Source organism: Miscanthus floridulus, unplaced genomic scaffold, assembly GCF_019320115.1.
Source record: "Miscanthus floridulus cultivar M001 unplaced genomic scaffold, ASM1932011v1 fs_674_1_2, whole genome shotgun sequence".
NCBI classification, from domain to species: Eukaryota; Viridiplantae; Streptophyta; class Magnoliopsida; order Poales; family Poaceae; genus Miscanthus; species Miscanthus floridulus.
Window position 1 is genome coordinate 1 of NW_027097092.1, and position 71,240 is coordinate 71,240.

The window sequence follows — 71,240 nt, forward strand, 5'->3', positions numbered from 1 at the left end:
ATGACTGTATATATTGTAACTGCTGCTGCCTGTATATTTGGCCAGTTGCAGACTTGTCATCGGTTGTGGTCAATACTAACGTTACCTCTGGTAACTGATAAGTGGTAATTGTATTTGTTACCACGTAGTTTGGAACGAAGAATTTAAGCGGTTCAGGTAAATTCGTCCGATCTGGAGTTGCATTGTAGGGCTGCTGTTATCGAAAAAACTTCTCAAGCTATTATCTTCATCTGAATGGTTGAGGAATCAGGAACACTTCAGATTCTTGAGGCTGTCACCGTGACACTGGTAAAGTGACAATGCACTTTACATGTCGCGGTCGTCTCATCCTGCCATTTTCCGGAGCAGAATGGACTCGTGAGGCCAGAAAAGCTCCGAGGCTTGGCAGGACGCCTGGCATCAGAACAGCGCCAGCCGCGCCATGGAGAGAGACGAGCAAAAAGTGCACACACGTAGGCTCCGCGAGAGAAGTACAGGGCATGTTTGGCAGGGTCGTGGCTTCTCTCAAAATGGCTCTGGCTCTGACTTCTCTAAAGGAGTAGCTCCTCTGAACTGAAGTCGTTCTGAAAAACGTTTGGCAAAACGGCCTCTTCGTACTACACGACGTGAACCCACAGCAAGGAGCCACGCGAAACTCGTTTTTGAGGCTTCTCCTGCGCAGTTAAAAAATAGCTCCGGCTCTTGACCAGCTTTCCATGTAGAGCCCTTTTCAAAAATAGACGTTTGTCACAGTTTCTATAGAAGCCGGAGCTGAAGCCCCTGCACTGGCACGGGTCGTCCGATGACACAGCCGGTGGAGTACTACGTTCTGGGACAGAAAGGCCCGATGAAATCTCGGCCACGAATTGCCCGAGTCACGTGACCCACAAGAGCACGGGCACGGTAGCCGAGCTGTAATTGTCCAACGCCCGCGGGTGCAAATCCTGCAGGAAGTGTCCGTCCGCCCGCGCGCGAGCACGGTCCCCGCCCCCCGGCGCCCAGCCTTATCCGGCGTCGTCTTTCCACCGCTAGTCAAACATACCCCGTGGCCGCCTGGCCGGGCTCGGGCTCGTGCACGCCCGTGAATCCGCCGAGGCGTACCCCTCGCCTACCGGCTACCGAGGCCGGCGGGCCGCGCCAAACCAAGCGGGCAGCGCGTCTCGGCTACCGCCCAAACGTGAGCCAGCATCGAGAGGCCGCTGCTGCCCGCCACGGCGAGCGGCGATCGATGCGCTTTTCCCTGAGACCCTGTGGTGGTGGCGCCTACAATACAATAGAATAGAATGATTTTGTGAACGTGGGATTAGCGCGCGTGCGAGCGTCCCACTCCCCGGATTTGTGTACCTTGTAGCCCTGTACACGGCTACGGAACAAAAGATGCTCTCCACGAGTGCCTAGTGTTTGTGTGTATTTTGGGGCAAAGGACTGAACGTTCTAGCAACCGCATGCATGCATTGCATGGCCCGTGTTTGCAAAGGGGGGTCCTTTTTGGCCGGCAAGGCAAGCGGCTTTGGAAACCCACTTCCGAAAGGCAGACAATAATTCCGGCTTCCAGAGGAGAGAATGCACGCAATACTTTGGCCCGTTATGGTCGAATTCTAGTGTACCAACCGCTGCGGCGTGCGGTGCCTTTGGAGTTTGGACCAATTTCCCTGTGGAAAAGTTGGGTTTAAACTCTCCTTCTCGTTTGGTGAAGAAAGCGAAGGGAAGATTAGTAAGAAGATGCTCCGGTCGCATAGATTTATCGATACGCGAAAGGCAGCGGTAGGTTGTAGCTGCATAAGTACAAGGTTGTAAGTTTATAAAAGTGGCTGCTTTTGGCAAATTGGTTCTCTGCTCCTACATAGCAACGACGTAAGTGGAAGCAATTAGCAAAACAAGTGATGCATGCAATAATCTATGCTATTATGTTTCGCAATGCGGTAGGCCGTGTAGCACCCCCGCGTATTAAACACTACTACCGCCACTACCCATTAAACGTTGGGTGTACACCTCACATCCAAAGCACGTGTCTTTGGTCAGCTCATCTCACGGAGCCGCGGTATCACTGTGTATGGATGGGACAAGAGTTCAAGGATTTTCTCGATCTGCATGAGAAAATCTTCTTCTTAAACCGGAATACCCGGAGCTATCTAGCCACCCCGAGTTTTTTACTGTTTAGCTGTACGAGTACGAGCAAGCGAGGAAAAAAAGGAAACTCGTGACATCGGCCCTGTTTACTTAAACCTATCAATCCAGTTTATCAGCTATGGTATAGTGTTTTTCTCTCATAACAAAAACAACATCAGCTGACTTATCAGCCGCAGAAACGAGTCGTCATCACTGATCGATCAACTTTGCACACCTTCATTCATGGAATGTGATTATCCTCGTTGTTGAACGGCCTCAAGCCATTGTACTGTGCACTTGCCGGGCATCATTCACTCTACCGGACAGTCGGACACGATTCAATGCCGGAGCCAGGAAGAAAACAACAGAAGAAACTTCGAGGTCCGCGGTACAGTTCCCATGGCGTGACGCGCGCGGGCGACCCATGCACACGAGACCACAGAATAAGGCGACGGTTATTCACAGGACCACCATGCCATGCCATGCTATGCTACACTGCAGCAGCCACTCCACTTCAGTACCTCACCCCGTGCCTGCCTGCCTATCACTCTGTCGCTCGCAACGCATCGCATGTGAACTGGGGGGAACAGGCGCTAGTGTTGGCTAGGCCCGGTGCAGGAGCACCAGAGGGTCAGAAGGCCACTAGCCCACTACACCAAACGAACAGCCAGCGCTTACTTGCGGCGGCAGCAGCCTCTCCGAGGACCAGGTGTACGTGATTACGTGGTGGGCGCCCACGGCGGCCCGTGACTCGCCGGCCAGTGGCGCCTTGCACGCGCGCTCTCGCTCTGAAGTGCGGGAACGAATGGTGCCATGTGATCGGCTATATATAGCGATGCACAGCTCCCTTCCTCTGATCACGACCTGCGTGTAGCAAGCACTCTCTTCATTGCGCCCACTAGCTTAGCTGCCAGCTTCCCCTCCATACCCGTCTGCCGCCTCTCTATTCTGTACACAGTGCACACACAGGTGACACTACAGTGGGAGCTAGGCCGCGAGAGGAGCTTGAGCAGAGGAAGCGGCTGAAGCTCGCCTAGTTGCGGCGATGAAGATGCATCGCTTCGCTCTGCCTGGCCTCGAGTTTCTCGTGCTGTGGATGCTGCTGCATTGCGGAAGTGAGCTCGCCGCGGCGGTGCCTCCAGGTCAGTGTTGCGCTTATTCTTCCCTTTCTATCCCTCCTAGCTACTTGGCTTTCTTTCCTACGAGTATGCATGTGACATCGTTTTGAGCTTCCTGCTGCTGGTGACATGCAGATGGCTGGTACGATTACTCCGCCCACACCGACGTAAGTCTCCACTGAAGCATCCTTTCTTCCAGAATTAGCAAGCTTTTATCTGCGCGTCATGCATGAGTAATAACTAACACAAATGCAATTCGCTGGTCTGAAACTTGGCTGAAACTGGCTGAAAACACTGTTCCGGGCTTCCGGCTGAATTGTTGTGCACTGTTCCGGTTGAAAAAAAGAAGCCGAATAAGTCGAATATGGGGTAAGCCGAACAGGACAAGTTCGTTAATTAGTAACCGTTTTACTATATATCTGTGGTGTGTTTGGTGGTCCTTGCATCTTTATCAAAGACCATTTTTTCACCTGGGTGACCACCAAATAACCAATGCGGCAGAGAACTACATAGAGGATCGAATAGGAGCCGGGGAAGATGACGAAGCTCAAAGCCATTGTTGGACCACAAATGCTTCCTCCCCACAAGGCCACAATGCACATGATCCTCCCTCCCTCAGTCTCTCCGGCCGGTTACTCCAGTTTTGTTCCCATGCGTGCGCTGGGACACCTCAACGGCCCCACACCAGTACCTACCAGCTGCTAGCAGCCAATAGACATTACACTGTCTTCAACAAGGAACCCATATTGACATCCAAATCTAAAATGGGTAGTAAGAGACCCAAAATCAGCCTCTAACATAGTACTTATACGGGAGAACTATTTTGGATTGCGTGAGTGGCACAACCCAAATATAAGCATCTTCTCTCTTGAAAACTCATTTGCAAAAAGAATTCTCTTTTGGGTCTTGTTGTTGGAGAAAATACCGAATATGTATACGTATTGAACCTTTTGTCTATAGCGCTACTCAAATGACGAATATGTCTTATATTTTAGGTGTTGCTGTTGGAGATAGCCTGGAACAAGTGACAAATACTATACTACACTTCTCGATAGTATTATAGCATCGACCTCCACTAAGCTCTGAAATGGTTGGAATTATCGTGATCATGCATCGGTTCATCATGTTTATTTGATGCTCTTCTTGGAAGGCTAAGCTCTGCAAGGCGCCAAGCGGCAGGGCCAAACTCTGCACGCGGCTAACATGCATGCGTTTTTTGGGCCGACCAAGTGACCAACTAACGCGGCAATAGCGAGCCTTTGCTTACGGCGAATTAGTTGTACGCTTATTAGATGCGCTTTTTGTGTGTGTCGCGTGTCATCAGTCGCTGTCACCTCCACAGTTATCATATGCCGCTTAAATAAGCTTTGATAGAATAAATTAATTATGGGCGAGGCGGAGTATCTGCGCATGCAGCAGAGCCGTGTGTGCTAGCTAACTGCGAATTTGCATGGCGTCCAGTGCAGAGGCCAGCCGGAGCCGGCGCTGTACAACGGAGGCATTCTCAAGTTCGGCAACAGCGGCGACGACCCGGACGGGTACCGCACGACGGAGACCGGCGTCTTCTCCCCGGCGTTCGTGGTGTACAACCTCAACAAGACCACCATGTACACCTTCTCATGTGAGCTCTCGAGACCGCCCCTGCCCTCCGATCCCTGCCCTTTCCTGTCATGTGACTATGAGAGGCCGACGACTGCACTCATGTGAGCTTCAATAACTCTCGTTGTATGTCATGTCATGCAGGCTGGGTGAAGCTGGAAGGCGCGTACTCGGCTTTGATCACTGCGAGGCTGGCGCCGGACAACACCGGCGCGAGGTGCATCGCCACGGTTCTTGCCAGGAGCGACTGCTGGGCCTTCGTCAAGGGCGGCTTCGTCCTGGACTGGCCAACGCAGACCTCTGTCATCTTCTTTCAGGTACGTCCGCATGCGCTTCGCAAAGTTTTATTCAGAAGTAGTGCTCACTGTTCATGCGCGCCCGCAGAATGCTGACAAGACCCCCATGAAGATCACCGTCGCGAGTGGGTCGTTGCAGCCGTTCACGACAGACCAGTGGGCAATGCACCAGCAGGATACCATCCGCAAGGTAACGACGTTTCGTCGAGGCCTACGTGGTGTGTCCTTAAAAAAGTGTTGTTGCGTGCGATGCGGCTGAATAATCTTCATCTTGTTTGGGCGTTTGGCCGGAACAGAGGAGGAAGCGTGCGGCGACCATCCACGTCGCCGACCCGCAAGGCGCCCGCGTGGTCGGCGCGTCCGTGTCGGTGCAGCAGACGGCCAAGGATTTCCCGATCGGGTCGGCGATCGCCTCCACCATCCTGGGGAACCAGGCGTACCAGCAGTGGTTCGTGGACCGGTTCAACGCGGCGGTGTTCGAGGACGAGCTCAAGTGGTACTCCACGGAGCCCATGTCGGGGCTGCTCCGCTTCGACGTGCCCGACCAGATGCTGGCGTTCGTGCGGTCGCACCGCGTGATGGTGCGCGGCCACAACATCTTCTGGGAGAACCAGGACGCGACGCCCCGGTGGGTGAAGAACCTGACGGCGGACGACCTCCGCGCCGCCGTGAACACGCGCATCCAGAGCCTCATGACCCGCTACCGCGGCGAGTTCGCGCACTGGGACGTCAACAACGAGATGCTGCACTACAACTTCTACGAGCAGCGGCTGGGGCCCAACGCGTCCATGGAGTTCTTCAGCGTGGCGCAGGACGCCGACCCGCTCGCCACGCTGTTCATGAACGAGTACAACGTCATTGAGACCTGCGACGACCCGTTCTCCACCGTCGACACGTACGTGGACAAGCTCAAGGAGCTCCAGTCCGGCGGCGCCATCCTGGAGGGGATCGGCCTGGAGGGCCACTTCTCCAAGCCCAACATCCCGCTGATGCGGGCCATACTCGACAAGCTCGCCACCCTGGGGCTGCCCATCTGGTTCACCGAGATCGACATCAGCAACAAGTTCGACGCGCAGACGCAGGCCGCGTACCTGGAGCAGGTGCTGCGGGAGGCCTACTCGCACCCGGCCGTCAGCGGCGTCATGCTGTGGACGGCGCTGCACCCCAGCGGGTGCTACCAGATGTGCCTCACGGACTGGAACCTCAGCAACCTGCCCACGGGGGACGTGATCGACCGCCTGCTGAACGAGTGGCGGACGCTGCAGGCGGGCGGGCAGACCGACGCGCACGGCGCCTACAGCTTCAGCGGCTACCTGGGGGAGTACGTCCTCACGGTGAGCTACAACAACAGGACGACGCAGGCCACCTTCTCACTGTCGCCGGGAGACGAGACCAGGCACATCAACGTCCAGATGTGACCGCGAGTCCGCGACGATCGATGGGTGGTATAACTAGTGCCCTTGTGTTGTTTTGCATTGGGCTCCTCTCCTGACTCCCTTGTCACATACGGGTCGTAGTGTGCTTGCTACTGCTTATACTATTGCTAGCTGATGTAGTGGCTGTAAGTGATTGTTGTGGAAGAAGATTGCACAGTCAATCTATGTTTCTTACTGTCCTGCGTGAAATTTAGTATAAAATCTGGCGTCCAACAGCTGGCATGTAATATATGGCCATATTTAATGATCCATCTTACTATTACTAACAAGAGATTTTAAATAAGATAAGACTAGCAAACATGCCCGTGCGTTACAACAGAAAAAAAGAATATTTAACATTAATGGGAATGATAACCGGAGTGATACATATCTATTTATGTTTTATTTATTCTTTTTATAAAACTAGATAAATGCCCGTGCGTTGCACGGGACAAAAAATAATGTCATGAAAACATAATTAGAAATGTGTGTTGTACTGTTACCCTAAAATTGATATTCAAACATGATGTTTGTGCATGGCTAAAACTAAGATGAGCAATTGTATCCTAAGTGTATCATCTGACCTAACTAAATATTACACCTCCATAATATATGGCATTGTAATGATATTGCAGACTCGGCAAGCACCACAGCAATCAAGTAGTCACTTGTAGAGTTCTTCATTTGAGCAAGTAAACATTTTTATTTCTATGTGTAGATATAAACATCACCAAGAGCAGATTTTAGAGAAAAATGTTTATGAGTCAATTTGAGTTTTGAATATAATTGAATCATCACTTTTGCTATTTCTAGCTTGAGTACTTATTACTCTATTTAGTCCTGCTACTCCTGGTACTGTATTCTTTGCAGAGATTGATCCGTGCAAAATGGTGGCTCTTCTAGCAGATTGTAGAAGCGATGAACCTTGAGTATAGTGAGAGTTGCATGATTATCTATTGTTGATTTGCACCAAACCTGAAACAAGTGTTCGTATGATCTCTGCCTCAGGTCTCCGAGCTCACTCGAGGGGTCTGAGCTGGGGCTGGCCGTGGGCGTCGTCCGACTCCGACCTCGCTCCGCTGGAGCTCGGCCATCCGGGCTGCTAATTTTGGGTGCCAACTTTGTGCTGGTTGCTTGTAGAATGCAATTTTGATCCTCCTCTCAGTTTTTTTATACGTACTGTGCACTTTTTTGCTGGCTATTTTTTACCAGAAATAACTAATTTGGTCGTTCTATACAGATGGTTTGGATTTTTTTAAAAAAAAATTCGTACAATGAAATAATGCATTAGATGAATGACAACCGTTAAGAAATTCATGCATACCCTACCCAAAGTACTATTACTTTATTGTGGTTGGATGACCATAGTTTCATCACTCTAATCTGGCTTGTTGGAACTGTATTCAGATCACGCCTTGGCTGGCAAGCGATCCCGAAGCCTGAACTTGATGGTATGCGACCGGCATTACCTGCAGCCACAAGAAACTTCGCAATAGATGGCTTCGAGGAAGATGCGAGCAGTGCGGCAGCTTCACGCCTTCACACGGCTCTGCGCGTAGGCATAGCAGAGCTGGCAATCGGTTGGGGAGAGGTAGCTCATGCACTACGTGAGAACATGGTGTTTTTGCCGTCGGCAGACGGCCGGAGCCAGCAGCGCCGAAACCCCAGCGTGTCACGTTCTGGTAGATCATCTCCAGGGTGGTGACGAAGCTCAGCACGTCGAAGGCCTCTGAGTCCTCGGCCTGCGTCGCCGCACACACAGTGTCCAGGATCGTCGGCGTGCCCGCGTCATCATCATCGGCACCGGCGGCGGCGGCCACGGCGTTGAGGAGGAGGTGGATCGAGGCGGTGCGCTGCTCGTGGCCGTGTCTAGGATCGTCGGCGTGCCCGCGTCATCATCATCGGCACCAGCGGAGGCGGCCACGGCGTCGAGGAGGAGGAGGAGGTGGATCGAGGCGATGCGCTGCTCGTGGCCGCCGCCGCCACATGGCGCCACACAGAGAGTCCTCGCGCGTTTATTTTTTCAATAGATTTTCTTGTTGGAACCGACGTGCACGGCATTTATTTTTTGTTTCCTTATATACTTGACGGTGTGTTTATTTTTGTTTCCTTATACTTGACGTTTCTGTTTTCTGGCCGACACGGATTCTGGATGAGCGGGGCGAAGGTTACCGTGCTGACGCGAGGGGAGCCGAGCAGGGCGACGTCCGACGATGACAATAGTAATTTTTAGGTGTAGATAGATTTGGAATCTATAATTTATGTTAGGATGACCATGGCATCTATAGTAGAAGTTAATATTGACAATAATATGTCCATATCCTAGAAGGCACGCAGCTGGCCTCGGAGACCATGCGCCGTTGAGTCCTGCACCGTCGGCGACCCTCCCGCGCTGTCGCGACTCATGCGTCGTAGGCCTTAGCTTTCAGTCGAATGAAACGCCGGTGCGTAGGCAGACTACGCGATCTCTATGAGAAGTCCATGCGAGGAAGCGGAGCCCAGATCAACAACGAAGGAAGCCGTGGAGATCGAGACCGTGACCAGATCAATAAGGAGAGGTAGAAAAAAAAAGTATGGCAGAAATTTTGCCTCTTTATTATTATGGATAGACTTCACATTAATCTTCATGAGACGCATTAGAAAAAAAAACTCATAATATTTGTCTCCACTACGTGAGCTTCGGTCAAAAAAGGGCCTCATGTCCCTCGCACATCATCCTGCAACCGAGGGTAGTGCCGGGGAATGCTACACTATTCCTGGAATTAGGCAAAACAATCCGGTGGGATAAAGTCGTCTAGTGGACTATGGTTTACAATAACAGTGACTGACTCGAGATGTGATGCCAAGTTAGAAGGTTAAAAGTAAGAATATTGGAGGGGTGATGCAATGATTCTTGGTGTAGATTGGGTTATCCGTTTGGGACCACCGAAGGTAGACCAGGGAAAGGGATTTTTAAGAAGGCCACTCCACAAGCTTGGTTGGAGAGTATTACAGAACTTATAAGCCTGAAGGACTACAAAACTTATTGCATGCAAGCACCGATAGTAAGGAGATACGTAAACCTTACTAAACACTATGCCTAAACCTATTTTTTTGAGACGCATTATGCCTAAACCTAGAGTAAGGGCTAAAGTAACATTTAACAACCATAAGCACTAATCTTAGCACTTTTGTTAATAGCCTAATCTTCTCTCAAGCACATATGGTGGCTAGAGCATAAAATAATAAGACTAAACTCAACTCAACTCAACTGTAGTTCTAGCAAGCTCTAACACACTTCAAATGAGGTGGAGGTATATATAGTCCCAACACAACCCACTAGCAATTGGAACACAAGGGTTGCCTTCGGCAAGGTGCACTAGAATTCTCCCGTGGCCACACCGAAGAAATCCAGTGCCCTCTGCTACTCCAACTAGCTGTTGTTGACCGTTGAATCCTCTCTCTTGTGGTTTCTCTAGTGCACCATTGGACAAATCCAGTGCACAATGCGTGTTTAGGTGTCTCTAGAGTGGAGCTCTAGTGCTTCCTTCGCCACACCCACCGAATGGTTCTTATGCACTGTTTTGGCTTCTTAGGCCAACACCTAAACTTTGGTACATCATCTGGTGTCTCTTCTCCTCCACCGAGCATTGTTCAACTCTCTAGTGCCAAACTCTGGTTTGACCACCGGAAGTATGTTGTGGCATCTTCCAACTCTGCCTCGGACTCCTCCCACTGAATAACTTCAGTGACCACGGGAAAGCTCCGGTGCTTTCTCTGATGTTCTCTCCTATGCCCTTCCGAGTTCAAATTTTCAAGTCCTTTTGTATGGCTCTTTTTTGGATGCCTCGAGTTTCTTGCCCGTCTTTAAGTGTCTTCGAATCCTCTGTCCGGTATGGGGTTTTCGAGAAATTATATGATAAATTATGATGGCTGGTGGGGATGCATCACCTCCACTAAAAGCATAATTCTCACTTAATTACCTCCCCAAGAAGTCTATAAACTCCTACAAAACAAACAAAGGGTTTCTAGACTCCAACTTCAACTCTCCTTCATGCTGCTAGTTATCTCCAATCATACAAGCCCCCCACCTTATACACTTCAAGTGTCCTCAGGCATAGGCCCTGTTTGGAACCGCGGTCTCCGAGCGTGCGGTGCGGTAGCTCCTCCGCATCTTGGTGGCCGCGATACGGGAAATCAACGCTGTAGTTCATTCCTCGATTTTTCTCCTTACGAGCGGTCGGCAAAACCACGGATATGGCGAGGCATTTGGCGGGGATTCTTCGATTCCGGTTGCAGACACCGCGAGATAAGCCGGTGGTAGCAACTAACAGGCCACCGACTACGGGCCCTTTCATAATTCAACTTAGGCACTTAGCACAACACTTTTGGGCCCAGCCCGTAAGATTGATAGGCCCAAAAAACTCCTGGTAGCCCGATCCGCCAAAGAAGGCGGCGTACCTCTACGATCGATCCCTGCAAGCTGCAAATCCGAATGACCAAATCGAACTAGTCCTATAATCTCTCTCTGGTGCTTCGCCACGAACAAACGTGACGCATCTCGAGCTCCGATGGACTCGCCCCCATCCCCGTCGCCAGCACCCAGTGGATCCCGTGGCGCCTCCAATGCCACCCAGCGGTGGAGCATCCTTCGCCGCGCGCTGCTTGCTCGTTCCTCCTCCGCGCGCGCCCTAGGTTCCGCCGATTCCCTCCCTTATTTACCCCATGCCATCATTTGCGTCCGTTTGGTTTTGTCGTTCATTCGTTTCCGCTTCATCTTGCCTTCGTCGAGCGTTTCAAAAAGACGAGAAGGCCTCCTGCCTAGATGGTATGGCAGAAGGCAGCTTGCTCGTGCAAACAAGGAAGGCCCAGACGCTGCTCCTTGTGCTGCGGATTTTAGTTCAAGGCGATTAGTTTCTGTGCTGCGATTTGAGCTGTTGGCCCGCTACTACACACTTTGGTGATGTTTGGGGCTACTGATGATAATGAGAACATTGGCATTTTGAGCCCGCCTGCTTGACTTTTCAGAAGCTCGGCACAAGCAGGTGAAAGCAAAATCCGTGAAGTAGTGCACCATTTCAGCCTTTAGTTCCTTTGCACTGTGCTTGAACAATTATGATCTAATGGTTTTGAAAGCTCAGGCCTATTGTGGCATGTCATGTTGATAGGTTAGCTGTGTTGAAGACTTTAGGGAGTTAGTACAGTCTGATTTGGAGTGAGTACCTTGCTTCAATGAGATGTGTTTAGCGTTATTGATTCAATATATATAATTTGGGAAATTATGGTAGTTCACATTTAAAATCAGTGTTTACCATGAAAGTGAGCATGAACATTTAACCAGCCAAATTTCATTATAATTACAACAAAATTCAGTCTAATATGGTCCCTTTTAATTTTTACCACTTCAAGGACAAACTCCATTTGGTGGTCCGTGAGTGTGGGTATATATGCTTGCGTGTGCTGATCCGCTGATGTGCACACAAAAACTCCACTTCGGTCTAAGTTTGATTTGTTTTGGATCCTTCATTCCATATCGCAGCACTGCCGGACTATTAAACGCAGGGCTGCTGATTTATTTTATCATATTAGTTTTCTTATGGTAAAAGGCAATTGTAGTTTCCCATTCCCAATATTACTTCCGCATTTGGCGTACAGAAATATAACCGTGTATCTTTGTTAATGTATCTTCTATTTAAACATGGCAGTTGTAATAATCAGCTTGAAATTTCACATTTATACTGCTCAAACAGTTTACATTTGCTAATTGTTTTTATATAATTATGCCATGTTAATTTGTTTTTTTATGTTACATTTCCATGCAGAGGGAATTTCTAGTGACCACCAGATTAAAGATGGTACCAACAACATTTCAAGAAAGGCTTCACGTGGCTTTAACCTGATCGAATGCCATTCATTGCCGATTTCACAGCTAGCGAAATCAATTGGGAATTCATTAAATGGAAATGAAAATGATTTTGGCCAGAAGGATGTTTATGTATGTTACAAGCTGCCTTGTAGAGATTCCTCTAAACTTGATCTGGTGTAAGTAGTCTATTATTTGCCCCTAGTTCTCTGGCACACTGAATATAGTTTTCCTTATTTCTGTCCCTGATATAAGTGGGAATCATGTTGTTTTCTCTCCAGTAAGCTCTGTTTGTGACTACAGATTTAGCCATCATGAATTGTTCAACCAACTAGAAAGGTTGACATGCTATTTTTTCAGTTGGTTATTATTTTAGTGCATGATTCCAGATATAGAAAAGAGGATTCCCTTGAACTCAATGATATTGAGGCTTCGAACAAATACAATATCGACACTACTGGACTAGTATGTAAGTTTTGTTCAAGCAAGTTTATTTGCATCAGTTCATGTGTATGGTCATGTTCATGGCATCTTTCAGTCGCTGTCTGTTAGTACCTGCCAGGTTTGTTTGTGCCTTTTGCTATGATAATAGGAAGGCACTTGTGTGGAAAAGAAATGTAAATATGTGTGCAATACTATTGTGTCTTGGCCACTTTTCAGAATGTGGCACACAAGCCTTCTATGTGTGGCAATTTTTCCTTCTTGGACTATGAATTGTGATCCCGCAGACCTATGAACTTTTGAACTTAACTAATACTCCCTCCATTCCAAATTATGACGTTTTGGCTTTTCTAGATACATAGACTTTGCTATACACTTAGATATATACCATGTCTAGATACATAGTTAAAGCAATGTATCTAGAAAAGCCAAAACGTCTTATAATTTGGATCAGAGGGAGTACAAAGTTTCTTATACTTGCATCATAGACTATTCCCTCCGGTCAGTGATCACTTAAGCTTGCATATGGCCTTTAGAAGTAGAAAAAAAATCAATATAGAATTGAAAGATCGGTAAAAGAGTTGAAAGTGCAGTGCTGTCTACTGATAATATATGCTATTCTGAATTTCATTTTGTTCTTCCACTTTTGCATTTTTAACCCTTCCATGATACTCTCTCCATTCCAAGTTATAGTTTACTTTATACTTGTAAGCCAAACTTATTTAACTTTGATCAAGTTTTTATGAAAAAAATATTAGCATCTATAAGTTAAATAAAATAATAAATGCACTATCAAGACATATTTCATGGGAAACTTAATGAAACAAATTTGATATTGTAGACGTTGATGCATTTTTCTATAAACTCGGTCAAAGTTAGAAAAGTTTGATTTAGGACAAAGCTAGTGAACTATAATTTGGAACGGAGGGAGTATCTTCAATAAAAGACAGTTCAGTTTCAAGTTAACATGTGTTTTCCTCCCTGAAGGTTGTTGGCCATCAGAAGAGGTCCTTGCCTACTACTGTATTAACCACTCGGATATGTTCAGGTCTGTTGTGACCTGTGACTTGTGAGATTTATTAAACATGTGACATTCCTGCATAGCTGCATCAGTATGGATTGTTGTGCTAAGATGAAACATTATTGAACCTTAGCTGAAGGGCGGGCCTGGTGCAAGCGGTAGAGTCTTACCGCCTGTGACCGGAAGGTCCCGGGTTCGAGTCGCGGTCTCCTCGCATTGCACAGGCGAGGGTAAGGCTTGCCACTGACATCCTTCCCCAGACCCCGCATAGAGCGGGAGCTCTCTGCACTGGGTACGCCCTTTATGGAGTCATGCATTTGTGTGATCGAGTAACTTGCATGGGATCTCCAGTTTAAGCCCACAAACTTAAGTACTGTAGATTGTTGGTTTAAAACTTTTTATCAGGATTCAAGGACCTAAGTGAATTGCGTATTCAACAAGCATTGTATTTTAGGAAAGAAAATAGGCTGGCTCGGCTTGTGTGTTGAACCAAACAGGATCATAGGGTGCATTATTGTGTCACACACTCACAGCATACAGTGGTAGTGTGTCCTTCTAGTACAACCTGTAAGACAAATATACAATAATGATATATAAGTCCTTGTTCCTGTTAATATTTTCAAAAGCTGTTACTATAGTATGGAAAATAAATCCTTGAGAGGTTTGAGCTGTGTATGTCACCTGAGTTTTATAGTTACACTCTTGCACTAGTTTTCTGTCCATGCTATGCTATTTTTCATCATATTTTCTTGATGTGATCAAAAGCAGAAAATGAACAGATATATGAGTGCTACATTAGTTCATGGTCTTTTTCAGCATGTACCTGTTGTTAGCCATATGAACCTATGTCAATAGTCTAATTCCATAGCCCACATTACCTTCAAGGCAAAGCCTTTTCACAATAATAGTCCGTTGAAAACTTTTGCCATGACAGTAGTTCATTGCTACTTTGGGCCCCTTGGAATGCAAGAATCATATAAGAATCAGTTCATTTTCACATGAAAAACACAGGAAACAGGAAGAAATCCCACATTCCAAAGGGGGCCTAACTAAGTTCAGTTTCTATTCTGTTTATCTGATTAATTGAATATTTAGTTCATTACAGGTCCAAGAAAGTGCTTGAGCTTGGATCTGGTTATGGATTGGCTGGACTTGTTATTGCAGCCAGTACAAATGCTGACGAGGTTGTTATTTCTGATGGCAACCCACAAGTAGCTGGGTGTATCCTTCTTAATTTAATGTATGCACAATGGAGTGTTTGCAAATATTGTAAATAGGAAAAAAAACAGATCAGATCATTCCAAAATTTAACCCTTTATGGCTTTGTTTTGTACTTTTATTATTTCAAAAACACATTCTTTGGCCTTTGTAAACCATTAACCCGCAGACATTCAGAAGAACATATCCATCAACGCAGAGACTTTTGGTGAGACTAAGGTTAAATCTATGATACTGCATTGGGACAAAGAGCAAGCTTCAGAAATATTGAATACTTTTGACATCATTGTTGCAAGTGACTGGTATGTTTGACCCTCTTGATTCTTTGCTGTTCTTGAATACTGATTATCTTTTCAATCCTGTGCCTCCTTACTGTTTTGTCACGTGTCAATGATATGCTGTGAGGTTTGTATTTGGCATTAAGTAACACATTTAATCAGCAAGTGTTTTTTATTTAGTTAAAAGCTAGGTCTCGTGGCTGTTGGTTGGTTTCATATGTACTCTGATTACACCATGCATCTTTACTAGTAATAAAGTTGTCATCAAGTCAATAAGTTCCATTAGAACTTTCTTATTCACATTTTGCCTTCCTTGCAGCACATTTTTCAAGCAATTCCATGAGGGCCTTGCCCGAACAGTCAAATCCTTGCTGAAGCATTCGGCAACCTCACAAGCCATCTTCCTGAGCCCCAAAAGAGGTGATTCTCTAGACAAATTCCTGGGAATTATTAAAGAGAATGGTATGCGTTGTGAGTTGATAGAGAATTATGATCCTACTGTATGGAATCTGCACAAAAAATATGTGGCTGGTGAGGATAGAACCTGGCCTAATTATGACAAGGAGCATTGCTACCCTCTTCTGGTTAGAATTAGCTATTTTAGCGAGTTCTAGTTTTCTTACATTCTGTTTGATCTTGGATGATCCATTTATAATGCGCATTAGCTATATCCTCTTTTTATCTATTCCATCTGTAAACCTGGAGGTGGATCTTGGCTAAACAATTCTGACAGTTCTTCCCTTTTCTATGGAAGTACCAACTAGGCAGTTCAAAGGCATTCACTTGCAAACCCGTCTTTCCTCGTCTGACAGGCTTCCATGACAGCACATCTGTGACATGGAACAATATGCATTATTTACATAAGATGATATGCCATTATGTTGCAGTGTATTCAATCCCTCATGATGATCTTACAACACCTCTTTTATTGTTCTTCCAAATCCTGAATGTCGTACGTATACCGGATTTCCATCCAACACATCTGGTTTTAATCATCGGGTTTCCATCTATGCGGATGACATGGTGCTGTTCCTCTGTCCCATAGCTTTGGATCTGGCATTCATTAAGGAGTCGCTACATTGTTTTGGTTTAGCTTCAGACCTTAAAACAATGTGTCTAAATGCTCGGTCCTCCTATTCGATGCCAGGAAGAAGACATAGTGGTCACTCATGAACACTGAACACATCTTGTGTGGTGAATTTCCATGCATTTATCTGTGACTCCAATTGTCGGTTAGGAAGCCTAACCAAGGAGCCGTGGAACTCTCCTTGATAAGATATGTAGTTACCTCTCCAGATGGATGGTTGCCCTTACGAACAAAGTTGGAAGACTAACTATGGTTAAGGCTGCCCTTATCTATCTCATGATTGCAATGGATCATCAAGGAAATAGGCAAAATTACACGTGGATTTCTTTGGGAAGGTAGAGAAAAACTAATGGTGATGATTGTTTGGTTTCTTGGTCCTGTGTTTGCCTGCCGATTCAATATGGAGGCCTAGGGATTCATGATCTTCAAACAATTGGCTGGGCACTCACAAGCTAGCTTGTAATCTAATAAACCTTTTCTTCTTAATAAAATGATGCCCATCTCTCATGTGTGTTCCAGAAAGAATAAACCTGGATTTCTTAGCAATTGGACAATGACTAGCACTTTTGGTCCCTCATTTCTGCTGCCTTATCCAAAATGGTCACTCAAGTTTATATTATCTTAAGTCTTAACTGATGTGGGTACATATATTACCTTTACTTCTTGTGCCAATGAATACTAATGGCTGTACATAATTCAAATTTTGAAATGTTTTTCTTGTAACTTAAAACATTATCATTTACTATCCCTCTAGTAGCCAAACTTTTGAGTAAGCTGATTATTAGACCCCCTTCCATAGAACTGTCACTCAAGCTTGTCTAGCTATCAAGCTTTGCACAGTACAAGTGCCTATTGGCTATTGATGCTTGCAGTGCACCCTTCTTGAATCTGGCGTTTCAACAACTGCAACTGGAGTAGCATGCATAAGTTGGCAGTGGGATATATTTGATTTTCTTTGGTGCTTTGACAGCTATCTATGCTTAATCGTTGCTTGTTTATCTAAGTAGATTACTGGTTGCAGGTTGAAAGTAATGTTATTTGTTGCCGCTTTCTATGACTTTGCATCTGCTAGGCTGACGTCTTGACTAACAGCGACTGATAAGCTGACGTCTTGACAAACGATGATTGAAGACTTGTGTTATCTCAATCTAGTGTTTGCTGCATCATGGCACCCACATTGGTTTATTAGCTGATGTTACTGTTGTCTGTATGACTAATTTCTTCACAGTTTTCTAGTTCAACTGGTTCCTATCAAATGGCTGTTTGGGTATCTTCATGGTTGCTGACTGGATGAAAGCACTTTTTGGAGATGTTAGCAAGGTTTCATGGATAACTCATAGCTGATAATGCTCTTGTACTTTGCTATGCCAACAAGGTGCATGATCCGCATATTCTTCTGCATCTGGAGTTTCTTCATGAGTGGATGCGCAGTAGTTTTCACTTCCCTACCTTATCTTGGTTCAGATAACTAGGCGCATGTCAGAATGCTCATGAACAACTATCAGCAATACCAGATATGGTGAGATAATTGATAAACTTTTAGAAGGGTTGCCAAGATGTAGTTGTCCCAGTAAAGCCTTTTGTCAGTTTGATGGGTGGTCCGGTCCATTTTCCATTGATGCTATCGTATGCACTTGCTTTAATTCATTTCTTTATGAACCACCTCATTAGGTGCATTGCTCTTGTCAATCGCCATCTATGAACCTTGTAGGGTTACCGTAGGATCAATGGATATTTTCTTGATGAATGTGTATGTGTGTGATAGTTCCAAGAACATATTCACACTATCCAAAGCAGCAGCTCCTTTTTTGTTCGTCCATTGCGAGTACGCCAATACAAGAAAAGCCTCCAACAAAATCGTTTTCTTCTGTGTGTTGCTGACGCCACGTGCGAGCTTATATGAGCTGTCCAAAATATGATCATCACACTGTTTCTTGTAAAAATATATCAATATGCTCTGTAAAATATCCTTATCTTTCTGAACTGAAACTTAATAAAAATTTAAGATGAACTGTTCTACAAAAGAATAGAATGTTCATGGAGCAGCTAAAGTTGTGACAAAGGATTCTTGTCTTGTTTCTGAATTTCAACTCGTGTTCTCTTCTCCCCCAAACCTACATATTTATGCAACGCAGAATTCACTGAAAATGGCCGTATATGTGTATCAGCCTATCATTGTAGTACAATTAATTACATCCATAATCTAATAATAAGAGCAAAGTTGCCGTAGTAGCCTATTGCTAAGCATGTGGGACACCGATGCAGAGCAGGCCAGCAGGGCATGTTCCATTCCTTAACGATGCACCAATCGAAGGTAGCTTCTGCTAACTGTGGTCGGCATGTACCAACTGTTCCATTCCTTTTCGCCCTTCTCGGTTCACCTTTCCTCTTTACAAGCATCCCTCAGCGTTCCTAAAAGGATTTTCTTTTAGCATCTTTTCTCGCAGGATTGTTGTCAGTACACTCAACTTTTGACTCAAGATTCCTCCATCCGGTTTAACAACCCAAATCACAGCTAAACCTGTCCGACCTCCAGAGCCTCAGTTGCTAAGCGACTAGCAGACAACGAAAAGGTGAAACCTTTGGTTCACGAGGGTGCAACCGGGCGGGCAACCACAGTCCTGAGGACTGCGGTGCCCAACGGACAATCACTAGCAGAAGCAATGGCATACATACATAAACCAGAAAGCTAATGCTGAATCATACATAAACAGAAAAGCGACAATCCTGCTGCCTTACAACTAATGCTGAATCATACGTAAACCAGAAAGCCCCTTTTGTTTCAGGCAATGCAGTGCCCTGGCGTATCTTTTCTACTAGGTACTAGCTAACTGAGGCCCAGATGCTTGTCATAGCTGTGCTTGTATTCTAATCAAAGACCTGAGGGCTGCGGCACCGTCGCGTATCAGAATTGGCACCCTGGCAGGACCTTCCCCTGTTGTGAGGGAGAAAACTGAAAACGACCGGTGGGTGGCCGATCAGCGTCGCGGTCAGTCGGTCACTGGACTGGACAGACCTCATGTGCCGAGGCCGGCATTACTACCTCATTTCATTTGATCCTGATGGGTGCCTGCATGATGATAGGTTGATCTTCTCTCGGCTCGGTCCAACGATTGAGTCGGGGCCTTTCCGCGTTCTGATCGGGGGTGCCCAACCGTTCCATGATTGTTGGCCCCCGCAATATAAAAGAGGTGGGAGGCCGGGGCTCGCGTCACGAGGTCAACCTGAGCCGCCTTTCTCCCACCTATAGGAGGCGCTGAAGCGACGGAAAGCTCCACTGACGTCTTTACCGCCGCCTCTGCGCCACCACTACAGTGCGACCAACCTCAACGCCTTGACCGCGACTCCCCTGACCCGGACCGCATCACCTTCGCCATGGCTACGTCGAGCTCTTCCTCCAAGCCCGCGGATAGTCGATGACATCTCATCTTCCTTCCTCTCTCTAGATCATGTTCTATGAAGTTTTCATCTTATATGTAAGGTTGTAGCTCGATCTATGTCTAGCTGATTGACTGAGCCTATCACCTGAAAGTCACATGCGCCCTTTGGCGTCGCGTCAGGTACTTGGCAAATCTCCGGCGGTTACGGTGAACATGCTTGTCATTGTTACACTGCTGCTAGCAGAAACTGGTCAGTTTGGGATGGAAAAGACTGCTGATCCCCAAGCTGCGCGTGCCCGTCACATCCTTTTCTTCTGCAGGCATCCTGTACGTGTCGCGTCGCATCGACCCGAAAGCCGATGGAGAGGTTTCTATGCGAGAGTTCGGCAATGGCGTTTGGTTTGTGATTCCTGAGTGCAGGAACAGGGTGTTTGGTATGAGCTGCCCTGGAGCTAGTAGCTGCCATTAACTGACTTCTTAAGCAAGATCACGAGGCCAGCAGAGACTGTGATTTGATATATTCGGCAGGTCAAACGGTCTAGGTACGCATCACATTCGTACTACAGTATCTCGCGATGGGACTGTACACGCTGCACCTAACCGAAAACATGCATGATGCATTGACATTTGAAAGAAATGAGCGAAATACGTGTATTAGTGCATGATCGACAGGTCGAGTGAATGTGGATGAATCTGAGAAGCAGCAATAGATTCAGATGTATGGTCCCTACCGTGCTCAGCCGCAGATCGCATCAACTAACCTTAGTACAAAGCATGCCATTACATTAGCACTAAAAGGCGATCCTGGGGTGATACGACGCAGCTGAGAAGCGATGATAGGCAGGCAGGCAGGAACGCCCGGCACCGATCCTTCCTTCCTTTGGCTTCACTCAAAAGCAGAGGGCCAGATGAGTGGGCATCATCTCATCACCGCGCCCGCCCATGTCCTCCCCACCACGCCCTCGCCTGTATATACGTAGGAGTATTTGATTGATCCGCGAGCACAGATCAGATGGCATGGCAACATCTTCTCCTCCGTCCCATGTGCCAACAATCACCGAGGACGCGTCATCAGCTGCAGAGTGTCTGTATGTACACTACTTTAAAGTGGCAGCAGTACTATACCATCAGCACTACTAGTATTCTAGCGTCTCCGTCCATGCTGCAGCCACCTCATCCATGAGTAGGCCATTTACTTTTCCTTTAGCTGTTGATTGGGGGCACGCGTCCGGCTAGCCGTCAAAATCATCTGCTGCACGCCTGCACCACCATGACTAGGAGACGCTTCAAATGCAGCAGGAGCGTTCGGTAGGCTGTCCGAGATAGAACAGTGCACCTGCCACGTCTCTCAAAGCGGCTGTTCGGTCATTAGAGCAAACTGTAGGTCCGGACAGGGCAGTTTGAAGGGAGACTCTGTAACGCAGTAGCAGGTACGTATATGTTCGGCTCGTTCGGAATAATGTAAGCTAATCACTCCACTTTGTTAGCCTGACAAGTTGTGCGCAAATGTTAGTAGTTGGTTTGCCACTAGCGTGTTCTGATGGCCGGGACGCCGGCCGGACTACTTAGTGCGTGCATAATCATTGCTTCTAGTCTTTCGGTATCTGCGAAACAACCTTGTACATTTCTTTCTTTTGTTGATGAACACAACGGTACAAACCCTATAAGGAGGAGAAGAAGAAGAAGAAAATGTCGGATTTTACAATGGCGTGATGCGATCCTGGTCAAATCAAATCATATCATCTCCGCGCACAAACCCAGCACGGACAGACGGACAGCCCCACCGCGCGCAACACCAACCACCACCCCTTCCCATCGGGGCAGCTCGGTCGGCGTCCGCGTCGGCAAGCCGAGCGCACCGCTTCGCTTTGCGCCAGTGCCCCGTGCGCGCCCGCTTCTTTCTTTGACCGAAACTTTCGCCTCACACACCTGTGACGGGGTCGGTTGCCTGGGTTTCCCGCTGGTACTATAGCACCAGCAGCAGCAGGCCGCCGAGCAGGAGCGAGGCCCGGAGCGCCGGCGGCCCCGACGGCGCGTCGCCCGTGGCGAGGCTGGCGAGCCAGGAGTTGTCGCCCAGCATCACGCCCTGCCCGTCGGGGCCGCCGCCTTGCCCACCTGCCGACTGCGGCGTCGCCCCCGGTAGCGTCGGCGTTGGGCCTGTCGGTGCCGCCGTCGTTGCTCCAGGGCCACTCGACGATTTCAGGCTGCACCGTTTTCCGTCACACAAAAAGGACACCAGCAATTAGTGAAAAGAACGCCCGGTGAATTAATCTAATGATGAAAGCGATCCTTCTGCTTGATTTTTACTATCCTTTCTGAGTTAAATATTTACTGCTACTGACGTCGCGATGTAGCACAGTATAGCAGGCTAGCAGGGGTGGTTGTTGTTTACGCTCCCTTTGTTGTACGCTGAGTCGCTGACAACACGAGATAAGAAACCGACTGGCCTGGCGCGCCCATGACGTGGACGTGTAAACCGACAGCGGTAAAAAGGTCCGCACGGGCACGAGGGGTCAAACCTCTTGCAGCAAGCTAATCCTAGTGCTGGGTCAGTCACTCTTGATCATGCACCAACCGCTACCGGTGCACGATTGCTAGGTGCAGCAAGTGTACCGGGCCAGGCACGGAGCCAGCGGTGGGGCTAGGGCGGCTCCAACCTTCTACCGCTCACGAGCGAGCGAAGTCCTATAGAGCCATCGTCTGAAATTTCAGCTATAAATGTATAGATAGGGGGACTAAGATTTGCTGGACCTCTTTTCTTACTAATTACCCTGCTAAATTTTTTGGTCCTTGTAGCGGGCCATGGTGTGCCGTCGCCAATTCATTGCCCCGGCGGGCCTACTAACTCTGCATGCAAATCTCGAGAGCATTTATGACTAACCACGTTCTAATCATTAATCAAGAAGGCACGCCAAAGCATGGGAAAAGTCAATTACTACGAGGGTAGCGTGTGAGCTCGGAAGGAAGATAAAGACGAAGACGAAGACGAAGATGTACCTTGGGGTGGCGACGGGGCAGAAGGTGATGGTGTAGTCGCGGCCGCCGGCGCAGGTGAAGGTGCTGGTGGGGTCATCGTAGGCGTAGCTGTACGACTTGGGGCACGCCGACTTGAAGAGCTGCGAGTAGGCGGTGGAGCGGCAGGTGTCGGGGTTGCCGTACGCGCCGCTGCAGCAGTACTCGGGCTTGCCGAAGGCGTCGCAGGCGCTGCGGCAGCCGGCGCCGCCCTCGGTGCGCAGCTCCGCGGGGCACCGCTCGTTGAGGTCCGCACTGCACCCGGCCGCGGCGCACGTCGTGGCGCCCGTGGCGCCGCCCGCGGGCTCCACCAGGATCGGGAGGTTGTAGCCGTCCACGAGGCTCACGTCGTAGAAGTCGTCGCCGCCGCCGCCGGCCAGCGTGAACTCGGCCAGCGTCGCCGGCGTCGCCGCGTTCTGGCCGTTGCACTCCAGGGAGCCCGACCCGCAGTCGCCCGTGGCGCACACCACCTTCCCGCTCGCGTCCTGCGCGCAGCCGGTGCGTGCCCAGGCCCGGCCGGACCACCCCGACGGCGCCGGTACCGCGCGCGACGTCCCCGGCGGCAGGACGAAGCCCGTCGGGTCCAGCCGAGAGCTCCCGGCGTTCGACTGGATGCCCGGCCACACCGTCCCCGTGCACCTGTTGACGAACGTGAATGTCGCGGCTCTCCCTTCTGCGACCAAGAACCCAAAGACATCGTCAATTCAGCTCTCACCATCGTCCCTTACAAGAATTCCGTCTAACAATCACCAAAGCAGCCAAATACAGTAAGTACTCTTCAACGATCGAATTGTTACCTCTGAGAAATGTACTGACCAGAACAAGAACTAGGAAGCAAACTCTTGTTGCAATTCCCATGGCCTCGAAGACAGCAATGCAGCTCTACGTGGTGGTTGGCAATGGCAATTGGCACGAGCAAGAAGGGCTTGTATATAATGTCAGCTCAGTACAGGTACAGGCTATCGTACAAGTAGAAGGAGTGCTGCTCAGGTACTGCTAGTTTGAGTACAGTGGCTAGAGAGGAGCACAGGATAGGCGAGGAAGGTAGAGAAGACGACTGCTGAACTGGGAGAGACGGAGGAGCGACCACGCAGCCCAGTTCGGCTTATTTTTCCAGTCGGAACAGTGTTTTTCTCTCACAACAATTCAACAAGAATAGTATTTTTCAGCCAGTTTTAGCCAAGATTCAGCAAGCCGAATGGGGCCTAGACTATCAGGAAATCAAGAAGAGAGGTGGAGAGAAGATGGGGAATCCGAGCACTCCCTCTTGGACTACACTTATAGCGCAAGGGAGTCAGTTTACTAACTCGCTTTCCGCCCGGTATAATCATGCTTTCTTCAGTAAAGTGAAAGCACGGAAGGAAGACGGCCTGATTGAATTCAGATGCTCTTTTCCTCTGCAATTTGCGGTATAGCGCGTAGCTCTGGCCTAATTGCTCTTGTGCGGTTTCCAGGACGGATGGGAAACATGGTGGATTGGTGCTCGGTGAGATCCGTATATCTTTTTGCAGAAAGGCGTCGAATTCGATGAGATTTAGTGGAAGGGCGATGGGCATAGCTGAACCAACGTCTCTGTGCCTGTGCGTGTGTGTGGGGCCTTGCGACTAGTAGGAGATAACATAAGGAAATCGAGCATGTTGTCTGAGCTTGTTTTGCCAATGATCAAGGTGGGTAAAAGCACGAAAAGCTTAATCTTTCAGCAGGGCCTGCATTGCATGTGCAGTGCAGACGATGGAAAGGTCGTTGGCCTGTCTCATTTCTGAAGCGCGTAGTTAAGGTGCTGACTGCTGACAGACAAATGGAAGCTGCTAATGAACCGAGGTGGCAAGTGCCCACAATCGGTTAGCCAACGTAAATGTACTATTCATGATAAATTATTTGATTGCGATTCTTTTTTTAGAGGTTTTGATTGCGATCCTGATGATGAATGTATACGGTCCAAATTGTTTCTAGGAACTACCGAATGACGGAAATGGAAAACAAAGGAGCAATTCAGCAGCACAAAGAAAAGTAGGAAAAAGCGAAATGAATGGCTCGCTGTTAAGCGTAAACCGAGACCACATTTATGAACGAAAGAGGCACGAGGAAACTCCGCTCCAAAGGAGCTAGCATCACAAAGGACAGGCAGCATCACAAAGGACAGGCATGAAAGAAGGTAGAGGATGACGGTTTTGGCACATATTCAAAATGTGGCAGAATCGAATCAAATAACACGTTTTCGAAGGCGCTAATCCTACTAAGCACCTTAAAAGTGAGCTACATCGAACATTTTCGTCGAGCAAACCCCAATGGAGAACTCGAACCATCCATGTTTTACATCCATAATCCAATAATGAGTACAAACTTAAATACTTTGTCCATTAAATACAACAAGAGTTCTTGAAAATTATTTATTACAATACCAGAGTTCAGAGTGCGATAATTAAACAGCGGAATGAAAATAAACATCTAGCGAAAACGATACAAGGATCCGTCTGTGCCCACCAGAAGAATCCTCCACACAAGATCTACTCCTCAAGCTACACCTGCAACATGGGTAAAATAAACCCTGAGTACATAATGTACTCGCAAGACTTACCCGACTAGTGAGAATAGTTTCCCGGCTCTCAAGGATATGATAGGCAATATGTGTTTGTTGATTTCTTTTTGTTTACGAAAAACATTACTAATAGTTCATACTTACAGTCAAATTTTATTAGCAGTCTTGATTACTTCATTAGCTAACTATTCTAGTTAAGCACATGTTCTACTTTCAAGCAAAGGTTAAGCAATGAGAACCATTTCACCATCTTTCATCTTCCAGTTTTTACTACGATACTAGACCATAGCCAAGTCGTACCGTCTCATGAAAACGGCGATTCACGAACCAATGTATCCCAGCTGGGTACCCTAAAATACATGTCCCGTTTATACCCTAGGCACAAACAAGACCAACCCATTCCACTTCTGTCACAGGGTCTAGGTCTCCATCAAAACTTGAACTCCAAGCCCCCACACTTGAGACCCAGTCTCAATATGGTGCTTAAACCTTCACCTTTCCCTACCTCCAATCAGTCGGTCTAGAAAGAGCCAGAACCCACGACAAGAGCGTAATGAGCCTTCCCGCTCCCATAAGCAAGTATGTGCTCAGAATAATAAGTCTCTAACCTGATTATCATCCACAACAACGGATGATCCTTAATCGACACGAACACGGAAAACAGTGTAACCAAGTTAAGTCCCCATGTCATGTTGATAGGTTAGCTGTGTTGAAGACTTTAGGGAGTTAGTACAGTCTGATTTGGGAAGTGAGTACCTTGCTTCAATGAGATGTGTTTAGTGTTATTGATTCAATATATATAATCTGGAAATTATGGTAGTTCCACATTTAAAATCAGTGTTTACCATGAAAGTGAGCATGAACATTTAACCAGCCAAATTTCATTATAATTACAACAAAAGTTCAGTCTAATATGGTCCCTTTTAATTTTTACCACTTCAAGGACAAACTCCATTTGGTGGTCCGTGAGTGTGGGTATATAGGCTTGCGGTGCTGATCCGCTGATGTGTACACACAAAACTCCACTTCAGGTCTATGTTTAATGATTTGTTTTGGATCCTTTCATTCCATATCGCAGCACTGCCGGACTATTAAATGCTAGGGCTGCTGATTTATTTTATCATATTAGTTTTCTTATGCTAAAAGACAATTGTAGTTTCCCATTCCCAATATTACTTCCTGCATTTGGCGTACAGAAATGTAACCGCTATCTTTGTTAAGTGTATCTTCTATTTAAACATGGCAGTTGTAATAATCAGCATTGAAATTTCACTTTATACTGCTCAGACAGTTCACATTTGCTAATTGTTTTTATATAACCTATGCCATGTTAATTTGTTTGTTTATGTTACATTTCCATGCAGAGGGGAATTTCTAGTGACCACCAGATTAAAGATGGTACCAACCAACATTTCAAGAAAGGCTTCATGTGGCTTTAACCTGATCGAATGCCATTCATTGCCGATTTCACAGCTAGCGAAATCACTTGGGAATTCATTAAATGGAAATGAAAATGATTTGGCCAGAAGGATGTTTATGTATGTTACAAGCTGCCTTGTAGAGATTCCTCTAAACTTGATCTGGTGTAAGTAGTCTATTATTTGCCCCTAGTTCTCTGGCACACTGAATATAGTTTTCCTTATTTCTGTCCCTGATATAATTGGGAATCATGTTGTTTTCTCTCCAGTAAGCTCTGTTTGTGACTACAGATTTAGCCATCATGAATTGTTCAAACCAACTAGAAAGGTTGACATGCTATTTTTCAGTTGGTTATTATTTTAGTGCATGATTCCAGATATAGAAAAGAGGATTCCCTTGAACTCAATGACATTGAGGCTTCGAACAAATACAATATCGACACTACTGGACTAGTATGTAAGTTTTGTTCAAGCAAGTTTATTTGCATCAGTTCATGTGTATGGTCATGTTCATGGCATCTTTCAGTTGCTGTCTGTTAGTACCTGCCAGGTTTTGTTTGTGCCTTTTGCTATGATAATAGGAAGGCACTTGTGTGGAAAAGAAATGTAAACATGTGTGTAATACTATTGTGTCTTGGCCCACTTTTCAGAATGTGGCACACAAGCCTTCTATGTGTGGCAATTTTTCCTTCTTGGACTATGAATTGTGATCCCGCAGACCTATGAACTTTGAACTTAACTAATACTCCCTCCATTCCAAATTATGACGTTTTGGCTTTTTCTAGATACATAGACTTTGCTATGCACTTAGATATATACCATGTCTAGATACATAGTTAAAGCAATGTATCTAGAAAAGCCAAACCGTCTTATAATTTGGATCAGAGGGAGTACAAAGTTTCTTATACTTGCATCATAAGACTATTCCCTCCAGTCAGTGATCACTTAAGCTTGCATATGGCCTTTAGAAGTAGAAAAAAAATCAATATAGAATTGAAAGATCGGTAAAAGAGTTGAAAGTGCAGTGCTGTCTACTGATAATATATGCTATTCTGAATTTCATTTTGTTCTTCCACTTTTGCATGTTTAACCCTTCCATGATACTCTCTCCATTCCAAGTTATAGTTTACTTTATACTTGTAAGCCAAACTTATTTAACTTTGATCAAGTTTTTATGAAAAAAATATTAGCATCTATAAGTTAAATAAAATAATAATGCATTATCAAGACATATTTCATGGGAAACTTAATGAAACAAATTTGATATTGTAGACGTTGATGCATTTTCTATAAACTTGGTCAAAGTTAGAAAAGTTTGATTTAGGACAAAGCCAGTGAACTATAATTTGGAACGGAGGGAGTATCTTCAATAAAAGACAGTTCAGTTTTCAAGTTAACATGTGTTTTCCTCCCTGAAGGTTGTTGGCCATCAGAAGAGGTCCTTGCCTACTACTGTATTAACCACTCGATATGTTCAGGTCTGTTGTGACCTGTGACTTGTGAGATTTATTAAACATGGTGACATTCCTGCTAGCTGCATCAGTATGGATTGTTGTGCTAAGATGAAACATTATTGAACCTTAGCTGAAGGGCGGGCCTGGTGCAAGCGGTAGAGTCTTACCGCCTGTGACAGTAAGGTCCCGGGTTCGAGTCGCGGTCTCCTCGCATTGCTCAGGCGAGGGGTAAGGCATGCCACTGACACCCTTCCCCAGACCCCGCACAGAGCGGGGAGCTCTCTGCACTGGGTACGCCCTTTATGAGTCATGCATTTGTGTGATTGAGTAACTTGCATGGGATCTTCAGTTTAAGCACACAAACTTAACTACTCTAGATTGTTGGTTTAAAAACTTTTTATCAGGATTCAAGGACCTAAGTGAATTGCGTATTCAACAAGCATTGTATTTTAGGAAAGAAAATAGGCTGGCTTGGCTTGTGTGTTGAACCAAACAGGATCATAGGGTGCATTATTGTGTCACACGCTCACAGCATACAGTGGTAGTGTGTCCTTCTAGTACAACCTGTAAGACAAATATACAATAATGATATATAGGTCCTTGTTCCTGTTAATATTTTCAAAAGCTGTTACTATAGTATGGAAAATAAATCCTTGAGAGGTTTGAGCTGTGTATGTCACCTGAGTTTTATAGTTACACTCTTGCACTAGTTTTCTGTCCATGCTATGCTATTTTTCATCATATTTTCTTGATGTGATCAAAAGCAGAAAATGAACAGATATATGAGTGCTACATTAGTTCATGGTCTTTTTCAGCATGTACCTGTTGTTAGCCATATGAACCTATGTCAATAGTCTAATTCCATAGCCCACATTACCTTCAAGGCAAAGCCTTTTCACAATAATAGTCCGTTGAAAACTTTTGCCATGACAGTAGTTCATTGCTACTTTGGGCCCCTTGGAATGCAAGAATCGTATAAGAATCAGTTCATTTTCACATGAAAAACACAGGAAACAGGAAGAAATCCCACATTCCAAAGGGGGCCTAACTAAGTTCAGTTTCTATTCTGTTTATCTGATTAATTGAATATTTAGTTCATTACAGGTCCAAGAAAGTGCTTGAGCTTGGATCTGGTTATGGATTGGCTGGACTTGTTATTGCAGCCAGTACAAATGCTGACGAGGTTGTTATTTCTGATGGCAACCCACAAGTAGCTGGGTGTATCCTTCTTAATTTAATGTATGCACAATGGAGTGTTTGCTAATATTGTAAATAGGAAAAAAAATACAGATCAGATCATTCCAAAATTTAACCCTTTATGGCTTTGTTTTGTACTTTATTATTTCAAAAACACATTCTTTGGCCTTTGTAAACCATTAACCCGCAGACATTCAGAAGAACATATCCATCAACGCATGAGACTTTTGGTGAGACAAAGGTTAAATCTATGATACTGCATTGGGACAAAGAGCAAGCTTCAGAAATATTGAATACTTTTGACATCATTGTTGCAAGTGACTGGTATGTTTGACCCTCTTGATTCTTTGCTGTTCTTGAATACTGATTATCTTTTCAATCCTGTACCTCCTTACTGTTTTGTCACGTGTCAATGATATGCTTGTGAGGTTTGTATTTGGCATTAAGTAACACATTTAATCAGCAAGTGTTTTTTATTTAGTCAAAAGCTAGGTCTCGTGGCTGTTGGTTGGTTTCATATGTACTCTGATTACACCATGCATCTTTACTAGTAATAAAGTTGTCATCAGGTCAATAAGTTCCATTAGAACTTTCTTATTCACATTTTGCCTTCCTTGCAGCACATTTTTCAAGCAATTCCATGAGGGCCTTGCCCGAACAGTCAAATCCTTGCTGAAGCATTCGGCAACCTCACAAGCCATCTTCCTGAGTCCCAAAAGAGGTGATTCTCTAGACAAATTCCTGGGAATTATTAAAGAGAATGGTCTGCGTTGTGAGTTGATAGAGAATTATGATCCTACTGTCTGGAATCTGCACAAAAAATATGTGGCTGGTGAGGATAGAACCTGGCCTAATTATGACAAGGAGCATTGCTACCCTCTTCTGGTTAGAATTAGCTATTTTAGTGAGTTCTAGTTTTCTTACATTCTGTTTGATCTTGGACGATCCATTTATAATGTGCATTAGCTATATCCTTTTTTTTTATCTATTCCATCCAGCACGATAGTGTAAACCTGGAGGTGGATCTTGGCTAAACATTTCTGAAAGTTCCTCCCTTTTCTATGGAAGTACCAACAAGGCAGTTCAAGAGGCATTCACTTGCAAACTCACCTTCCCTTGTCTGACAGGCTTCCATGACATAACTGATACAGCGCATCTGTGACAGTGTGACATGGAACAGTATGCATTATTTTTCATAAGATGATATGCCATTATGTTGCAGTGTATTCAATTCCTTATGATGATTCTTACAACACCTCTTTTATTGTTCTTCCAAATCCTGAATGTCTAGTACATATACCGGATTTCCATCCAACACATCTGGTTTTAATCATCGGGTTTCCATCTATGCGGATGATATGGTGCTGTTCCTCTGTCCCATAGCTTTGGATCTGGCATTCATTAAGGAGTTGCTACATTGTTTTGGTTTAGCTTCAGACCTTAAAGCAATGTGTCTAAATGCTCGGTCCATCCTATTCGATGCCAGGAAGAAGACATAGCGGTCACTCATGAACACTGAACCCATGTCTTGTGTGGTGAATTTCCATGCATTTATCTGTGACTCCAATTTATCGGTTAGGAAGCCTAACCAAGGAGCCGTGGAACTCTCCTTGGTAAGATATGTAGTTACCTCTCCAGAATGGATGGTTGCCCTTATGAACAAAGTTGGAAGACTAACTATGGTTAAGGCTGCCCTTATCTATCTCATGATTGCAATGGATCATCAAGGAAATAGGCAAAATTACACGTGGATTTCGTTGGGAAGGTAGAGAAAAACTAATGGGGATATTGTTTGGTTTCTTGGTCCTGTGTTTGCCTGCCGATTCAATATGGAGGCCTAGGGATTCATGATCTTCAAACAATTGGCTGGGCACTCACAAGCTAGCTTGTAATCTAATAAACCTTTTCTTCTTAATAAAATGATGCCCATCTCTCATGTGTGTTCCAGAAAGAATAAACCTGGATTTCTTAGCAGTTGGACAATGACTAGCACTTTTGGTCCCTCATTTCTGCTGTCTTATCCAAAATGGTTCACTCAAGTTTATTATCTTATGTCTTAACTGATGTGGGTACATATATTACCTTTACTTCATTGTGCCAATGAATACTGAATGGCTGTACATAATTCAAATTTTGAAATGATTTTTCTTGTAACTTAAAACATTATCATTTAGTCCCTCTAGTAGCCAAACTTTTGAGTAAGATGATTATTAGACCCCCTTCCATAGAACTGTCACTCAAGCTTGTCTAGCTATCAAGCTTTGCACAGTACAAGTGCCTATTGGCTATTGATGCTTGCAGTGCACCCTTGAATCTGGCGTTTCAACAACTGCAACTGGAGTAGCATGCATAAGTTGGCAGTGGGATATATTTGATTTTCTTTGGTGCTTTGACAGCTATCTATGCTTAATCGTTGCTTGTTTATCTAAGTAGATTACTGGTTGCAGGTTGAAAGTAATGTTATTTGTTGCCGCTTTCTATGACTTTGCATCTGCTAGGCTGACGTCTTGACTAACAGCGACTGATAAGCTGACGTCTTGACAAACGATGATTGAAGACTTGTGTTATCTCAATCTAGTGTTTGCTGCATCATGGCACCCACATTGGTTTATTAGCTGATGTTACTGTTGTCTGTATGACTAATTTCTTCACAGTTTTCTAGTTCAACTGGTTCCTATCAAATGGCTGTTTGGGTATCTTCATGGTTGCTGACTGGATGAAAGCACTTTTTGGAGATGTTAGCAAGGTTTCATGGATAACTCATAGCTGATAATGCTCTTGTACTTTGCTATGCCAACAAGGTGCATGATCCGCATATTCCTTCTGCATCTGGAGTTTCTTCATGAGTGGATGCGCAGTAGTTTTCACTTCCCTACCTTATCTTGGTTCAGATAACTAGGCGCATGTCAGAATGCTCATGAACAACTATCAGCAATACCAGATATGGTGAGATAATTGATAAACTTTTAGAAGGGTTGCCAAGATGTAGTTGTCCCAGTAAAGCCTTTTGTCAGTTTGATGGGTGGTCCGGTCCATTTTCCATTGATGCTATCGTATGCACTTGCTTTAATTCATTTCTTTATGAACCACCTCATTAGGTGCATTGCTCTTGTCAATCGCCATCTATGAACCTTGTAGGGTTACCGTAGGATCAATGGATATTTTCTTGATGAATGTGTATGTGTGTGATATTTCCAAGAACATATTCACACTATCCAAAGCAGCAGCTCCTTTTTGTTCGTCCATTGCGAGTACGCCAATACAAGAAAAGCCTCCAACAAAATCGTTTTCTTCTGTGTGTTGCTGACGCCACGTGCGAGCTTATATGAGCTGTCCAAAATATGATCATCACACTGTTTCTTGTAAAAATATATCAATATGCTCTGTAAAATATCCTTATCTTTCTGAACTGAAACTTAATAAAAATTTAAGATGAACTGTTCTACAAAAGAATAGAATGTTCATGGAGCAGCTAAAGTTGTGACAAAGGATTCTTGTCTTGTTTCTGAATTTCAACTCGTGTTCTCTTCTCCCCCAAACCTACATATTTATGCAACGCAGAATTCACTGAAAATGGCCGTATATGTGTATCAGCCTATCATTGTAGTACAATTAATTACATCCATAATCTAATAATAAGAGCAAAGTTGCCGTAGTAGCCTATTGCTAAGCATGTGGGACACCGATGCAGAGCAGGCCAGCAGGGCATGTTCCATTCCTTAACGACGGCACCAATCGAAGGTAGCTTCTGCTAACTGTGGTCGGCATGTACCAACAGTTCCATTCCTTTTCGCCCTTCTCCGGTTCACCTTTCTCTTTACAAGCATCCCTCAGCGTTCCTAAAAGGATTTTCTTTTAGCATCTTTTCTCGCAGGATTGTTGTCAGTACACTCAACTTTTGACTCAAGATTCCTCCATCCGGTTTAACAAACCCAAATCACAGCTATAAACCCTGTCCGACCTCCAGAGCCTCAGTTGCTAAGCGACTAGCAGTACAACGAAAAGGTGAAAGCCTTTGGTTCACGAGGGTGCAACCGGGCGGGCAACCACAGTCCTGAGGACTGCGGTGCCCAACTGGACAATCACTAGCAGAAGCAATGGCATACATACATAAACCAGAAAGCTAATGCTGAATCATACATAAACAGAAATGCGACAATCCTGCTGCCTTACAACTAATGCTGAATCATACGTAAACCAGAAAGCTCCTTTTGGTTCAGGCAATGCAGTGCCCTGGCGTATCTTTTCTACTAGGTACTAGCTAACTGAGGCCCAGATGCTTGTCATAGCTGTGCTTGTATTCTAATCAAAGACCTGAGGGCTGCGGCACCGTCGCGTATCAGAATTGGCACCCTGGCAGGACCTTCCCCTGTTGTGAGGGAGAAAACTGAAAACGACCGGTGGGTGGCCGATCAGCGTCGCGGTCAGTCGGTCACTGGACTGGACAGACCTCATGTGCCGAGGCCGGCATTACTACCTCATTTCATTTGATCCTGATGGGTGCCTGCATGATGATAGGTTGATCTTCTCTCGGCTCGGTCCAACGATTGAGTCGGGGCCTTTCCGCGTTCTGATCGGGGGTGCCCAACCGTTCCATGATTGTTGGCCCCCGCAATATAAAAGAGGTGGGAGGCCGGGGCTCGCGTCACGAGGTCAACCTGAGCCGCCTTTCTCCCACCTATAGGAGGCGCTGAAGCGACGGAAAGCTCCACTGACGTCTTTACCGCCGCCTCTGCGCCACCACTACAGTGCGACCAACCTCAACGCCTTGACCGCGACTCCCCTGACCCGGACCGCATCACCTTCGCCATGGCTACGTCGAGCTCTTCCTCCAAGCCCGCGGATAGTCGGTGACATCTCATCTTCCTTCCTCTCTCTAGATCATGTTCTATGAAGTTTTCATCTTATATGTAAGGTTGTAGCTCGATCTATGTCTAGCTGATTGACTGAGCCTATCACCTGAAAGTCACATGCGCCCTTTGGCGTCGCGTCAGGTACTTGGCAAATCTCCGGCGGTTACGGTGAACATGCTTGTCATTGTTACACTGCTGCTAGCAGAAACTGGTCAGTTTGGGATGGAAAAGACTGCTGATCCCCAAGCTGCGCGTGCCCGTCACATCCTTTTCTTCTGCAGGCATCCTGTACGTGTCGCGTCGCATCGACCCGAAAGCCGATGGAGAGGTTTCTATGCGAGAGTTCGGCAATGGCGTTTGGTTTGTGATTCCTGAGTGCAGGAACAGGGTGTTTGGTATGAGCTGCCCTGGAGCTAGTAGCTGCCATTAACTGACTTCTTAAGCAAGATCACGAGGCCAGCAGAGACTGTGATTTGATATATTCGGCAGGTCAAACGGTCTAGGTACGCATCACATTCGTACTACAGTATCTCGCGATGGGACTGTACACGCTGCACCTAACCGAAAACATGCATGATGCATTGACATTTGAAAGAAATGAGCGAAATACGTGTATTAGTGCATGATCGACAGGTCGAGTGAATGTGGATGAATCTGAGAAGCAGCAATAGATTCAGATGTATGGTCCCTACCGTGCTCAGCCGCAGATCGCATCAACTAACCTTAGTACAAAGCATGCCATTACATTGGCACTAAAAGGCGATCCTGGGGTGATACGACGCAGCTCAGAAGCGATGATAGGCAGGCAGGCAGGAACGCCCGGCACCGATCCTTCCTTCCTTTGGCTTCACTCAAAAGCAGAGGACCAGATGAGTGGGCATCATCTCATCACCGCGCCCGCCCATGTCCTCCCCACCACGCCCTCGCCTGTATATACGTAGGAGTATTTGATTGATCCGCGAGCACAGATCAGATGGCATGGCGACATCTTCTCCTCCGTCCCATGTGCCAACAATCACCGAGGACGCGTCATCAGCTGCACAGTGTCTGTATGTACACTGCTTTAAAGTGGCAGCAGTACTACACCATCAGCACTACTAGTATTCTAGTGTCTCCGTCCATGCTGCAGCCACGTCATCCATGAGTAGGCCATTTACTTTTCCTTTAGCTGTTGATTGGGGGCACGCGTCCGGCTAGCCGTCAAAATCATCTGCTGCACGCCTGCACCACCATGACTAGGAGACGCTTCAAATGCAGCAGGAGCGTTCCGTAGGCTGTCCGAGATAGGACAGTGCACCTGCCACGTCTCTCAAAGCGGCTGTTCGGTCATTAGAGCAAACTGTAGGTCTGTTGGACAGGGCAGTTTGAAGGGAGACCCTGTAACGCAGTAGCAGGTACGTATATGTTCGGCTCGTTCGGAATAATGTAAGCTAATCACTCCACTTTGTTAGCCTGACAAGTTGTGCGCAAATGTTAGTAGTTGGTTCGCCACTAGCGTGTTCTGATGGCCGGGACGCCGGCCGGACTACTTACTTAGTGCGTGCATAATCATTGCTTCTAGTCTTTCGGTATCTGCGAAACAATCTTGTACATTTCTTTCTTTTGTTGATGAACACAACGGTACAAACCCAATAAGGAGGAGAAGAAGAAGAAGAAAATGTCGGATTTTACAATGGCGTGATGCGATCCTGGTCAAATCAAATCATATCATCTCCGCGCACAAACCCAGCACGGACAGACGGACAGCCCCACCGCGCGCAACACCAACCACCACCCCTTCCCATCGGGGCAGCTCGGTCGGCGTCCGCGTCGGCACGGCGGCAAGCCGAGCGCACCGCTTCGCTTTGCGCCAGTGCCCCGTGCGCGCCCGCTTCTTTCTTTGACCGAAACTTTCGCCTCACACACCTGTGACGGGGTCGGTTGCCTGGGTTTCCCGCTGGTACTATAGCACCAGCAGCAGCAGGCCGCCGAGCAGGAGCGGCGCGAGGAGCGAGGCCCGGAGCGCCGGCGGCCCCGACGGCGCGTCGCCCGTGGCGAGGCTGGCGAGCCAGGAGTTGTCGCCCAGCATCACGCCCTGCCCGTCGGGGCCGCCGCCTTGCCCACCTGCCGACCGCGGCGTCGCCCCCGGTAGCGTCGGCGTTGGGCCTGTCGGTGCCGCCGTCGTTGCTCCAGGGCCACTCGACGATTTCAGGCTGCACCGTTTTCCGTCACACAAAAAGGACACCAGCAATTAGTGAAAAGAACGCCCGGTGAATTAATCTAATGATGAAAACGATCCTTCTGCTTGCTTTTTACTATCCTTTCTGAGTTAAATATTTACTGCTACTGACGTCGCGATGTAGCACAGTATAGCAGGCTAGCAGGGGTGGTGGTTGTTTACGCTCCCTTTGTTGTACGCTGACAACACGAGATAAGAAACCGACTGGCCTGGCCCGCCCATGACGTGGACGTGTAAACCGACAGCGGTAAAAAGGTCCGCACGGGCACGAGGGGTCAAACCTCTTGCAGCAAGCTAATCCTAATGTTAAGAAGCACTAAGCGCCAACTGAAATGGCAAGATAGAATAGTGTTTTTCTCTCACAAATTCCTCCAGAATTCCTCCAAACCATCCAAATTCCTCCAGAACCATACCATCCGAACAGGGCCAGTTTGGAGGAATTCTGGAGGAATTTATGAGAGGAAAACGCTATTCCGGATAAAAAAGAAGCGGATCAAGTCGGGTTTAAGGGCACGCGAACGGGCCAAAGCGTACTTGATCCAGGCCAATCATTACATCACACGGCAATCTTCCAAACCTCTCGCCATCACTGTCCCATTGTACTAATCCATTCCAGAGTTTTAGAAGTATATGGCATACCTGCACTCGTTTTCTATGCATTTAAACAAGACAGATAAGGTGATATGGCGCGCTCAGTGCTGGGTCACTCACTCTTGATCATGCACCAACCGCTACCGGTGCACGATTGCTAGGTGCAGCAAGTGTACCGGGCCATGGTGTGCCGTCGCCAATTCATTGCCCCGGCGGGCCTACTAACTCTGCATGCAAATCTCGAGAGCATTTATGACTAACCACGTTCTAATCATTAATCAAGAAGGCACGCCAAAGCATGGGAAAAGTCAATTACTACGAGGGTAGCGTGTGAGCTCGGAAGGAAGATGAAGATGAAGACGAAGACGAAGATGTACCTTGGGGTGGCGACGGGGCAGAAGGTGATGGTGTAGTCGCGGCCGCCGGCGCAGGTGAAGGTGCTGGTGGGGTCATCGTAGGCGTAGCTGTACGACTTGGGGCACGCCGACTTGAAGAGCTGCGAGTAGGCGGTGGAGCGGCAGGTGTTGGGGTTGCCGTACGCGCCGCTGCAGCAGTACTCGGGCTTGCCGAAGGCGTCGCAGGCGCTGCGGCAGCCGGCGCCGCCCTCGGTGCGCAGCTCCGCGGGGCACCGCTCGTTGAGGTCCGCACTGCACCCGGCCGCGGCGCACGTCGTGGCGCCCGTGGCGCCGCCCGCGGGCTCCACCAGGATCGGGAGGTTGTAGCCGTCCACGAGGCTCACGTCGTAGAAGTCGTCGCCGCCGCCGCCGGCCAGCGTGAACTCGGCCAGCGTCGCCGGCGTCGCCGCGTTCTGGCCGTTGCACTCCAGGGAGCCCGACCCGCAGTCGCCCGTGGCGCACACCACCTTCCGCTCGCGTCCTGCGCGCAGCCGGTGCGTGCCCAGGCCCGGCCGGACCACCCCGACGGCGCCGGTACCGCGCGCGACGTCCCCGGCGGCAGGACGAAGCCCGTCGGGTCCAGCCGAGAGCTCCCGGCGTTCGACTGGATGCCCGGCCACACCGTCCCCGTGCACCTGTTGACGAACGTGAATGTCGCGGCTCTCCCTTCTGCGACCAAGAACCCAAAGACATCGTCAATTCAGCTCTCACCATCGCCCCTTACAAGAATTCCGTCAAACAATCACCAAAGCAGCCAAATACAGTAAGTACTCTTCAACGATCGAATTGTTACCTCTGAGAAATGTACTGACCAGAACAAGAACTAGGAAGCAAACTCTTGTTGCAATTCCCATGGCCTCGAAGACAGCAATGCAGCTCTACGAGGTGGTTGGCAATGGCAATTGGCACGAGCAAGAAGGGCTTGTATATAATGTCAGCTCAGTACAGGTACAGGCTATCGTACAAGTAGAAGGAGTGCCGCTCAGGTACTGCTAGCTTGAGTACAGTGGCTAGAGAGGAGCACAGGATAGGCGAGGAAGGTAGAGAAGACGACTGCAGTCAGAACAGTGTTTCCCACTCACAACAATTTAATACGGCGACTATCAGGAAATCAAGAAGAGAGGTGGAGAGAAGAGGGGGAATCCGAGCACTCCCTCTTGGACTACACTTATAGCGCAAGGGAGGCAGTTTACTAACTCCCTTTCCGCCCGGTATAATCATGCTTTCTTCAGTAAAGTGAAAGCACGGAAGGAAGACGGCCTGATTGAATTCAGATGCTCTTTTCCTCTGCAATTTGCGGTATAGCGCGTAACTCTGGCCTAATTGCTCTTGTGCGGTTTCCAGGACGGATGGGAAACATGGTGGATTGGTGCTCGGTGAGATCCGTATATCTTTTTGCAGAAAGGCGTCGAATTCGATGAGATTTAGTTGAAGGGCGATGGGCATAGCTGAACCAACGTCTCTGTGCCTGTGCGTGTGTGTGGGGCCTTGCGACTAGTAGGAGATAACATAAGGAAATCGAGCATGTTGTCTGAGCTTGTTTTGCCAATGATCAAGGTGGGTAAAAGCACGAAAAGCTTAATCTTTCAGCAGGGCCTGCATTGCATGTGCAGTGCAGACGATGGAAAGGTCGTTGGCCTGTCTGATTTCTGAAGCGCGTAGTTAAGGTGCTGACTGCTGACAGACAAATGGAAGCTGCTAATGAACCGAGGTGGCAAGTGCCCACAATCGGTTAGCCAACGTAAATGTACTATTCATGATAAATTATTTGATTGCGATTCTTTTTTTTAGAGGTTTTGATTGCGATCCTGATGATGAATGTATACGGTCCAAATTGTTTCTAGGAACTACCGAATGACGGAAATGGAAAACAAAGGAGCAATTCAGCAGCACAAAGAAAAGTAGGAAAAAGCGAAATGAATGGCTCGCTGTTAAGCGTAAAACGAGACCACATTTATGAATGAAAGAGGCACGAGGAAACTCCACTCCACAGGAGCTAGCATCACAAAGGACAGGCATGAAAGAAGGTAGAGGATGACGGTTTTGGCACATATTCAAAATATGGCAGAAGTGAAATAACACGTTTTTAGAGGCGCTCGTCCTTAAGTAGAAACTAAGCACCTTAAAAGTGAGCTACATCGAACAGTTTCGTCGAGCAAAACCCAATGGAGAACTCGAACAATCCATGTTTTACATCCAGAATACAATAATGAGTACAAACTTAAATACTTAGTTCATTAAATACAACAAGAGTTCTTGAAAATTATTTATTACAATACCAAAGTTCAGAGTGCGATAATTAAACAGCGGAATGAAAATAAACATCTAGCGGAAACGATACATGGATCCGTCTGTGCCCATCAGAAGAATCCTCCACACAAGAGCTACTCCTCAAGCTGCACCTACAACATGGGTAAAATAAACCCTGAGTATACAATGTACTCGCAAAACTTACCCGATTAGTGGGAATAGTTTCCCGGCTCTCAAGGATATGATAGGCAATATGGGTTCGTTGATTTCTTTTTGTTTACGAAAAACATTACTAATAGTTCATACTTATAGTCAAATTTTATTAGCAGTCATGATTACTTCATTAGCTAACCATTCTAGGTAAGCACATGTTCTACTTTCAAGCAAAGGTTAAGCAATCAGAACCATTTTACCATCTTTCATCTTCCAGTTCTTACTACGATGCTAGACCATAGTCAAGTCGTACCGTCTCATAGAAACAGCGATTTACGAACCAATGTATCCCAGCTGGGTACCTTGAAATACACGTCTCGTTTATACCCCAGGCACAAACAAGACCAACCCATTTCACTCCTGTCACAGGGTCTAGGTCTCTGTCCAAACTTAGACTCCAAGCCCCCACACTTGAGACCATGTCTCAGTATGGTGCTTAGACCTCCACATTTCCCTGACTCCAATCAGTCGGTCTAGAAAGAGCCAGAACCCACGACAAGAACGTAACGAGTCTTCCCGCTCCCATAAGCAAATATGTGCTCAGAATAATAAGTCTCTAACCTGATTACCATCCACGGCAATGGACGGTCCTTAATCGACACGAACAGGGAAAACAATGTAATCAAGCTAAGCCCCTGTCGATGTTTTACCACCGGCAACCCGTCACGGGGTACCCGGGACGGTGATTTGTTTGGAGGGGTATCGGCGTTTGTAGGAACTCGATGATAAACGCAGGGAGACAATGATTTATACTGGTTCGGCACGCCGGGAAGTCACGGCGCCCTACGTCCAGTCTGGTGTGGATAGTATATTACGCCCTGCACTATTTGTTGTGTTGCGAGGTATGTTGTGGTTGTGAGTTCTGTCGGTTATGTGTGTCTCGATCTAGGGACCCCTGCCCTCCTTTATATAGTCCAGGAGAGGCGGGAGTCCTAGTCGGTTACAAAGTAGAGATCCTAGTAGGATTACGTGTAACTAGTCCTAGTAGGATTACATATAGGGAATCCTAGTTGGACTAGGTCTTCTTCTCTCTTCTCCATACGAAACCCCATGGGTCCCGCATCGACAAGCCCCTGAGCATTTCATGGATGAGCTTCAGAAGCCTTCTTGTTCTTCTTGGTCTTCGTTGAGTTGTTGTAAATCCGTTCCAGGTTCTTCTGAAGTGAAACCTTGAGATGGTCTTCTTTTGGTTGGTTCGTCATGACTGATGTGCACTTTTTTCTAAAAAAGTGCACTCAGTGAGTGTAGCCCCTGAGCCTCTTGCTTGTTGGGACAAGAAGCCAGAGGGTCCCTTTAGTCTTCTTGGTTGCTCCGAGTTCTTTTTCGGTGGGTGCAATTTTTCGTAAAAATTACACTCACTGAGTGTAGCCCTCGAGCCTCTTGCTTTTGCTTGCAAAAGTTGGAGGGTCCAGATTCTTGTCTTCAAAAAATTTTTGGGGTTATGTATCCCGCAGCCCCCGAGCCTTCTCCGAGTACTTTTCTTTAGAATAGAAATCGGATGAAGGGTCTTGATGTGTTGTCTTTGTTGTAGTCTTGAGTACTTGTATTCTTGGTCTTTCATCCTTGAATTCGAGCCCCCGGGCGTAGTTGAAGCGAATGCCGAGCCCCCGAGCTTAGTGTTTGACTAAGCCGTGATGCTCTTCCGAGTTGTTTTTATTCATCCAGGTCGTTTCTAGACTTCTCTGGTTCTTGATGTACCTCTTCCAGGTTGTTTGCACTTCGTCCAGGTTCTTTCTGAACTTGTATGTACCTTATCCGGGTTGTTTTCTGATCAATCCGGGTTCTTTCTGAATTTGTCTTGGTACTTGCAGCACCTCTTCGGAGTTGTTTTCTGATCGATCTGGGTTCTTTCTAAGCGCTTGTCTTGGTTCTTGTCGCACCTTGTCGGGGTTCTTTTTTGATCAAACCAGGTTGTTTCTAGACTAGCTCTCAGTAGCATGTTTTTCCTGATCTCATGGTATAGATGTAGCTCCCCTGCATGTTAAACATAAAAATATGTTGTAAATGACATTCCGGATATGAAGTCGGGAGCATGTCCCATATTTGAATAATCAATCAGGGGCAGGCCCCGGCATCATAAAATGCATATAAACTTTTTTTGCGTCTTGCTCTTGCTAGGCCATGTAAATTCCTCAGGTAGTGTCCTGTTACATTTAAGCACTTGAATCTCTGGCGTATGGTTCAGAGGTTCATTGACGTGACCATGTGAGCCTGGCATTCGGTTTAGAGGTTTGTTGACGTGACCGTCCATGTGAGTAGACAAGCTTCACGGATTAAGGCATGTTCTACCTGAGGACTTTAGCGACCGTTAAGAGAAGACTTAGAGCACTATGTTTGCTCGCATGATGATTTTTTGTGTCTTCCCTTGCTAGGTCGGTTAATTTCCTAGTAGTAGCCTGTTACGTTTAAGCACTTGAATCTCACGTATGGTTCAGAGGTCCATTGACGTGACCACCCGTATGGTTCAGAGGTTCATTGACGTGACCATCCATTCGAGAAAACAAGCTTCACGAATTAAGGCTTACTGTCCGAGGAAATTAACAGCCGTTAAGGGAAGATGATATGGCCACAGAGGCATACGAATAATATCTGGAATGTAAAAAATTAAAGCATCACTTAGCTTGGTTCATGGCAGAGTTGTTGACCACCGCAGCCGGGTAGTCGATCGGTGCACCGTTCAGCCTAGTAGCTGGTCACCGTAGTCGGATATCGTTTCCGAGTTGTTTGCGGAGGTCGTGTGCTCCTTTCGCTTAAATTGTTTCTGAGTACTCGGACTCCTCAGCTGAGTAGTCGGTCTTGGCTTGCTTGCTATCTGGCTTGGACGACTTGTCTCTTGATTCGTCTTGCTTCCGTGTTGTGGTCGCAATCGGTCAGATGCTTGGTACTTGCCTGCTCGCGACTTGACAGCTTGCTTGTTGACGTAGTTGATTCAAGTACAAGATGATTCTCCCGTACGACCATATGTTGGCATAGTGATGGATCCAGACGTGATGCATGCATGGGCACTCGTATGTCTCTTGTATCTTGTATGTATATGTGTATATATGCCTCAATATTTAATTGGCTTGTATGCTCGTCTCTGATTAATGGTGTGGACTTCTTTCTTGCGTCATCAACATGTCATGGAGCTTGTAGAGCATGAATAATTTGCTTGCTTTTTTGCTGGCTGGATCCATATTATAGTCGGTTTGCTTGCTAGTTTGCTCGGTGCAATCGGACTTGGTGCTTCTGGATCCAACTTTGGATATTGATGTGGCTGGATGTCGTAAACTGACATGGGGTCTGAATTTAAGAGTCTGAGTCATCATCGTGACTGCTTGATCTTGTCTCTTGTGTATGAGTATATACACATATATGTTGGCCTTGCTTGCTTCCTCATCCTTGTCGTGCTCCTCCGTTTGATTGGACTGGTGAAAATTTTCGTGTACTTGTCGTATCAGAGTAGAATTAGAATCCGAATTTGAGTAGACATCACCATGACTTCTTGTCGTAGTTGATGCTGACCGATCCTTTTTGGCTTTGAGATGTATTGGACTCAGATGAATTGCGGTGCTGATTGACTTGTTCTAGGGAAAGCTCTGACTTGCATGTTGCTTGATCGCTTGTAGTCTTCAGTGGTAGTGCTTGTTGACCGGCTGCTAGAGTTGGGATCCCGTGCGGATGTTATCGTCCATGTCGACGAGAGTTGTAGCGAGTTGTCGACGAAAATCGCAGTGAGTTGTCGACGAGGCCGACGAGAACCGCGACAAATCTTGATCTTAAGGTCCACCGAGCTCTCGAACGCAAAGCGCCAAGAGCCCCTACCTGGCGCGCCAGCTGTCGATGTTTTACCACCGGCAACCCGTCACGGGGTACCCAGGACGGTGATTTATTCGGAGGGGTATCAGCGTTTGCAGGAACTCGATGGTAAACGCAGGGAGACAATGATTTATACTGGTTCGGCACGCCGGGAAGTCACGGCGCCCTACGTCCAGTCTGGTGTGGATAGTATATTGCGCCCTGCACTATTTGTTGTGTTGCGAGGTATGTTGTGGTTGTGAGTTCTGTCGGTTATGTGTGTCTCGATCTAGGGACCCCTGCCCTCCTTTATATAGTCCAAGAGAGGCGGGAGTCCTAGTCGGTTACAAAGTAGAGATCCTAGTAGGATTACGTGTAACTAGTCCTAGTAGGATTACATGTAGGGAATCCTAGTTGGACTAGGTCTTCTTCTCTCTTCTCCGTGCGAAACCCCATGGGTCCCGCATCGATAGTCCCGTTGGCCACGGGACACAATATGTTATACCCACCAATACCCATACCATATCCCTGCCCTGTCTCCATTTTTTTGTTTCATCATTTTATTATGAGAGTAATAATAATCTCCTATTGTGAGCAACGACAGATTACTCACGCTACCGATGACCTAAGCATAGCATCTACTCGAACCTGCACTAGTAAGACTCTTAGGACAGGTGTATCTATGCATGTGGTTTTCATAAAATTTCTGTAACGTAAATGCAAAACACATTTATATATGGTGAATTATAAAATAGAGGTTATGCACCCGGACTTATCTTGGGCAGGCGTGATGTCAGTAGAGTCAGTCAGTGGCGGCTCCAGGACCTCCTCTAGCACGAGAATCTTCTCCTCGTACTCCTCGACGATCTCCTCGAACTCATGATCGTCGGTGGTCACGATCTCCATTAACTCGTTCTCTACATGCATGCGATGGTGATGCAATATTTAGCATTTAGGCAACAACAACTCTTAAACTAAGAATACGTATACTAAGCTACTAAGCTAGGTCTAATGAGTAAGATACTAAGCTAACTATTATCTTCATCAAGCAAGGTGTTGGATTCAACTAACAAACACTCAGTTTTGCAATTTAAGGGTATATCTTTATTTCTACTAATGATTTAATGTATATTAAAACAAAGAGCATTTAACTACCCTAATGTTTAGTCTATTCTAAGGCTACAAAAATTACACTGAGCACATAATAATACAATGAAGCTACTATAAAATTTTTAGGACTAAAGCTATCACCAATTTACCACAAAAATTCCAACAATAATTAATTTAATATTATTAAGCATCCTCAAATGATTTAATAGCTCCTAATGTCAACATGTATAAACAAAACTAAATACACCAACAGATAGAGCATAATTTTAGAAACCTAAAAAAATTTGTTTCACAATTTTTGAACATCTACATGATTTACCAAAGATTAGCTCAAAAATTAAATTAGAAAACCATTGCTAATTCCTTATGAAAAAGAAAACTAAATCTCCCGCATGGCCCACATGTGCGGCCCGCGCGACACAGCGCGCGCGCAGCGGCCCACTGACGCGGCCCACGCGAGGCCAGCCCGCTCGCGAGGCGGTCCGCGGTGGGGGAGTCCCACGCGCGTTGGAGATTTTTGCAAAAGAGACCTCGAACTCCTCATAATTTATAACTAATTATTAATGCTATTTTCTCCTCTCTCAGACCTTCTCACTTAACCCCCTGACTTTACACACACCCCCAGCGACTCAACGCACGACGACGCAGTAGGCGATGGCACGGTGCGGCCGTGCCGGCCACTAGAGGCTCGCGCTGGCCCGTCGGTCAGGCTGACCTTCAACTACGGTTCAACCACATACACCAAGCAACAACGTAGGGTGGTAGGATGATCCAGAGCACCTAAGAACCTAACTGGCTAGCGAGGGAGCATCAGTAGACTACCTGTGGACCTAGCCGAGGTGATGGTTGGGGTGGACGATGGAGGAGGTGCGGCCACGTGTGGCCACGCCGTGCGACGGCGCACCGCGGTGGCGCGGTCGCGTCAGCGGCGATGGGGTGGCGGTAGTAGTTCCATTGGCGTGCGTAAGGTGGAGAGGGAGGCAAGACGAAACTAGTGGTGCAGGTGAATTGGCTCGGGAGGGACGGTAGGAGGGTTGCCCTCATCCACGGCCGAACGTGGCCTTGTCGGCACGGCGGCGAGAAAAACACCAAATTGGAGCTCGTCCGGGTGCCATTCAAGGCGGGGTGGAGTCGAGCAGCAAGAGGACTTGATGGTGGAGACACAGGTGCACGAAATTGAAAGGAGATGACCACTCGCTGGTCAATTACGTGGGGCGCGACTCCAACGGTGGCAACACACACAGAGAGAGACGGGCCGGTAAGTGGCACATCACAACCTCACCTTGGCGGGACATGCTCGGCTCGACCGGGATGGCATGCACACAGACGCAAAAGGACAAGCGCGCGTGTCCCCGACCGGCCATGGCCCGCGCAGCGTGGCGCCATAAATGGCAAGACGACGGCGAGCATGACCACGTGCGCACGGTAGTGGCAGCCTCGAACAGGGCCAGCAGCGGCGCAGAGGTGCAGAGAGAAGCACGGACGTGACCGGCAGCGACTGCGTTGCGACGCGAGGCGGGTCGACAGTACGGCATCACGGCGGGACAGCCAGCAGCGCCGCACGTCCACGCAAACAGCAGTAGTGGCTCCACGCGGTAGAGGCCAGTGGTGACTAGGCCAGAGGCAGCCACGGCCGGCCACGCGCGGCAGCGCGCGCATGGGCGAGCGACCAGTGCGGCGACGGCGGGCGTCTGAGTGTGGTGACCATGTCCTCCCGGCCAACCAAGAACGTGTTTTGCACGCATTTTAAAGCACATATAACAACTAAACGGTTGCTTATAAACCTAAACCATCTTCGCCATGCTCAAGATGGCATATGAGGCTACCAAACCGAGCTAAAACATAACACCTATTCTTAACCCGATTTTTGCAAAATAAATTGACAAACATAGCATTGTCTAGCTGTCTATATACTTAAAAATCTTCTAAGTCTATGAGCTTAATTTAATTTCAAGTTGCATTTCTAGGCTATTAGAAATATTGGTTAGCAATGTTATTTTCTACGGCAAGTATTTTATTGTCATTTACAAAGTTCATATTCCAAACTTTATTTATGCGTCATATATATGTTCTATAGTATTTTTGTTCAATTAAAAAATAGTTTTAAACCCTACTTGATACATATGAGTTATGGAATAGCTTAACATTTAACATTTTTATTGATTATCACATAAACATAATGCTCACGACATGATTTGGTAATTTGTTTAGGACATAACACCGAGGGTGTTACACAAAATATTTAGGGTGTTTGGTTCCTCACGGCACTACACCACACTTAACCTGCGGCACACCACACGAAACCTGCGGCAGCCACATGTTTTTGCAATGCAAATTCCTGCCACAATTGCAGCATAGAATTATGCCGCCACATCTTAGGCGCCGCCACCGTCGGACGTGGCTGGGTGTGGTTGTGAGCCAAACACCACAGTAAGGCCTTTGGATGCATGTCTATCTACTTCAATCCACATGTGTTGGAGTGAAATGAAATGTAATTTAGTTCAATTCCACTCCAATCCACTTCAACACATGTGGATTGAGATGAATATATTTGCATCAAAACACGGCCTAACAGAGTTCAGGTTACAATAGTATGTGGTGTGACTTTCTGCTTTCAACACCTTCACAGTTTAGTAATCACATTTTGAACTTTATGATACGTTACCGCATTTTATGACACCTCAGGGTGAATTTACATAGCAAGATTATGTCAATCTGGAAAGCAGAATTGTACCCTTTTTTACATGAAGCAGGCTCTTCTGTTGTTGGGTTAAAGCTCTCTCACCTTGGTCATGTGAAGATCAAGCCAATTGCCAACGTTTGTTTCTGATGATCTCCCGGATCTTTAGCATAAGTACGCTGGCCGAATTGTTGCAGGGGCCCGAAGCCAACGACTATGAGTACCGAAACCAAATACGCCAACAGAACCGTGCCTTTAATTTGGTGATACCGAACGCAACATGTTCACGCAAGCAGGTCTAACTCGTCCGTATATTTGAAACAGTTGCATCAATCTGTTGCAACAGCCGCTGAGCCTCTGACTCCATTGCCAACTTTTTTTTTTCGCCAGCATGCTTGGCATGTATTTTCTCCATTGCCAACTTAGCAATTATAATAAGGAGAGGACCTTTTCATTTCTTTTCCTTGATCTCCTGCAAAACTTCGTGGAGATGAAGCTTCTTCTGATGTGGCAGCAACAAGAATTAGGTACCATTCCACATACTTTGTCTTAAGAAACCCACATGATAGTATAAGCTACTTTTCGCTTGAACTTATTCAAAACTACTTTTCAGTTATGGAATAATATTTTTCTCTCACAATATTTCAGCATAAGCCAAATTTCAGCATCAACGAACAAGGGTGACTGATAACACATTAACATTTGTGTGTGCGATGAGCATTAGCGAGGGACCCTCCCTACGGTAGCCCTACGCTGCCAATTGCTATGATTGTTCTTCCACTAGTCTACTACCCTCGACACTTGCCTCGAATACAACACCAGCCGCCGAAAATCTAGTGTTAAATACATGTCTGATGGTTATCCTAATTCCTAAGAGCGAGTATAACAGTAGGCTGTAAACAGGCTGAATGCTGACGTGGAGGAGAGAAGAAAGGAGAGAGAGGAGAAGTGGATTGTAAGCTTACATCCAGCTTAGACATAAGAACCGAGAAACTCTATGAGAGAGACAGGCAGGCCATGTATTAATGCTGAAGAGCTAATTACTATATAGGTGGACTGAGAGGTAGTACAAGAATCCTCTGTGAGAGAGACATGTAGTAGTGTCATGTACCCTGATTCTGGAGCACATATTACAGAGGAACATATCGATTCCGCTCATATACACAGGAACGTGTCTTATATATGTACAAAAAATTCAGCACGTGCAATTCTATCTTCTCGTTCTGTGAGGGATGACAAATTGACAATCGATCAGTGCGGCTTAATCGTGGCTCTAGTGATAACGTTATTGGGACCCTCACTAAGCACCGACAATACGGAGCATCAACCTACCGAGCCGCCTTCAGAACCAGACAATCTTGGAGTAGGATCTGCTTATTTGGTGGCTTGGCGCAATTGCACACCGCGACGATGCAAATTCTTTTTGTTTGGCTAAGCCTTCAAAACAAGCTATGGACCGCGGACAGATTCTCTTCACGAGGATGCTGAACCAACAGGTTAGTTTACCCCTAATTCCAATCCCATGGTCGCTCGCGCTATTCAGATCCGGTGAACGATAGACGCTCTACGATAGACTGAGCGTCTGAACCTGTGCACTGGTTTATTTTCCATGCTATTTTAACGTACGTGGTGGGCCTACGAACAAAATTTTCTGTGCGATGTACGGACGTGTCTTCTTCATTTACTTTTACTTTAACAGTGTACAACCTGTATAGACTTAGCATTTTCTTTTTTCTTATCCTTTTTATTTTTATTTAGTTATGTTTTATGTGATTTTTAGAATTCTTTTTATTTTTATATTTTTGTCAGCGTTGACAAGTTGTATATAACAACTTATGTATGCAAGTTATATGAAATAACTTTTGTACAAAAGTTGTGTTTGGTAACTTTTGTACAAAAGTTGTGTTTCATAACTTTTGTGTTTCTAAGTTTGGGTATAAGTTATAAGGTAATTCGTTCTTTGTGTTTTCAAGTTTTGTTCCCTTATGTTAAATAACTTTTGTACATAAATTATGTTTTATAACTTTTTTTGTTTATAAGCTTTGGGATAAGTCATAAGTTAGTACAATACATAAGTTTTGTTTCATAACTTTTGTGTTTCCAAGTTTTGACATTAAGTTATATGTTATAAATTATATGTTATAAGTTATATGTCATAAATTAGTGCACATAAATTGCTACTAGAATAAAATTTCTTTGAAACATATGCAAGTGGGGTCTAGTTTTATTCGCCTCGTCACGTAGAACACATTGATGCAGATGGAATTAAAAATAGATACACCATTCAAAAGTTATAGCAATTTCAAATAAATATTTTTTTTCTTGTTGACGTCATAACATCACAGCTTAGGGTGGGCGTTCGGTTCTCGGTTCGGTTTCGGTTCGGTTCCTTCGGTTATTGAAGAAATTCGGTTCCTAGAAAACGGGAACCGATCGGTTCCAAAAAATTTTAGGAACCAAGCATTTCGGTTCTCGGTTATTTCGGTTCGGTTCCGGTTCTAACCGAACTAACCGAATTTTTTCAGAAGACCTCAAGACAATAATAAATATACTTGTTCTAAGGCAAATTTATGCAACACTATATTCATTTTTAATAATAATAATATATAAGAAAACAATATCAATATAGTAACACAAATATATAGCAGTTCAAATATAAAACACTACACATAATCCTACAAAATACAAGTAAGTGAAGTATAATTCATGTAATTCGGTTCTTTCGGTTAATTCGGTTAACCGAGAGTAGGAACCGAATTTTCTTCGGTTATTTAGGTTCTTCAATATCAGGAACTGAATAAGGAACCGAAATTTTCGGTTCCGGTTCTTTCGGTTTCAGTTCCGGTTCTTTCGGTTCGGTTCTCGGTTCTCGGTTATTTTTGCCCAGCCTTAATCACAGCAGCCAATAGAATACTCCATCCATACTAAGCCCCCCTTTGGCAGGGCTTTTGCCGCGGCTTCTCGAGCGGCTTCGGGCCAAGCCCTGCCAAACGGCCACTGGCAAAACGGCTTGCGGTAAGAAGCCGGCAAAAGCCCCGCAAAACCCGGTGACTCAGTTTCTCCCCACGCGAGAAGCCAAAAATACTGGCTTATTCCGGCTCGAGCTCGTCACTTTCCATCCCTGTCCCCGGCTTGCTCTCCTCCCCGACGCTGCGCGCCGACGGCGGCCGCCGCGCTGGCCTCGAGCTCCGCCCCGCGTGGCTTCGATCTCCCTGCACCGCTCCGCCGGCCTCGAGCTCAGCTCCAGCTCCGCCCCACTGCCGGCCCCTCCTGGCCTGGAAGGTGTCGGACCGGTCGGGGACCGTGGACGAGGAGGCGCCGAAGAAGAGGAGGTCCGGGACGATGGGGTCGAGGCCGGCCGCGAGGAGGCTGTGGAGGTACGGGGCCCACTGCCACGTCGCCGAGGCGCCGAAGCCGTGGAGGAGGAGCACGGGCCGCCGCGCGGGGCGCGGGGGCGCCCAGAGGTGGACCACGGTGCTGGTGCCGGCCGGCGAAGGGAGGTGGACGGAGAAGGGGCAGAGGCCCGCGGAGAGGAACCGGCCCCGGAGGAAGCGGTCGCGCGCGGCTGCGAAGCTGAGGAGCTACGCCCGAGAGAGAGAGAGAGAGGGGGGGGGGAGGGAGTGGGTGACAGGATAAGGAGGAGAGGAGTGTGGTCGTTCGGATAAGGAGAAGAAAAGAAGGGGAGAAGGAAAGAAAAAGAAAAAAAGAAAGAAAAAGAAAAGAAAAATGAAGAGAAAAAAGAAAAAAAAAGAAAATAGAGAAAAAAATATAAGGGTATTTTGGACATTTGACATCTTCTTTACAACTAGGAGAAGCCGTTTTGCCAAACGTTTTCGAAAAAATAAGCCAGAGACAGAAAAAGCTGCTTTTCCATATGAGCCAGAGCTAGAGCTGTTTTTTCACGGGCCAAAGCCGTACCAAACGGGACCTAAAAAATGAAGTCGTTTTGGACAACAACACGGTATCCAAAGCATAACTTTGACTACTTATTTTTTATAAATATATTTATCAAAAAGTGATATATGCAAATTTTTGTGAAAGTATTTTTCAAGACAAATCTATACACATGGTTTTCACATTTCCAAATTCAATAACTTAAAAGTTTTTCATGATTTATATTCTCAATGTTTGACACAAGTCTTGTCTAAAACGACTTTATTTTTTTTAAGTATGGATGGAGTATTATCTGGGTTCTGCGAACTGAAATGGATCGCCTGCGCCGGGTCTGGTTTTTCCTGGAATGGAAATTGGCTGGGCTGTTGGAGTGTTCACTGAACAGTGGTGCCGTAATTTGCCGGATCTTGTTGCACCAATCCGGACAACGCTGCCGAGTCACTACTCCATCCGTATATGGGACGCCAATTTTTATTGGCTCGTGGATTTTTTTTTTTTCGATAGGCGCATGACGTGGCAAATTTTACGTCGATGTCAAAATGATGGGTGAGGTTGCACCGTAATCGGGGGAGCCAATGAAAAGCTCTACAGTCAGATTTTCACCCTAGTAACCTGGGGATTTTTTAAGGAGCGCAGTGCCAGAATATTCAGTTTACAGCACTCACTCTTCGTTTTTTTTTGACAACAACCACTCACTCTTCTAAGTTGATCCCTTGCCACAAAATAAAGGACGAAGCCCAGCCTGGTGTGCCACTGGCGCGATTGTACAGAAATCCTCCCAGGCACTAAAGCACCTACTCCTAGAGTGACTGTACGAGAACTTACAAGTAATCTGTCAATCTACATTTAGGGGTTTTTTTTTATCCGGCTGCTAAAATTTAGGAGCTGTGTTGGAAGGATATTGCATGGGGTATTCGGATACTAATAAAAAAATAAATTACATAATCCATCAATACTCCACGAGATGAATTTTTTAAACCTAATTAATCTGTCATTAGCGCATGTTTACTGTAGCAAAACATTGTCAAATCATGGACTAATTAGGCTCAAAAGATTCGTCTCTTAAATTAGTCGCAAACTATGTAATTAGTTTCATAATTAGTCTATATTTAATACTCCATGCATATGTCTTAACATCCGATGGGACATCGACTAAAATTTAGGAGGGACAATCAAACATCCCCTATACAGGAGCTAGTTCACCTATGATCTACTTATTTTTCTCACAAAGTTTTTTTTTGTGCATAAGGTGGTTGTAAACTTACATATCACTTCTGCTCTCTGTCATTCCCTCTCTCTCCTCCGTCTTAGCATAACGCATCTATAATCCTTTGCTATACTTACTCTTGCATATTTACCTTGTTAGATGTTGCGGTTGTTGTTTTTCTCCTATTGTTTATCTTGTTTGTTTTGTTCCTTACATTTTGTCGCATTGACCCCCCTCTACATTAATCAATAAAATGCAAATCCTGCACATTTATGTTATTCTATCATGTTCCAAACTTGACTCTTTTCGTATGATTCTATTATCATATTACAATTATATGGTACTAGAAAATACCCTGCACGTTGCAACAGAGATTATAAAAAAATTGGAATGAAATTGAGTGGAGACGATGTATGTGGCTAGCTTGCAATTAGAGGTTGGAAGTTAGGGAGATGATATGACTATCAGTGAGAGATGATGTGGATAGTTAGTGAAGGATGATGTGGATGTCATGTATGTTAAGATAGACTTATAGTGGGGATTGTAGCTTTATAAAAGATATAGATATAGATTAAAAGAAGCTATCATGTTCATCGTGAGGGTCAACAAATTATCCCATTAATCACAAAAAGAGAACCCACAATATTTATTCCCCACCAAAAAAAAAAGAACCCACACTATTTGATTTTTTGCCATTGTAATTATTTATATTAAACCGGTGAGCTAATACATAATTCAACTAAAAGATAGTAAATTGAGAATAATAAATTCAATAAAAATATGAAATTGGTTTTCATATGAGTTTGAAAGGAAAATATAATAAAGATTTCATATAAAACACAATCACTTTAATCAAATTTTGAATAAAAACTATAAAAAGTTAGCTTGATCTCCAAAGGAATAAATTGGAAGAAAAATACCTAAACAAATATACACTATAATTATAATTAGCAATAACTAAATTCAAAATTTGATATAGTAGTTTTATTTTTCATATTGTTTGGAAAAAAATAAAACAAAATGTTAGTGTATTGCTATAAGGAAAGACTAAAAATGGTAACTCTTAATGGCTAAAGACTACCCCATGTCGACATCCATCTTATAGATCCAGGTTGTAATGGTTTAAATCCATCCAGAGATATAGGGACAAATAAGAATTTGTTGTAACTATAACAAGTGCGCAAAAAGATAAACTGTAGAACTCGAAAGCATATAGACCCCATATTTACTTTCAATGATTAAGGACATGATAATCTTGTGACCAATGTGTGTTTTGCGATGACATTTAAAGTGGGGTCATTTTGATGGACACTTTTCTTGGCCCCTATTATCGCGTTCTTGGTATTTGATCAAAGGATAAACACGAATATTAAGAACAGTTAGTTTTAAGCATTAAATGGACTTGAGAGGTATTTAGAGTAGTTCATGGCTAAGTTGAGTAGCTTGTCATAATTTTAGCTTTAGATGATATGTCTGGTGCACACTTTGTGAAATCTAGTGCGAGGTTGCTCATATGATTGCTAAAAGTAATAAGGAGTTGGATAGAAACTCGAAGTAGAGTTGCACGAGTTCTGGTATTTAAAATACTTCATTGGAAGAATTTCTAGAGTAACACGAGTTATTGATCGCGGTCACCATATCATTCGATGATACTATGCGGAGATAACAAGAATAGGATAATAGGATCACTAGATGATACAATGATGGTTATTGCTGGCAGTGGCGGATGTGGGATGCGGGATAAGGGGGGGCTAAAACAACAGAGATGTTGATTTGCACGAAGATTTAACGGTGAAATCAAGTTTTTGCTACAGTAATTAGCATTGAAATCAAAAAATTAGGGGGGCTGGAGCCCCCCAGCCCCCCCTTTGGATCCGCCACTGATTGCTGGGCACCGTCATGATATGCAACATGTTGGATGGTTTTCGCTTTTGGTTGCTCTGTGAAATCAGAATCACCATTTGATTTGGTGCTTCACCACCAGTTTGCTGTAAGTCGCCAAGTCAACTGATCAAATTTAAATACAGTCATTTCATCTAGAGAAATTTAAATATATCAAAGTGAATTAGTGTAAAGCCAATAAGGCATTTAAAGGAGTGGTATGAGTCCTACTTGAGAACCTTTCATAAATTGAACCAGCAGAAGGGCGTGGCCATGACATGGCGCTTGTAGTGTCCTTCTGCCGGTTAGACCAATCCCTCACATGCCACATCATGATCGTGCGACCATATATAGTCCATCAAATGAGGAAAGGTATCACAATAGGGCCATACCCACTCCTAAAAAATGGCACGCTTTCCACCAGTTGATTGGCTATATTTAAATTTGGCCAGTTAGATAGTTGTAATTTTGCAGTTATTTTTGCTAAAAAGAAATTTAAAAAAGACAAAATAATTGATCTGTTCAAATATTGTCTCTATTTTTTACATGTCATATTAGTTTTGTCCTAAGTCAAACAATTATATCTTTTATGTTTTTAGATTCACTATAAGAAATATTTTTCGTAATATCATATGTTGTGAAACTATAAGGCCAGTCTCAGTGGGGATTTTATGGTCCGGTTTTCAACACAACCATATTTTGAAAATAATGTAGAAGAGTTTTATCATTTCTACTCTCATGAAACTTTTATCATCTCTCTTCATAAATATGGTGCCACATCAGCATATTTAATGCTTGTGAAACTCTAATAAAACCTCCATTGAGACTGGCCTAAGGATTTTTTGAAATGGATGATCTAATGTTTGACTTAGGACAAAGTTAATGTAGCATGTAAAAAAGAATACGAGGAGTACTCTCTCCGTCTAGAAAGTAAATACAACTCTCACTTCCCGAGGAGTCGAACAATTTTAACTTTCTCCGTCTCTATAAAAAAAGACTATATGTCAAATAAGCACTGTTCGCCTACACGGTCGTGTAGCCCGTGTACACGCCGTGTACACGCTATACGGTGGTGCGCCGTTTCCGTTTAATCGTCCGTTTACCCCGTTTAATTGACCGTTTAGCTCGTTTAGTGGACCGTTTAGCCTGAATAATGGCTAAACGGTAGGTGACCGACTGTTTACCGTTTAGCGTTTAGGAAAACACTGCAAATAAGTATCGTTATGTTGATTATGAAATGTATTTTTCTAATAAATTTATTTGAAGACATAAATGGTGATATTTTTTAACTATATACAATGGGTCAAACTTCTGAAAGTTTTATTAACCTCAAATCTAGAATTGTATATTTTTTTACGAAGAGAGTATTAGAGAAGGGCTGGGCGCTCATTGCAATGCTGAAAATTACAGCCAAGCCCGCCCAGTAAACTGGTCAGGCCAGATTATGTCAGGCTTTTGCGGACAGACCGGGCGAGACATTCTGCAAGGAGACGACGCCTTTCAGGTTTCAGCCCGTTCATCCTCCATGAAGAATTCGAGGACGAGGAAAAAGTCCACATTATCTTTCTCAACTTTGGTAGATGTCCGTTTTTTCTCTTTAAACTTTAAAACGGTGTAAAACACCTCTCTCAACTTTTAAAACCGTTAATCTTACCTCCATGGTCCTGTTATAAAGCAGTTTTGAAGGTGGTTTTGTCTTTTTCTTTTTTATTTATTTCGGCTGAATCTTTAAAAAATTATTGTAAATTATAGAAAAAATATAAAATAAAAAATCTAATTTTGTTGGACTCCACAAGAGTAGATCTACACAGTGAACATATAATATGATATGCTTTAGTATAAAGTTTTTGTTGTAGCTTTAAATCTATGCTTTTCTGTAATTAAATGGAATAATTCATAGCTATAGTTTCTATAGTCTAATTATAGTGAAATTTTTATGGTGGACTAATTATTGTATGCTTAAACTGCAGTAAAAATTTCATACTCATTGAATCATGTATAACTTGGCTATAAATTTTATTTAGGTTTACGCTTAAACTGCCCTATTCCGCATGGGATGGTCCCAAATCCCAATCCCAAGGAGGAAACCTTAAGCCGCTCAGCACATCCATGTCCATAGACCATAGATGGATGAAAGCTTCATTCTCTGTCCTGCACAAAAGCTCACCCGCTTGTGTCACCACCCACTCGTACTCGGCTTGGCAAGTCAGAACGGAGTGGCGCTCGTGCCCTGCTTCCTCCATTGGGCGCTTTTTCTCGCCATGCCAATCTGGTACGGCGCTCCCTTTCTCGCAAAGGCAGATCGCAGAGTTGGAAGGAGGCACGGGGGTTTGCTGGTTTCATTGGATATATGAGTCATCGGTACGAGCCGAATGTCGTCTGCTACTCTGCTAAGACACAGAGACATTCAGACTGGTAGTTGCAAAAGCGGTGTACATCCACTCTTTGCTGATCTGTTGCGAGGACTTTTGCAGGAAATCCATTCAGAATTGTCACGGATTTTTACATGAGTCCATGTCTAGAATCTAGATCCACGATTAGGCATACCCAACGAGTTGGTAAAGACGTGAGAGTCAGCCTAGGAAATGTCTGAGTCAAAAAATGGTCGCAACTGTGGCCTCTTTTTTCGTCATCGTTAAAGGGCACTTCCATCTCCATCAAAAGGTTACCTCCACGCGTATTTTCTCTGTCATCTTGCGACTAAGGGCATCCCAAGTGCCGGAACAAGGGTCCTACCTCCTAAGCTATGAGCGTGTTCGGAACATCCGCAGCTGCAGCGACAAGAAGCTAAAGCAAACGAACCCATATAGTATCGACATAAATAAATAAATAAATAAATAAATAAATATTGATTTATGCATTGGTTGCAACAGTTAACAAGCAAGATCACGAGCCAAATGAGCTGACTTGCAAGCTAAACGAGTCGAACAGAGCTTGGGTTTTAGCTCTTTTACTTAACGAGCCGAGCTGACTAGCTCGTTATCCTAAGTTCCTAACGAGTTATAACAAGACAGACATAACGAGCCGAGCTGGCTCTTTATCTGGCCCTACATTGGACCTATAAGGGCACTCTTAATAAAAATTTCATGAAAAAATTATAGGCATTAAATAAGCTAACAACTTATCAAATATGAAACCATGACACAATATAATTCAAGAGAGAAATGATCAAAAAAAATTTATATGGGATGAAACTAGTCCACACTGTTTCCAACACATGATAGTCTTAGAAACTAGGACATAAAACCTCCGTCGAGACTATCCTAATGTCGTGGGCACTCTTCAGTTCCTGCCGCAACTCTTGGACAACATTATCGCAAGAGGGAGTACCAGGGCAATGCCATCGCAGAGCCCAGGCCAAAGCGCTCCGTTTGGAGACAACGCAACGGTCGCCAACGTCGGTGGAGGAGGATCTGTCATCTGTGGCCGTACGCATTGATCGTTGAACATCGACTTGAGAGCAATGGATTTCATAGCGGCGGTAGCGACGGGGAAGAAAAGGAGAGGAGAACATGAGTCTGTTGTCGTCCAGGTGATGGGACCCTAACTAAAAGTCTGTAAGTGACCTTATACATACACCCTTCGTCCCAAAAATAAACATACGTCTAACTTCTTTAAAAGTAAAACTTTACATCAGACTAAACCTAATAGAAAATAATATTGATATTTGTATATCTAAATAAATTTGTCATAAAACTACATTTCATGTTGAAATCTAATAACACTTGTTATTCATCATCGATATTAATATTCTTTATTTATGTTCAAACTTTAACAGGTTTAGTTCCTTGAATCTAATATGTGTGTTTATTTTGGGAAAGAGTACTCCGATGGACGCTATATTGGGATGCCCTAAGACATGTCTGTGTTGTTAAGGATTCTTACTAAAATGTAGTAACCCATGTTATCTATTCCGAAAATTTGTGTGTTAGAATACTGTTAGAATTCTATTTTATTTGGATTGAATTATGAGATTCCAATACTTTTCTATTGGATTCTTGAAATCCGCTAAGATCAAAGGTGCCTAACATCTTCTGAACCTTCTTTCCGTTCGGTGCAAACAAAACATGTGCGCGGGGTGCGTCGGGTGTGTCAGTCTTGGCTGGAGCCACGTGGGCTCTCATCTTTTTCTGGTGGAGAAAAGACCACAAACCTGTGTACCAAATCGTGGAAAAGAAGAACTTACTCGTAGAAACTAGTAAAAGATGTGCGAATGTCATAATCTGTCTATCCAAAATCCCAAATACCTGAATTGGGTTTCCACACTTTTTATCATGCCTGATAGGCCAGCAACTTTGTGCCGCTTGATGGCTTGCGCGCTGCTGTACTGCCGTTGCATTGTTCAGTGCCGCGCGGCCTTTTGACGGTTTGGCAGCAGTCCATGTCCCGTCGCGTTATCCGTTCGGCTGGCAGAATTTTGGTTGAAACTAGCTGAAAAACACTATTTTGGCTGAATTATTGTGAGAAAAAAATACTGTTCCGATTAAAAAAAGAAGCTGAACAAATCTAATATGGGATAAGCCCAACGGAGCCAAAAGGTACTACTCCTACTGCATGCATGCAGCATGCAACCTGCACCAAAAAAAAAAAAACCGGATAAGATGGCACTATATGTCAGCATGTGCATGTGTGTGGCCATCTCTCGTCCGGTCCATGATCCGGCTTTCGGAGTGCCGGGATCCGGCCTGGCCCGGGCCATGCTTACACTAATCACTCACCCGTGCTTGAGAATGATTGATCCCGCGCGGCCATCAGCCCATGTGGGAAAGGGAACTGCATCTTGGCTCTCCTCAGCTCCTCGACTAGCTGTTGTGCTCCCCTCATGTAACGGGCAATTCCGGGCATGTGCTCGCTTGCCAACAACAGATTCGCACAAATGTTTGCGTCGGCCACCACTGAAGCTGTGGTTGCTGTCGTTGTCGTCGTCGAATCTAATGACCCTGGCCGTCCTTGATTATTCCAAGCGTGAATCTTATATCGAACATGATGCCGTACTCCACCTCTGTTATTCATTCCCGCGGAAATAACTGCCCCGCCCGCCGTCGTTTGCCGTGCCTTGCGAGGAAGGAGAAAGAAACGGCGCCGGTATTTTTTTCCAGCTCCTATCGATTCCGCTAGTGAAGATTTTCCGTGGACGATGGGAAAATCTCAAAATCCAGATCGGTGAAACAAGCAAGCACACCACGTAACCAAAAACCGCACGGGCACGGCTTCGTCCTCGCGGACTTTTCTTTCCCCGTTTCTTCCCGCGTCAATAACCCCTCCGCCCACCTAGCTTATGCCCATCATTACCCGTCCGACCCTCTATAAAATGGAGAACCGGACGAGGAGGTAATACCAGCTCCGATCGGTCGCTCACCGGCGTCGAGATATTCTGGGGCCATCGCCGACCACCGTGACGCCGCACACGGAGCCCGGAGCGAAGCGTGGCGGGACTGGTTAGGAAAAATTTTAGGGGGCTGAAAAAAGTGCGACAGCAACGTACCTCTGACTGCTGCTTGTCTTAAGTCTCAGCCCTACCTACACGATTGAACTTTACCTAAAAATTCAGGAGAGGCTCCAGGGCTCCGGTATCGGTAGGGGGGCTCGGCCAGATGTGGGCCGGATGTGGGCGCGCACGCTCTGCGCTGCGGACGCGGCCACCGGCAAGTTCACCTGCGCCAAGGGCGACTGCGGCTCGGGCTGTGTCCAGTGCAACGGCGGTGGCGCTGCTCCGCCCGCCACGCTGGCGGAGTTCACGCTTGATGGCTCCGGCGGCCTGGACTTCTTCGACGTCAGCCTTGTGGACGGCTACAACATCCCCATGCTCATCGTTCCGCAGGGCGCGGGCGGCGGCGGTGGCAATGGGTCTGCTGACTCCGGCAAGTGCATGGCCACCGGCTGCCTCGTGGATCTCAACGGCGCGTGTCCAGCTGATCTGAGGGTTATGGCTGCATCGACGACGTCCGGCGCCGGCGGGGCCGTGGCGTGCCGCAGCGCGTGCGAGGCGTTCGGGACGCCGCAGTACTGCTGCAGCGGCGCTTATGGGAATCCCAACACGTGCCGGCCGTCGACGTACTCGCAGTTCTTCAAGAACGCGTGCCCGCGCGCCTACAGCTACGCCTACGACGACTCCACCTCCACGTTCACTTGCGCCACCGGCATCAGCTACGCCATCACCTTCTGCCCGAGCATCACCAGGTAAACCCTTTCCCAAAGTGAAGGTTTCCCTTATTCAAGTTTCACCACGTTTAAGCAAGCTCCAAAGGTGACTGTTAACCCAAAATGGCGAGTAATGCACGATCGAACTGTTTAGATGACGAGGCCTTGATGTTGATAGTGACCAATCTACGTACGCAGAAGTCTTTGTCTTGGCACGGACGATACGTGAAGGTTTTCGTTTAATTAGCAATCTTACCTTTGAGCTGTTGATTGAAATCGGTTTCTTGTTGAATTCAACAAGAGTACAAGACAACGGTTGGGACTTGATAGGGCCGGTAGGAAATCAGCCTCACACACGAACAGAACGCCTATTTCGGATGGGAAATTGGCTTGCTTGAGAGCTGAGACACCACACTGGGCCGGGCAATTAACAGTTGACACACTGTCACAGTTCACACCACTAATGTGATTGTTTACACAAAAATCTGGAGAGAAGAAAGCGGAAACTCGAAGCTTCCATCAAGGAATCGATCGGATATGAATCGATATCGGCTGGTTTTAATGCAGTGTCGGAATCGGCTATTTTATAGATAACGTCAGCAAACGACGTCAATGGACTACGTATGGATGTCGTCGGGGAAAAATATGTCGGACTCTAAAAAAAGGAAAAAATTAGAGTCCAAGTTATTTTTAAGTTAGAAATATTTTCTTTTGTTCCAAGAATTATAATGAGTCGTATTTGAGTAGGATTCATGTTTAGGTTCCGGATATAAATATTGGACCCCGGTTATTGTAAAGGGACGAACAACCAACCAATATAATTACTTTTTTCGGCTTTACGCCAACCCTTAGGAGTAGGAGTACTGTAGATCCGACGAGTTCTTCAAGAAGTAGGGCTGCATCGACTGATCGACCTCCGGCTTGTCTGTGAGTACCGTCACGACTTATATTATGCTTATAAAGCTGCATCAGTTGATTGATCTTTTACGAGTATAGTATAAGTTAGTTATCGATCTGTATCATTATTCGTAAGGCTACATCAGCTGATTGATCTCTTACGGATCATAATATAGATCAAAGTTATCGATCTTGTGTTAAATAACTTATTGTTTAATACAATATCATCAATTATCGAATCTTCTAAGATTAGTAAGATTTTCTTGCTGTTCTTGGTTGATTCACTAGTTATCGATCTTGTTATAATTAATGTTTTATTAATCATAACAAATCATCTGATTGAGATAGAGATAGATCGGTATCATATCATCATAATTGGTCGTCTTCTAGTCTGGTCGCACTTTGAATCTTATAATTGATGGCTTAATTATGTTAGATCGGCTGTTTTACCTCTATTCTAATCAAGCATAGTATGCATTCAAAGACATGTTTTCGATCTTGGGTGAACTCACTAGTTAATGAGATCTAATCTAATGACACCACCATAGCTGCATCGATCCGGTCGAACCTCACTGGTAAGACTTTAGATTAGAGATTTATCGATTAGTGGTTTTGTTCATGATCGAGATATGTACTATGTTTGTTTGCTATGCATGTATCGACTATTTTAGCCGATTCGCCTGTGCCTTCACACATATAGTATGTTTTTTCATGAACCTGTCAATATATAGATGGTTTTATAGATTCTTTGGCTTTAGTTTGTTATCATTATCATAGTTGTATTGATCCGGTCGAACCTCACTGTTGATGGTAATATATTAGATTCAAATCATTTGTAAATTTATTTATACTAAGCAGTCGATTTGTTCGCATGTTATATCTTTCCTCGTTAAACTTATCGGCTTAATGCTTTACACTGGTTATATCTATCTAGTCGATGATGTTACTTATATCTCGGTGCATTGTACTTATTATCATAAATCAATCATTAAACACGAACATCACAGTCCTTAACAGTGGATTTCTCCTCGTATCGGCTATTTAGTCGATTCTTCTGTTTGGCTGCTCTTGAAGCAGCACACTTGGAACTGTCTGGGTAAAACCGACATGTTCCATCCTAAACTATTGATAAAACTTTTTCTCCTTGTCAATTGCAGGTAAAATCGACTGGCACGCCTTTCACGATTTTTAGGATCGACTGGTCCTATTGTGAAGCCAAGCAAGATCTACGGGTTGACCTCGCTCAGATCGTTCTGGCTTGCTGTGTGTCAGGCGCATCGCCATATTTTTGCGTCAGCATACGTTTTGGCACGTCCAGTGGGACCACAATCATCATGGCAGCCCACAACAACAGGGACATTCTTATAGTGCCTTATGAAGACTTACCTGATGAGGATAAAGATGTCATTGGTAAAGCTATAGAAGAGTTTTAGAATAAATATTTGTTGTCCTACACTAAGACATTGACAATAAAGTTATTCAGAAATATCCACTACCAAGAGTTTTGATACATGGACAGACAGATACAGATGAAGCCGATGATCGACGTTTCTTTGTAGATGCTATCAACAAATCTGTTCATGGTGTCATGTTGAATCATAATACAACTTTCTTGAACACATTCTGTAACACCATGAAGGAGGTGTTTCATGGATATCCAATTGGTCAGATTGGACCAACTTATTACAATATTCCACATTCATCGACTCAGGGGACTAATCAAGCTGGTACTGGTCATCAAGAAGTAGCACTAGCTGGCAATGATGATGTCCAGGCAGTTCAGAGCTCATCTGAGCAAGTTAAGGGTACTACTACTAATCAAATACGATATAATCCTGGATTATCAGTGTAGCATGTACAACAGTCGACAGGGCAAGTTCAGAATCAAATGGTTAATTTTGGCACATCAGGCCAAATACCGCCGTCGGCTCAAAAAATAGCACCATCAGTTCAAAGGATTCGTAGAGATATAGATCTTAACATTTACAATCAGAGACTTCAAGCAGCAAGTCAACAAAGAACTCAACAGACAGAGATTCCACAAGGATATCATTATGGCACGGATTATAATACCCTTCATATAATTCCAAATCCAGAGTATCAAGGTATCCAAAATTTTAATCCACAGATGGGTCAGCAATTGCAAGAAAATTTAAATTCGAATGCTGATGAGTTGTTGCTCAGAGTAACTAAAATGATGAAGAATCAGTTCGGTTTAAAACCAAAATGGCAGACCTTTTCGTACAAACATCCATATCTAGAGTGGCATGATTTGGTTGCTCTTTCTATAAATTATAGGCTTCTAGAATTTGTTAAGTTCACTGGTCAAGATAGTACAAGTATAATAGAATATATCAGTCGGTATCTTACTCAGTTGGGTGAAGCATCCATTGAAGAAGCTCATCAAGTTTGTTTCTTCTCTTTATTCCTATCAGGACCAGCTTTCACCTGGTTTTCATCGTTACCAGTTAATTCTATTGCCAATTGGACTAACCTGGAGAAGAAATTTCATACATATTTTTATACTGGGACAAGAGAAAAGAAAATTATAGATTTGACGACCATAAGGCAAAGAAATAATGAATCGGGTGCTGAGTTTCTTCAGAGGTTCTGAGAAACAAGAAATTTGTGCTTTTCATTGAATCTAACTGATAATCAGTTAGCTGCTTTGGCTGTTCAAGGAATGTTGCCAACATAGAGAAAAAAACTGCCTAGGCAAGAGTTTGACAATTTAGGTCAGTTGACTCAACGGGTGGCAGCACTTAATAGCCAATTCTAGAATATGCGCAGAGATACATGATTCCAGAATAATGCTACAATTGCTAAAGCTTATAATCCATATTTAGCTGATGATGATGGTGAGGATGATGAAGAAGAGGAGATTGTTGTGGATGAATAGAATTGGGGTAAGAAGATGGTGATAGTTCCAAATCCTTGGGGAAAATTAGTTGAAGGAAGTTATAATTTTGACGTTACAAAATCAGACAAGCTCTTTGATTTCTTGCTTAAGAAGGGACAGATCAAATTGCCCGCCAATCATGTCATATTATCCCCTGATCAGTTGAAGAATAAAAAGTTCTACAAATTTCATAACACTACTTCTCATTCTACTAATGAGTGTAGAATTTTTCGGCAATATATACTGAGGGCTATTCAGCAAGGGAAGCTTAAATTTGATACACCTCGAAAGATAAAAGTTGATGATAATCCTTTCCTAAAAGATCATAATATGGTTGATGCTAAGTTGCTCAAAGGGAAGACTAAAGTTCTAACATGAACTAGGGCAAAAGAAACTGGAACAGTTGATCCAGAAATACAAATATCAGCTGATGAATATAAAGAAATTAAAAGGCATCGTGACCAACAGAAAAGCCGATATGAGTAGGGAGAGACATCAAGAAATGAGGCGATGAGGCCGCGTATTACATCTCAAATTTTGTTGAATAAATGGCAACGGCAAAAAGAAGAAGGATTATCAGCGTTGGTTAGAAGAGAAAGAATATCAGTGTCAACAAGAAGAGGAGAGGTACAAAAGAGAACATGCTAAATTATATTAGAATTGTCTTTTTTCAGACATTATTGGAATGAATGTTTGAAATTGCCTACTAGAAATAATTGCCCAGAGTGTAGTGAATAATATTGAGAATTTAGGCAATCTCAAGCCATTGGAATACAATAGACAATCTCGAGCCAACCTCGGTCTATCCATGCTCGAATCAGTTCATATGATAATAGGATCGGCTCTTAAAATTAGAAGTGTTCATGAGCGGCTTGGAACGATTGTTGATCAAAATACGTCTAATTATGAAGAAGAAGGTGATAGGAATATTATATGGCAGGAAGGGCAATGGTGTCCAGAAGGTTATTTAATAAGAGTCAGAAAAGAAGGGTACAACGCCTAAGGAATACATCCGTTACGGTCATTCATTCTATTAAAAAAATCTCCGTTCCAAAATTGTACATGAGGTTTTCATCTCATACGGCTTCTCCCTTCTATACTCTCATACGGCTTCTCCCTTCTATACATAGTACTAAGCGAAAAATCTATAGAATAAAAATAGAGCTAGAACAGCCTCAGAAATATGGTAAACCTCAAGTATGGCGTGTTAAACAAACAGCCGATAAGGGTCAACCATCGGCTAATATTCAAATGGCTTTTATTTTGTCATCAAAATTTAGAGCTCCAGCAGATAAAGTAGTCTATTCAGATTTTGATGAATCGGAATATGAGGAGATGGTTGCCAAATTGACAGTGATACAGGAAGCTATATTTGATAAGCCAGTCAAGCATTGACACTTGAAGGCTTTATATGTAAAAGGTTTAGTTGATGGGAAGCCGATGGACAAAATGTTGATGGATGAGGTGCTTCTGTTAATCTTATGCCTTGTACTACTTTTCGCAAGCTTAGCAAGGGACCAGGAGATTTGATTGAGTCTGACATGATGTTTAAGGATTTTGGGGGTAATGCTTGCAAGACCAGAGGGGCAATAAACGTTGAATTAACAATTGGAAGTAAGACTTTGCTCACTACATTCTTTGTCATTGATGGAAAGGGTTCATACAGTTTACTCTTTGGTTGTGATTGGATTAATGCAAATTGTTGTGTACCATCGACTATGCATCAATGCTTGATTTAGTGGCATGGAGATGATGTTGAGCTAGTTCATGCTGATGATTCTATGAGTATTGCAACAGCTAACCCAATGTATTGGGAACAGGAAGATTTCGAGTGTTTTTCTGGCAAACGATGGGAAGGAGGCTTTATTAAGATCAATGATGAAAGCCAACAACCGATCCAAGCAGTCGGCTCTGAGAGTTTGTTTTAATGGATAATCCAATATATGGTACAGATGGTAAACTAGGACATGGCTTTACATCGGCTGATGAATTAGTGGAGATAGATATTGGTCATAGAGATAGGCCTTGGCCGACGTATGTAAGTGCTAAGTTAAATCCTAAGTATAAGCGAGAGTTGGTAGATTTATTAAAGGATTTTAAAGATTGTTTTGGTTGAAAATATTATGAGATGTCTGGTCTAGATCGCTCAATTGCTAAACATCGGTTGCCAATCAAACCTGGATATCGGCCATTTAAACAAGCCCCGAGAAGATTTAACCCAAATGTTCTTGATGATATAAAAAAGGAGTCTGAAAGATTACTAGAAGCAAAATCTATCCGACAGTGCCGTTATGCAGAGTGGATATCGAGTGTTGTTCCTGTGTATAAGAAAAATGGGAAGTTAAGAGTTTACATTGATTTCAGAGATCTGAACAAGGCTACACTCATGGATGGTTATCCAATGCCAATAGACGACATGTTGGTAGATGCAGCAGCCGAGCACATGGTTATTAGTTTTATGGACGGCAATGTAGGATATAATCAAATTTTTATGGTTGAGAAAGACAGCAAAAATAGCTTTTAGGTGCCTTGGCGCAATCGGCTTATTGAATGGGTTGTGATGACGTTTGGTTTGAAGAATGCTGGTGCAACTTATCAGAGGGCAATGAATTATATTTTTCATAAGTTGATTGGCAAGATTGTTAAAATCTACATTGATGATGTGGTGGTGAAATCCAAATGGTACAAAGAACATCTAGCTGATTTGCGGGAGACTTTGGAGTGCACGAGAAAACATGGTTTAAAGATGAATCTTAATATGTGTGCCTTTGGAGTATCAGCTGGATAATTTTTGGGTTTTATGGTCCACGAGAGAGGAATTGAAATTGGTCAAAAAAGTATGAAAGCAATTGATGAGGCAGTATCCCCGACTACTAAAATAGAATTACAATCTTTGCTTGGTAAGATTAATTTTATCAGAAGGTTTATTTCAAATTTGTCAGAAAGGGTTCGGCCATTTTATCCTTTGTTGAAGTTGAAAAAATGATCAAGAATTTAAATGGAGTGACGTACAACAAAAGGTGTTTGAAAGCTTTAGTTTGGTTTTAGTTAATTGATGAAACCCTAAGTGCTAACCTAGTTTATCAAAGTGATTATGAGATAGGTAGCACTACTCCAAGTAATGAAGCAATGGTAAAGATCATGGTGATGGTGATGGCATGGTGATGATCAAATGCTTGAACTTGGAAAAGAAGAAAGAGAAAAACAAAAGGCTCAAGACAATGGTATAAATAGTAGGAACCAGTTTGTTTTAGTGATCGAGACACTTAGTGAGTGTGATCATATTTAGGATCGATAGCCGTACTATTAAGAGGGGTGAAACTCGTATTGAAATGTGATTATCAAAGTGCCACTAGATGCTCTAACTCATTGCATATGCATTTAGGATCTAGTGGAGTGCTAACACCCTTGAAAATGTTTATGAAAATATGCTAACACATGTGCACAAGGTGACACACTTGGTGGTTGGCACATTGGAGCAAGGGTTAGGAACTTCACCGGCGCCCTAGATAGAAAAGACGGAGGTCATTATAAGTGATCGGACGCTGGTCTCGGTTGGGCCGGCGTGTTCGGTCAGGTGAAGCATGAAGACGCTGGCATTGGTCTCTGACCGGATGCTGGGTCACTTAGTGACCGGACGCTGGAAGGTTGCGTTCGGTCTTGCTGATGTGGCAGCGCATAGGGGTGTTGCCATGTGACCGGACGTTGGGTGTCTTCGGTCGAGCATGACCGGACACGTCCAGTCGTAAAAAGTCGTCTCTGGATGCTTACTAGAAACGACTGGACGCTGGGGTTCTACGTCTGGTCACTTTGAGCTGCTGTGTCTGGTCATCACTTGACCGTTGAGATCGGGCGATCAACATTTGAAGAGAGGGGACACATGGCACGCATCGCGTGATCAGACGTTGAGGTCCAGCATCTGGTTGATTTGACCAAATCGTCTAGTCATCCCGTGTTGTGCCCAGTGAAGGGGTACAATGGATCTATTTCGTGGGGGCTTCTATTTAAGCTCCATGGCCAGTTCTTGCTCACTCTCTTGGCCATTTGCATTGACATAGCAACCTTTTGAGCATAGCAAAAGCTCTCCCACTCATCTCCATCATTGATCAATCATCATTGTGAGATTGGGTGAGAATCCAAGTGCATTGCTTGAGTGATTGCATCTAGAGGCATTTGGTATTTGTGTTTCGCTGCGGGATTCACTTGTTTCTCTTGATGGTTGCCACCACCTAGATGGCTTGGAGCAGCGGAGGAGGATTGGCATGAGTTGGTGATTGTTCATGGCCATCTCCAAAGATTGTGAGGGGACTTGTACCTTCCCTGGCGGAGTGCCGAAAGGTAACTCTAGTGGATTGCTTGTGTCATTGAGTTACCTTGTAAATTGTGTGCCTAATTATCATAACAACTAGAATTGTTGGATAGGTGGCTTGCAACCCTTGTAGAGCTAGAGCAAGTTTGCATTTTGCTATTTGTTATACTAATCAAATTGCTCTAGTCTGTTTGTAGATTTTTAAATAGGCTATTCCCCCCCCTCTAGCCATATAGGACCTTTCAGTGTTTGAGGAGATAAAAGAATATATGAAGTGTCCACCTGTGCTGGTCCCTCCCCAGCAAGGTAAACCTTTTAAGTTGTACGTGTCAGCTGATAGCCAAACAATTGGATCGGCCTTAATGTAAGAGTTTGAAGGAAAAGAACGAGTTGTTTTCTATTTAAGTAGAAGACTTTTGGATCTAGAAATAAGATATTCTCCTATTGAAAAGTTATGCTTATGTTTATATTTCTCTTGCACTAAATTGCGATATTACTTGTTATCGGTTGAGTGTACGGTTGTGTCTAAGGCTGATGTGATCAAGCACATGTTATCAATGTCAATTTTAAATGGGAGAATTTGACTTGAGGTATGAATCGGCTAAAGCAGTTAAGGAGCAAGTAATAGCCGATTTTATTACTTAGCATCATAAACCAAGTATTGGCTATGTAGAACTGATACCTTGGATATTGTTCTTTGATGGATCATCATGCAAGCAAGGTGTGGCATTGATATTGTTATTGTTTCACCTAGGGGGGTAAGTTTTGAGTTTGCTTTTTAAATTAAACCAATGACTATCAATAATCAAGCAGAATATGAAGCTATTCTTAAGGGACTTCAACTACTTCATGAAGTGAAGGCCGAGTCAATTGAAGTATTTGGAGATTCACAGTTAGTTATTAATCTGTTGATCGTCCTATATGAATGTAAAGATGATATTATGAGGGGATACTATGATGAATGCCAGAGGTTACTCAAAGAGTTTCCCCATATTTCTCTTCAGCATATTCCAAGAGCACAGAATCAAGAGGCTAATCGGTTAGCTTAGAGTGCGTCAGGTTATCGAGTGTTTCAAGAGATTTTAAGCAGTGAAACCTTGACTAATGATTGGAGAGTTAAAATAGCAGAATACCTTAAGAATCCATCACAGAAGGTTACCAGGAAACTAAGATATTAATCGACTAAGTATGTTTTGTTAGATGATCAACTATATTAAAAGACAGACGATGGGGTGTTGCTTAAATGCTTAAATCAAGAGGAAGCTAAAGTGTTGATGGGTGAAATACATGAAGGGATATGTGGAGCTCATCAATTGGCTTATAAGATGAAATGGATTATTCATGGGTCTGAATATTTCTGACCAACAATACTAGAAGATTATTTTGAATATTACAAGGGGTGTTAGGATTGTCAACATTTTGGTAATATTTAGAAATTGTTTGCATCGGCTATGAATCTAATAATTAAACCATGGCCATTTTGAGGTTGGAAAATTAATTTAATTTGTCAGATTTTTCCACCTTCAAGTAAGTGACATAAGTTTATATTGGTAGCAATAGATTACTTTACCAAATGGGTTGAGGCAATTCCTTTGAAGACGGTAACCTCAAAGAATATGGTTGATTTTGTCAAGGAACATATTGTGTATCGTTTTGGAATTCCTCAAACTATTACTACTGATCAGGAAACAATGTTCACATCCGAAGAGTTTAGAGATTTTGCTGCCAGTATGGGAATTAAGTTATTAAATTCTTCTCCTTACTATGCTTAGGCTAATGGGCAGGCAGAGGCATCTAATTAAATTATGATTAAATTAATTAAGAGGAAAATTGAGGACCAACCAAGGAAGTGGTATTTAACACTCAATGAGGCATTGTGGGCATACAGGATGGCATGCCATGGATCGATTAAATCATCACCTTATGAGTTAGTATATGGGCATAATGCGGATCAAGACGTGTTACATTACATAATGATTTGACAATCAAAGCCTACAAGAATCTAATGATGGATGATTTAGAGGACTTAAGTTGTCATTGGCTGCGTGCTCTTGAGAATATTGAAGCCAATAAGTTAAGGGTTGCAAGCCATTATAACAAAATGGTCAAGAACAAGTAGTTTGGTGAAGGAGAATTAGTCTAGAAAGTAAAATTGCCGATTGGGTCTAGGGACAACAAATTTGGCAAATGGTCACCTAATTGGGAAGGTCCTTATCGGATTAGTCGTTGTGCGCCTAGCAATGCTTACATTCTGAAAACGCTAGAAGGAAGAGAAGAATTTGATAGAGCGATCATTGGAAAACATCTAAAGAAGCATTATCCTAGCGTCTGGGTTGATGCTTGACAACCGATTTATTCAGTCATCGGCTCTAATAGCCGATACCAGAAGGGTATCACCTTTTGTTTAAAAAATTAACCCAAAGGGGTGAAAGTCGATACAATATGTATCGCCTATAGAGCAAAAAACACACAAAAACATTCATATCACGGTACATTCATGAAGACACATTCATAAAAACAAA

The 71,240-nt window shown here is 44.7% G+C and overlaps 4 protein-coding genes and 2 pseudogenes across 10 annotated transcripts; 4 read left to right on the plus strand and 2 right to left on the minus strand.

Moving 5' to 3' along the window:
- The first annotated feature begins 2,966 nt into the window (after positions 1-2,966).
- Positions 2,967-6,764, plus strand: LOC136532625 (endo-1,4-beta-xylanase 5-like). Its single transcript, XM_066525220.1, has 6 exons — positions 2,967-3,230; positions 3,342-3,373; positions 4,668-4,827; positions 4,950-5,122; positions 5,190-5,291; positions 5,398-6,764. Exons 1-6 carry the CDS (start codon positions 3,134-3,136, stop codon positions 6,517-6,519), a joined length of 1,686 nt encoding a protein of 561 aa, XP_066381317.1. The 5' UTR covers positions 2,967-3,133; the 3' UTR covers positions 6,520-6,764.
- Positions 6,765-11,003: 4,239 nt separating this feature from the next.
- On the plus strand, positions 11,004-18,124 carry LOC136532621 (calmodulin-lysine N-methyltransferase-like). Of its 7 annotated transcripts, XR_010778266.1 has the most exons (9): positions 11,004-11,190; positions 12,318-12,537; positions 12,748-12,827; positions 13,787-13,847; positions 14,926-15,041; positions 15,208-15,340; positions 15,636-15,736; positions 17,632-17,778; positions 17,868-18,123. XR_010778266.1 is itself a non-coding variant. In XM_066525217.1 (8 exons), exons 1-8 carry the CDS (start codon positions 11,067-11,069, stop codon positions 17,637-17,639), a joined length of 843 nt encoding a protein of 280 aa, XP_066381314.1. In that variant the 5' UTR covers positions 11,004-11,066; the 3' UTR covers positions 17,640-18,124. The 7 variants fall into 7 exon arrangements, 6 of the variants coding, with proteins under 6 accessions (XP_066381314.1, XP_066381312.1, XP_066381315.1 ...); XM_066525217.1 differs by having other exon boundaries at positions 17,632-18,124; XM_066525215.1 differs by having other exon boundaries at positions 17,640-18,124.
- Positions 18,125-21,378: 3,254 nt separating this feature from the next.
- On the minus strand, positions 21,379-24,431 carry LOC136532622 (thaumatin-like protein 1). The gene is made up of 3 exons (XM_066525219.1): positions 23,593-24,431; positions 22,781-23,468; positions 21,379-21,987 (listed from the first exon to the last, which is right to left on the minus strand). The coding sequence occupies exons 1-3, from the start codon at positions 23,651-23,653 to the stop codon at positions 21,750-21,752; spliced, it is 987 nt and encodes a 328-aa protein (XP_066381316.1). The 5' UTR covers positions 23,654-24,431; the 3' UTR covers positions 21,379-21,749.
- Positions 23,670-30,479, plus strand: LOC136532624 (calmodulin-lysine N-methyltransferase-like; annotated as a pseudogene).
- Positions 30,480-36,057: 5,578 nt separating this feature from the next.
- LOC136532626 (thaumatin-like protein 1) lies at positions 36,058-39,237 on the minus strand (annotated as a pseudogene).
- Positions 39,238-59,863: 20,626 nt separating this feature from the next.
- On the plus strand, positions 59,864-61,243 carry LOC136532627 (thaumatin-like protein 1). Its single transcript, XM_066525222.1, has one exon. The coding sequence runs from the start codon at positions 60,078-60,080 to the stop codon at positions 60,654-60,656; it is 579 nt and encodes a 192-aa protein (XP_066381319.1). The 5' UTR covers positions 59,864-60,077; the 3' UTR covers positions 60,657-61,243.
- The last annotated feature ends 9,997 nt before the right edge of the window (positions 61,244-71,240 follow it).

Bases quoted from the DNA above. Each gene is read 5' to 3' on its own strand.
- LOC136532625 (XM_066525220.1), top strand. From the start codon at position 3,134: ATGAAGATGCATCGCTTCGCTCTGCCTGGCCTCGAGTTTCTCGTGCTG. The intron at 5,123-5,189 runs GTACGTCCGCAT...GCGCGCCCGCAG, and splicing joins CCTCTGTCATCTTCTTTCAG to AATGCTGACAAGACCCCCAT. The intron at 5,292-5,397 runs GTAACGACGTTT...TGGCCGGAACAG, and splicing joins AGCAGGATACCATCCGCAAG to AGGAGGAAGCGTGCGGCGAC.
- LOC136532621 (XM_066525213.1), top strand. From the start codon at position 11,067: ATGGACTCGCCCCCATCCCCGTCGCCAGCACCCAGTGGATCCCGTGGC. The intron at 15,042-15,207 runs GTATCCTTCTTA...ATTAACCCGCAG, and splicing joins CAACCCACAAGTAGCTGGGT to ACATTCAGAAGAACATATCC. The intron at 15,341-15,635 runs GTATGTTTGACC...CCTTCCTTGCAG, and splicing joins ATCATTGTTGCAAGTGACTG to CACATTTTTCAAGCAATTCC.
- LOC136532622 (XM_066525219.1), bottom strand. From the start codon at position 23,653: ATGGGAATTGCAACAAGAGTTTGCTTCCTAGTTCTTGTTCTGGTCAGT. The intron at 23,469-23,592 runs GTAACAATTCGA...TCTTGGTCGCAG, and splicing joins GGTCAGTACATTTCTCAGAG to AAGGGAGAGCCGCGACATTC. The intron at 21,988-22,780 runs GTACATCTTCGT...AAAACGGTGCAG, and splicing joins TGCCCCGTCGCCACCCCAAG to CCTGAAATCGTCGAGTGGCC.
- LOC136532627 (XM_066525222.1), top strand. From the start codon at position 60,078: ATGTGGGCGCGCACGCTCTGCGCTGCGGACGCGGCCACCGGCAAGTTC.